The following is a 72,089-nucleotide window of genomic DNA, read 5'->3' on the forward strand; positions in this document are numbered from 1 at the left end:
CAGCGGATCGTGTTGTATGAAAAGTCGACGCAAATTCTGTGTCCCATCATTAGCATGATAGGTTCACATCAAGCGTAACTATGGAAACGTGCATCAGAGACAAATTATTTACGGGCAGCAGACATTACATGCGCCTTCCGTAGTCGAATGAGTTCAGATACAACTCGCGTTCCAACCCTGTTGTATGAATAGGCGAGTCAATTTCTGAGTACCATCCGAAACGTGGTAGACCGACTTGTAGAATAAAAATGGAAAAGAGCATTGGAGTCACGTTTCTACTCTCAGGAGACGTTTCACGCACTTACCGTATTCGCCTAAGTAATTTAAACGTCAGCGGATCGTGTTGTATGAAAAGTCGACGCAAATTCTGTGTCCCATCATTAGCATGATAGGTTCACATCAAGCGTAACTATGGAAACGTGCATCAGAGACAAATTATTTACGGGCAGCAGACATTACATTCGCCTTCCGTAGTCGAATGAGTTCAGATACAACTCGCGTTCCAAGAATGTTGTATGAAGAGGCGAGTCAATTTCTGAGTACCATCAAACGTGGTAGACCGACATGTAGAATAAAATTGGAAAAGAGCATTGGAGTCACGTTTCTACTCTCAGGAGACGTTTCACGCCCATACCGTATTCGCCTAAGTAATTTAAACGTCAGCGGATCGTGTTGTATGAGAAGTCGACGCAAATTCTGTGTCCCATCATTAGCATGATAGGTTCACATCAAGCGTATCTATGTAAACTTGCATCAGAGACAAGTTATTTATGGGCAGCAGACATTACATGCGCCTTCCGTAGTCGAATGAGTTCAGATACAACTCGCGTTCCAACCCTGTTGTATGAATAGGCGAGTCAATTTCTGAGTACCATCTGAAACGTGGTAGACCGACATGTAGAAAAAAAAGGAAAAGAGCATTGGAGTCACGTTTCTACTCTCAGGAGACGTTTCACGCCCTTACCGTATTCGCCTAAGTAATTTAAACGTCAGCGGATCGTGTTGTATGAAAAGTCGACGCAAATTCTGTGTCCCATCATTAGCATGATAGGTTCACATCGAGCGTAACTATGGAAACTTGCATCAGAGACAAGTTATGTACGGGCAGCAGACATTACATGCGCCTTCCGTAGTCGAATGAGTTCAGATACAACTCGCGTTCCAACCCTGTTGTATGAATAGGCGAGTCAATTTCTGAGTACCATCCGAAACGTGGTAGACCGACATGTAGAATAAAAATGGAAAAGAGCATTGGAGTCACGTTTCTACTCTCAGGAGACGTTTCACGCCCTTACCGTATTCGCCTAAGTAATTGAAACGTCAGCGGATCGTGTTGTATGAAAAACCGACCCAAATTCTGTGTCCTATCATTAGCATGATAGGTTCACATCAAGCGTAACTATGGAAACTTGCATCAGAGACAAGTTATGTACGGGCAGCAGACATTACATGCGCCTTCCGTAGTCGAATGAGTTCAGATACAACTCGCGTTCCAACCCTGCTGTATGAATAGGCGAGTCAATTTCTGAGTACCATCTGAAACGTGGTAGACCGACATGTAGAATAAAAATGGAAAAGAGCATTGGAGTCACGTTTCTACTCTCAGGAGACGTTTCACGCCCTTAGCGTATTCGCCTAAGTAATTGAAACGACAGCGGATCGTGTTGTATGAAAAATCGACGTAAATTCTGTTTCCCCTCATTAGCATGATAGGTTCACATCAAGCATAACTATGGAAACGTGCATCTGAGACAAGTTATTTACAGGCAGCAGACATTACATGCGCCTTCCGTAGTCGAATGAGTTCAGATACAACTCGCGTTCCAACCCTGCTGTATGAATAGGCGAGTCAATTTCTGAGTACCATCCGAAACGTGGTAGACCGACATGTAGAATAAAAATGGAAAAGAGCATTGGAGTCACGTTTCTCCTCTCAGGAGACGTTTCACGCCCTTACCGTATTCGCCTAAGTAATTTAAACGTCAGCGGATCGTGTTGTATGAAAAGTCGACGCAAATTCTGTGTCCCATGATTAGCATGATAGGTCACATCAAGCGTAACTATGGAAACTTGCATCAGAGACAAGTTATTTATGGGCAGCAGACATTACATGCGCCTTCCGTAGTCGAATGAGTTCAGATACAACTCGCGTTCCAACCCTGTTGTATGGATAGGCGAGTCAATTTCTGAGTACCATCTGAAACGTGGTAGACCGACATGTAGAATAAAAATGGAAAAGAGCATTGGAGTCACGTTTCTACTCTCAGGAGATGTTTCACGCCCTTACCATATTCGCCTAAGTATTTGAAACGTCAGCGGATCGTGTTGTATGAAAAGTCAACGCAAATTCTGTGTCCCATCATTAGCGTGATAGGTTCACATCAAGCGTAACTATGGAAACTTGCATCAGAGACAAGTTATTTACGGGCAGCAGACATTACATGCGCCTTCCGTAGTCGAATGAATTCAGATATGATTCGCGTTCCAACCCTGTTGTATGAATAGGCGAGTCAATTTCTGAGTACCATCTGAAACGTGGTAGACCGACATGTAGAATAAAAATGGAAAAGAGCATTGGAGTCACGTTTCTACTCTCAGGAGACGTTTCACGCCCTTACCGTATTCGCCTAAGTAATTGAAACGTCAGCGGATCCTGTTGTTTGAAAAGTCGACGCAAATTCTGTGTCCCATCATTAGCATGATAGGTTCACATCAAGCGTAACTATGGAAACGTGCATCAGAGACAAGTTATTTACGGGCAGCAGACATTACATGCGCCTTCCGTAGTCGAATGAGTTGAGATACAACTCGCGTACCAACCCTGTTGTTTGAATAGGTGAGTCAATTTCTGAGTACCATCTGAAACGTGGTAGACCGACATGTAGAATAAAAATGGAAGAGAGCATTGGAGTCACGTTTCCACTCTCATTAGACGTTTCACGCCCTTACCGTGTGCGCCTAAGTAATTTAGACGTCAGCTAATCGTGTTGTATGAAAATACGACGCAAATTCTGTGTCCCATCATTAGCATGATAGGTTCACATCAAGCGTAACTATGGAAACTTGCATCAGAGACAAGTTATTTACGGGCAGCAGACATTACATGCGCCTTCCGTAGTCGAATGAGTTCAGATACAACACGCATTTCAACCCTGTTGTATGAATAGGCGAGTCAATTTCTGAGTACCATCTGAAACGTGGTACAGCGACATGTAGAATAAAAATGGAAAAGAGCATTGGATTCACGTTTCTACTCTCAGGAGACGTTTCACGCCCTTACCGTATTCGCCTAAGTAACTGAAACGTCAGCGGATCGTGTTGTATGAAAAGTCGACGCAAATTCTGTGTCCCATCATTAGCATGATAGGTTCACATCAAGCGTAACTATGGAAACGTGCATCAGAGACAAGTTATTTATGGGCAGCAGACATTACATGCGCCTTCCGTAGTCGAATGAGTTCAGATACAACTCGCGTTCCAACACTGTTGTATGAATAGGGGAGTCAATTTCTGAGTACCATCTGAAACGTGGTAGACCGACATTTAGATTAAAAATGGAAAAGAGCATTGGAGTAACGTTTCTACTCTCAGGAGACGTTTCACGCACTTACCGTATTCGCCTAAGTAATTTAAACGTCAGCGGATCGTGTTGTATGAAAAGTCGACGCAAATTCTGTGTCCCATCATTAGCATGATAGGTTCACATCAAGCGTAACTATGGAAACGTGCATCAGAGACAAATTATTTACGGGCAGCAGACATTACATGCGCCTTCCGTAGTCGAATGAGTTCAGATACAACTCGCGTTCCAACCCTGTTGTATGAATAGGCGAGTCAATTTCTGAGTACCATCCGAAACGTGGTAGACCGACTTGTAGAATAAAAATGGAAAAGAGCATTGGAGTCACGTTTCTACTCTCAGGAGACGTTTCACGCACTTACCGTATTCGCCTAAGTAATTTAAACGTCAGCGGATCGTGTTGTATGAAAAGTCGACGCAAATTCTGTGTCCCATCATTAGCATGATAGGTTCACATCAAGCGTAACTATGGAAATGTGCATCAGAGACAAATTATTTACGGGCAGCAGACATTACATGCGCCTTCCGTAGTCGAATGAGTTCAGATACAACTCGCGTTCCAAGAATGTTGTATGAAGAGGCGAGTCAATTTCTGAGTACCATCAAACGTGGTAGACCGACATGTAGAATAAAATTGGAAAAGAGCATTGGAGTCACGTTTCTACTCTCAGAAGACGTTTCACGCCCATACCGTATTCGCCTAAGTAATTTAAACGTCAGCGGATCGTGTTGTATGAGAAGTCGACGCAAATTCTGTGTCCCATCATTAGCATGATAGGTTCACATCAAGCGTATCTATGTAAACTTGCATCAGAGACAAGTTATTTATGGGCAGCAGACATTACATGCGCCTTCCGTAGTCGAATGAGTTCAGATACAACTCGCGTTCCAACCCTGTTGTATGAATAGGCGAGTCAATTTCTGAGTACCATCTGAAACGTGGTAGACCGACATGTAGAAAAAAAAGGAAAAGAGCATTGGAGTCACGTTTCTACTCTCAGGAGACGTTTCACGCCCTTACCGTATTCGCCTAAGTAATTTAAACGTCAGCGGATCGTGTTGTATGAAAAGTCGACGCAAATTCTGTGTCCCATCATTAGCATGATAGGTTCACATCGAGCGTAACTATGGAAACTTGCATCAGAGACAAGTTATGTACGGGCAGCAGACATTACATGCGCCTTCCGTAGTCAAATGAGTTCAGATACAACTCGCGTTCCAACCCTGTTGTATGAATAGGCGAGTCAATTTCTGAGTACCATCCGAAACGTGGTAGACCGACATGAAGAATAAAAATGGAAAAGAGCATTGGAGTCACGTTTCTACTCTCAGGAGACGTTTCACGCCCTTACCGTATTCGCCTAAGTAATTGAAACGTCAGCGGATCGTGTTGTATGAAAAACCGACCCAAATTCTGTGTCCTATCATTAGCATGATAGGTTCACATCAAGCGTAACTATGGAAACTTGCATCAGAGACAAGTTATTTACAGGCAGCAGACATTACATGCGCCTTCCGTAGTCGAATGAGTTCAGATACAACTCGCGTTCCAACCCTGCTGTATGAATAGGCGAGTCAATTTCTGAGTACCATCCGAAACGTGGTAGACCGACATGTAGAATAAAAATGGAAAAGAGCATTGGAGTCACGTTTCTACTCTCAGGAGACGTTTCACGCCCTTACCGTATTCGCCTAAGTAATTTAAACGTCAGCGGATCGTGTTGTATGAAAAGTCGACGCAAATTCTGTGTCCCATGATTAGCATGATAGGTCACATCAAGCGTAACTATGGAAACTTGCATCAGAGACAAGTTATTTATGGGCAGCAGACATTACATGCGCCTTCCGTAGTCGAATGAGTTCAGATACAACTCGCGTTCCAACCCTGTTGTATGGATAGGCGAGTCAATTTCTGAGTACCATCTGAAACGTGGTAGACCGACATTTAGATTAAAAATGGAAAAGAGCATTGGAGTAACGTTTCTACTCTCAGGAGACGTTTCACGCACTTACCGTATTCGCCTAAGTAATTTAAACGTCAGCGGATCCTGTTGTTTGAAAAGTCGACGCAAATTCTGTGTCCCATCATTAGCATGATAGGTTCACATCAAGCGTAACTATGGAAACGTGCATCAGAGACAAGTTATTTACGGGCAGCAGACATTACATGCGCCTTCCGTAGTCGAATGAGTTGAGATACAACTCGCGTACCAACCCTGTTGTTTGAATAGGTGAGTCAATTTCTGAGTACCATCTGAAACGTGGTAGACCGACATGTAGAATAAAAATGGAAGAGAGCATTGGAGTCACGTTTCCACTCTCAGGAGACGTTTCACGCCCTTACCGTGTGCGCCTAAGTAATTTAGACGTCAGCTAATCGTGTTGTATGAAAATTCGACGCAAATTCTGTGTCCCATCATTAGCATGATAGGTTCACATCAAGCGTAACTATGGAAACTTGCATCAGAGACAAGTTATTTACGGGCAGCAGACATTACATGCGCCTTCCGTAGTCGAATGAGTTCAGATACAAAACGCATTTCAACCCTGTTGTATGAATAGGCGAGTCAATTTCTGAGTACCATCTGAAACGTGGTACAGCGACATGTAGAATAAAAATGGAAAAGAGCATTGGATTCACGTTTCTACTCTCAGGAGACGTTTCACGCCCTTACCGTATTCGCCTAAGTAACTGAAACGTCAGCGGATCGTGTTGTATGAAAAGTCGACGCAAATTCTGTGTCCCATCATTAGCATGATAGGTTCACATCAAGCGTAACTATGGAAACGTGCATCAGAGACAAGTTATTTATGGGCAGCAGACATTACATGCGCCTTCCGTAGTCGAATGAGTTCAGATACAACTCGCGTTCCAACACTGTTGTATGAATAGGGGAGTCAATTTCTGAGTACCATCTGAAACGTGGTAGACCGACATTTAGATTAAAAATGGAAAAGAGCATTGGAGTAACGTTTCTACTCTCAGGAGACGTTTCACGCACTTACCGTATTCGCCTAAGTAATTTAAACGTCAGCGGATCGTGTTGTATGAAAAGTCGACGCAAATTCTGTGTCCCATCATTAGCATGATAGGTTCACATCAAGCGTAACTATGGAAACGTGCATCAGAGACAAATTATTTACGGGCAGCAGACATTACATGCGCCTTCCGTAGTCGAATGAGTTCAGATACAACTCGCGTTCCAACCCTGTTGTATGAATAGGCGAGTCAATTTCTGAGTACCATCCGAAACGTGGTAGACCGACTTGTAGAATAAAAATGGAAAAGAGCATTGGAGTCACGTTTCTACTCTCAGGAGACGTTTCACGCACTTACCGTATTCGCCTAAGTAATTTAAACGTCAGCGGATCGTGTTGTATGAGAAGTCGACGCAAATTCTGTGTCCCATCATTAGCATGATAGGTTCACATCAAGCGTATCTATGTAAACTTGCATCAGAGACAAGTTATTTATGGGCAGCAGACATTACATGCGCCTTCCGTAGTCGAATGAGTTCAGATACAACTCGCGTTCCAACCCTGTTGTATGAATAGGCGAGTCAATTTCTGAGTACCATCTGAAACGTGGTAGACCGACATGTAGAAAAAAAAGGAAAAGAGCATTGGAGTCACGTTTCTACTCTCAGGAGACGTTTCACGCCCTTACCGTATTCGCCTAAGTAATTTAAACGTCAGCGGATCGTGTTGTATGAAAAGTCGACGCAAATTCTGTGTCCCATCATTAGCATGATAGGTTCACATCGAGCGTAACTATGGAAACTTGCATCAGAGACAAGTTATGTACGGGCAGCAGACATTACATGCGCCTTCCGTAGTCGAATGAGTTCAGATACAACTCGCGTTCCAACCCTGTTGTATGAATAGGCGAGTCAATTTCTGAGTACCATCCGAAACGTGGTAGACCGACATGTAGAATAAAAATGGAAAAGAGCATTGGAGTCACGTTTCTACTCTCAGGAGACGTTTCACGCCCTTACCGTATTCGCCTAAGTAATTGAAACGTCAGCGGATCGTGTTGTATGAAAAACCGACCCAAATTCTGTGTCCTATCATTAGCATGATAGGTTCACATCAAGCGTAACTATGGAAACGTGCATCAGAGACAAGTTATTTATGGGCAGCAGACATTACATGCGCCTTCCGTAGTCGTATGAGTTCAGATACAACTCGCGTACCAACCCTGTTGTATGAATAGGCGAGTCAATTTCTGAGTACCATCTGAAACGTGGTAGACCGACATGTAGAATAAAAATGGAAAAGAGCATTGGAGTCACGTTTCTACTCTCAGGAGACGTTTCACGCCATTACCGTATTCGCCTAAGTAATTTAGACGTCAGCGAATCGTGTTGTATGAAAATTCGACGCAAATTCTGTGTCCCATCATTAGCATGATAGGTTCACATCAAGCGTAACTATGGAAACTTGCATCAGAGACAAGTTATTTACGGGCAGCAGACATTACATGCGACTTCCGTAGTCGAATGAGTTCAGATACAACTTGCGTTCCAACCCTGTTGTATGAATAGGCGAGTCAATTTCTGAGTACCATCTGAAACGTGGTAGACCGACATGTAGAATAAAAATGGAAAAGAGCATGGGAGTCACGTTTCTACTCTCAGGAGACGTTTCACGCACTTACCGTATTTGCCTAAGTAATTAAAACGTAGCGAGTCGTGTTGTATGAAAAGTCGACGCAAATTCTGTGTCCCATCATTAGCATGATAGGTTCACATCAAGCGTATCTATGTAAACTTGCATCAGACACAAGTTATTTATGGGCAGCAGACATTACATGCGCCTACCGTAGTCGAATGAGTTCAGATACAACTCGCGTTCCAACCCTGTTGTATCAATAGGCGAGTCAATTTCTGAGTACCATCTGAAACGTGGTAGACCGACATGTAGAATAAAAATGGAAAAGAGCATTGGAGTCACGTTTCTACTCTCAGGAGACGTTTCACACCCTTAGCGTATTCCCCTAAGTAATTGAAACGTCAGCGGATCGTGTTGTATGAAAAGTCGACGCAAATTCTGTGTCCCATCATTAGCATGATAGGCTCACATCGAGCGTAACTATGGAAACTTGCATCAGAGACAAGTTATGTACGGGCAGCAGACATTACATGCGCCTTCCGTAGTCGAATGAGTTCAGATACAACTCGCGTTCCAACCCTGTTGTATGAATAGGCGAGTCAATTTCTGAGTACCATCCGAAACGTGGTAGACCGACATGTAGAATAAAAATGGAAAAGAGCATTGGAGTCACGTTTCTACTCTCAGGAGACGTTTCACGCCCTTACCGTATTCGCCTAAGTAATTGAAACGTCAGCGGATCGTGTTGTATGAAAAACCGACCCAAATTCTGTGTCCTATCATTAGCATGATAGGTTCACATGAAGCGTAACTATGGAAACGTGCATCAGAGACAAGTTATTTATGGGCAGCAGACATTACATGCGCCTTCCGTAGTCGTATGAGTTCAGATACAACTCGCGTTCCAACCCTGTTGTATCAATAGGCGAGTCAATTTCTGAGTACCATCTGAAACGTGGTAGACCGACATGTAGAATAAAAATGGAAAAGAGCATGGGAGTCACGTTTCTACTCTCAGGAGACGTTTCACGCACTTACCGTATTCGCCTAAGTAATTTAAACGTCAGCGGATCGTGTTGTATGAAAAGTCGACGCAAATTCTGTGTCCCATCATTAGCATGATAGGTTCACATCGAGCGTAACTATGGAAACTTGCATCAGAGACAAGTTATGTACGGGCAGCAGACATTACATGCGCCTTCCGTAGTCAATGAGTTCAGATACAACTCGCGTTCCAACCCTGTTGTATGAATAGGCGAGTCAATTTCTGAGTACCATCCGAAACGTGGTAGACCGACATGTAGAATAAAAATGGAAAAGAGCATTGGAGTCACGTTTCTATTCTCAGGAGACGTTTCACGCCCTTACCGTATTCGCCTAAGTAATTGAAACGTCAGCGGATCGTGTTGTATGAAAAACCGACCCAAATTCTGTGTCCTATCATTAGCATGATAGGTTCACATCAAGCGTAACTATGGAAACGTGCATCAGAGACAAGTTATTTATGGGCAGCAGACATTACATGCGCCTTCCGTAGTCGTATGAGTTCAGATACAACTCGCGTTCCAACCCTGTTGTATCAATAGGCGAGTCAATTTCTGAGTACCATCTGAAACGTGGTAGACCGACATGTAGAATAAAAATGGAAAAGAGCATGGGAGTCACGTTTCTACTCTCAGGAGACGTTTCACGCACTTACCGTATTCGCCTAAGTAATTAAAACGTAGCGAGTCGTGTTGTATGAAAAGTCGACGCAAATTCTGTGTCCCATCATTAGCATGATAGGTTCACATCAAGCGTAACTATGGAAACGTGCATCAGAGACAAGTTATTTATGGGCAGCAGACATTACATGCGCCTACCGTAGTCGAATGAGTTCAGATACAACTCGCGTTCCAACCCTGTTGTATCAATAGGCGAGTCAATTTCTGAGTACCATCTGAAACGTGGTAGACCGACATGTAGAATAAAAATGGAAAAGAGCATTGGAGTCACGTTTCTACTCTCAGGAGACGTTTCACTCCCTTAGCGTATTCCCCTAAGTAATTGAAATGTCAGCGGATCGTGTTGTATGAAAAGTAACGCAAATTCTGTGTCCCCTCATTAGCATGATAGGTTCACATCAAGCGTAACTATGGAAACGTGCATCAGAGACAAGTTATTTACGGGCAGCAGACATTACATGCGCCTTCCGTAGTCGAATGAGTTCAGTTACAACTCGCGTTCCAACCCTGTTGTATGAATAGGCGAGTCAATTTCTGAGTACCATCTGAAACGTGGTAGACCGACATGTAGAATAAAAATGGAAAAGAGCATTGGAGTCACGCTTCTACTCTCAAGAGACGTTCCACGACCTTACCGTATTCGACTAAGTAATTGAAAAGTCAGCGGATCTTGTTGTATGAAAAGTCGACGCAAATTCTGTGTCCCATCATTAGCATGATAGGTTCACATCAAGCGTATCTATGTAAACTTGCATCAGACACAAGTTATTTATGGGCAGCAGACATTACATGCGCCTACCGTAGTCGAATGAGTTCAGATACAACTCGCGTTCCAACCCTTTTGTATCAATAGGCGAGTCAATTTCTGAGTACCATCTGAAACGTGGTAGACCGACATGTAGAATAAAAATGGAAAAGAGCATTGGAGTCACGTTTCTACTCTCAGGAGACGTTTCACACCCTTAGCGTATTCCCCTAAGTAACTGAAACGTCAGCGGATCGTGTTGTATGAAAAGTCGACGCAAATTCTGTGTCCCATCATTAGCATGATAGGTTCACATCGAGCGTAACTATGGAAACTTGCATCAGAGACAAGTTATGTACGGGCAGCAGACATTACATGCGCCTTCCGTAGTCGAATGAGTTCAGATACAACTCGCGTTCCAACCCTGTTGTATGAATAGGCGAGTCAATTTCTGAGTACCATCCGAAACGTGGTAGACCGACATGTAGAATAAAAATGGAAAAGAGCATTGGAGTCACGTTTCTACTCTCAGGAGACGTTTCACGCCCTTACCGTATTCGCCTAAGTAATTGAAACGTCAGCGGATCGTGTTGTATGAAAAACCGACCCAAATTCTGTGTCCTATCATTAGCATAATAGGTTCACATCAAGCGTAACTATGGAAACGTGCATCAGAGACAAGTTATTTATGGGCAGCAGACATTACATGCGCCTTCCGTAGTCGTATGAGTTCAGATACAACTCGCGTTCCAACCCTGTTGTATCAATAGGCGAGTCAATTTCTGAGTACCATCTGAAACGTGGTAGACCGACATGTAGAATAAAAATGGAAAAGAGCATGGGAGTCACGTTTCTACTCTCAGGAGACGTTTCACGCACTTACCGTATTCGCCTAAGTAATTAAAACGTAGCGAGTCGTGTTGTATGAAAAGTCGACGCAAATTCTGTGTCCCATCATTAGCATGATAGGTTCACATCAAGCGTAACTATGGAAACGTGCATCAGAGACAAGTTATTTATGGGCAGCAGACATTACATGCGCCTACCGTAGTCGAATGAGTTCAGATACAACTCGCGTTCCAACCCTGTTGTATCAATAGGCGAGTCAATTTCTGAGTACCATCTGAAACGTGGTAGACCGACATGTAGAATAAAAATGGAAAAGAGCATTGGAGTCACGTTTCTACTCTCAGGAGACGTTTCACTCCCTTAGCGTATTCCCCTAAGTAATTGAAATGTCAGCGGATCGTGTTGTATGAAAAGTAACGCAAATTCTGTGTCCCCTCATTAGCATGATAGGTTCACATCGAGCGTAACTATGGAAACTTGCATCAGAGACAAGTTATGTACGGGCAGCAGACATTACATGCGCCTTCCGTAGTCGAATGAGTTCAGATACAACTCGCGTTCCAACCCTGTTGTATGAATAGGCGAGTCAATTTCTGAGTACCATCCGAAACGTGGTAGACCGACATGTAGAATAAAAATGGAAAAGAGCATTGGAGTCACGTTTCTACTCTCAGGAGACGTTTCACGCCCTTACCGTATTCGCCTAAGTAATTGAAACGTCAGCGGATCGTGTTGTATGAAAAACCGACCCAAATTCTGTGTCCTATCATTAGCATGATAGGTTCACATCAAGCGTAACTATGGAAACGTGCATCAGAGACAAGTTATTTATGGGCAGCAGACATTACATGCGCCTTCCGTAGTCGTATGAGTTCAGATACAACTCGCGTTCCAACCCTGTTGTATCAATAGGCGAGTCAATTTCTGAGTACCATCTGAAACGTGGTAGACCGACATGTAGAATAAAAATGGAAAAGAGCATGGGAGTCACGTTTCTACTCTCAGGAGACGTTTCACGCACTTACCGTATTCGCCTAAGTAATTAAAACGTAGCGAGTCGTGTTGTATGAAAAGTCGACGCAAATTCTGTGTCCCATCATTAGCATGATAGGTTCACATCAAGCGTAACTATGGAAACGTGCATCAGAGACAAGTTATTTATGGGCAGCAGACATTACATGCGCCTACCGTAGTCGAATGAGTTCAGATACAACTCGCGTTCCAACCCTGTTGTATCAATAGGCGAGTCAATTTCTGAGTACCATCTGAAACGTGGTAGACCGACATGTAGAATAAAAATGGAAAAGAGCATTGGAGTCACGTTTCTACTCTCAGGAGACGTTTCACTCCCTTAGCGTATTCCCCTAAGTAATTGAAATGTCAGCGGATAGTGTTGTATGAAAAGTAACGCAAATTCTGTGTCCCCTCATTAGCATGATAGGTTCACATCAAGCGTAACTATGGAAACGTGCATCAGAGACAAGTTATTTACGGGCAGCAGACATTACATGCGCCTTCCGTAGTCGAATGAGTTCAGTTACAACTCGCGTTCCAACCCTGTTGTATGAATAGGCGAGTCAATTTCTGAGTACCATCTGAAACGTGGTAGACCGACATGTAGAATAAAAATGGAAAAGAGCATTGGAGTCACGTTTCTACTCTCAAGAGACGTTCCACGACCTTACCGTATTCGACTAAGTAATTGAAAAGTCAGCGGATCTTGTTGTATGAAAAGTCGACGCAAATTCTGTGTCCCATCATTAGCATGATAGGTTCACATCAAGCGTATCTATGTAAACTTGCATCAGACACAAGTTATTTATGGGCAGCAGACATTACATGCGCCTACCGTAGTCGAATGAGTTCAGATACAACTCGCGTTCCAACCCTGTTGTATCAATAGGCGAGTCAATTTCTGAGTACCATCTGAAACGTGGTAGACCGACATGTAGAATAAAAATGGAAAAGAGCATTGGAGTCACGTTTCTACTCTCAGGAGACGTTTCACACCCTTAGCGTATTCCCCTAAGTAATTGTAATGTCAGCGGATCGTGTTGTATGAAAAGTAACGCAAATTCTGTGTCCCCTCATTAGCATGATAGGTTCACATCAAGCGTAACTATGGAAACGTGCATCAGAGAAAAGTTATTTACGGGCAGCAGACATTACATGCGCCTTCCGTAGTCGAATGAGTTCAGATACAACTCGCGTTCCAACCCTGTTGTATCAATAGGCGAGTCAATTTCTGAGTACCATCCGAAACGTGGTAGACCGACATGTAGAATAAAAATGGAAAAGAGCATTGGAGTCACGTTTCTACTCTCAGGAGACGTTTCACGCCCTTACCGTATTCGCCTAAGTAATTTAAACGTCAGCGGATCGTGTTGTATGAAAAGTCGACGCAAATTCTGTGTCCCATCATTAGCATGATAGGTTCACATCGAGCGTAACTATGGAAACTTGCATCAGAGACAAGTTATGTACGGGCAGCAGACATTACATGCGCCTTCCGTAGTCGAATGAGTTCAGATACAACTCGCGTTCCAACCCTGTTGTATGAATAGGCGAGTCAATTTCTGAGTACCATCCGAAACGTGGTAGACCGACATGTAGAATAAAAATGGAAAAGAGCATTGGAGTCACGTTTCTACTCTCAGGAGACGTTTCACGCCCTTACCGTATTCGCCTAAGTAATTGAAACGTCAGCGGATCGTGTTGTATGAAAAACCGACCCAAATTCTGTGTCCTATCATTAGCATGATAGGTTCACATCAAGCGTAACTATGGAAACGTGCATCAGAGACAAGTTATTTATGGGCAGCAGACATTACATGCGCCTTCCGTAGTCGAATGAGTTCAGATACAACTCGCGTTCCAACCCTGTTGTATGAATAGGCGAGTCAATTTCTGAGTACCATCCGAAACGTGGTAGACCGACATGTAGAATAAAAATGGAAAAGAGCATTGGAGTCACGTTTCTACTCTCAGGAGACGTTTCACGCCCTTACCGTATTCGCCTAAGTAATTGAAACGTCAGCGGATCGTGTTGTATGAAAAACCGACCCAAATTCTGTGTCCCATCATTAGCATGATAGGTTCACATCAAGCGTAACTATGGAAACGTGCATCAGAGACAAGTTATTTATGGGCAGCAGACATTACATGCGCCTTCCGTAGTCGTATGAGTTCAGATACAACTCGCGTTCCAACCCTGTTGTATGAATAGGCGAGTCAATTTCTGAGTACCATCTGAAACGTGGTAGACCGACATGTAGAATAAAAATGGAAAAGAGCATGGGAGTCACGTTTCTACTCTCAGGAGACGTTTCACGCACTTACCGTATTCGCCTAAGTAATTAAAACGTAGCGAGTCGTGTTGTATGAAAAGTCGACGCAAATTCTGTGTCCCATCATTAGCATGATAGGTTCACATCAAGCGTAACTATGGAAACGTGCATCAGAGACAAGTTATTTATGGGCAGCAGACATTACATGCGCCTTCCGTAGTCGAATGAGTTCAGATACAACTCGCGTTCCAACCCTGTTGTATGAATAGGCGAGTCAATTTCTGAGTACCATCTGAAACGTGGTAGACCGACATGTAGAATAAAAAAGGAAAAGAGCATTGGAGTCACGTTTCTACTCTCAGGAGACGTTTCACACCCTTAGCGTATTCCCCTAAGTAATTGAAATGTCAGCGGATCGTGTTGTATGAAAAGTAACGCAAATTCTGTGTCCCCTCATTAGCATGATAGGTTCACATCAAGCGTAACTATGGAAACGTGCATCAGAGACAAGTTATTTACGGGCAGCAGACATTATATGCGCCTTCCGTAGTCGAATGAGTTCAGTTACAACTCGCGTTCCAACACTGTTGTATGAATAGGCGAGTCAATTTCTGAGTACCATCTGAAACGTGGTAGACTGACATGTAGAATAAAAATGGAAAAGAGCATTGGAGTCACGTTTCTACTCTCATTAGACGTTCCACGACCTTACCGTATTCGACTAAGTAATTGAAACGTCAGCGGATCGTGTTGTATGAAAAGTCAACGCAAATTCTGTGTCCCCTCATTAGCATGATAGGTTCACATCAAGCGTAACTATGGAAACGTGCATCAGAGACAAGTTATTTACGGGCAGCAGACATTACATGCGCCTTCCGTATTCGAATGAGTTCAGTTACAACTCGCGTTCCAACCCTGTTGTATGAATAGGCGAGTCAATTTCTGAGTACCATCTGAAACGTGTTAGACCGACATGTAGAATAAAAATGGAAAAGAGCATTGGAGTCACGTTTCTACTCTCAGGAGACGTTCCACGACCTTACCGTATTCGACTAAGTAATTGAAACGTCAGCGGATCGTGTTGTATGAAAAGTCGACGCAAATTCTGTGTCCCATCATTAGCATGATAGGTTCACATCAAGCGTAACTATGGAAACGTGCATCAGAGACAAGTTATTTATGGGCAGCAGACATTACATGCGCCTTCCGTAGTCGTATGAGTTCAGATGCAACTCGCGTTCCAACCCTGTTGTATGAATAGGCGAGTCAATTTCTGAGTACCATCTGAAACGTGGTAGACCGACATGTACAATAAAAATGGAAAAGAGCATTGGAGTCACGTTTCTACTCTCATTAGACGTTCCACGACCTTACCGTATTCGACTAAGTAATTGAAACGTCAGCGGATCGTGTTGTATGAAAAGTCGACGCAAATTCTGTGTCCCATCATTAGCATGATAGGTTCACATCAAGCGTAACTATGGAAACGTGCATCAGAGACAAGTTATTTACGGGCAGCAGACATTACATGCGCCTTCCGCAATCGAATGAGTTCAGATACAACTCGCGTTCTAACCCTGTTGTATGAATAGGCGAGTCAATTTCTGAGTACCATCTGAAACGTGGTAGACCGACATGTAGAATAAAAATGGAAAAGAGCATTGGAGTCACGTTTCTACTCTCAGGAGACGTTCCACGACCTTACCGTATTCGACTAAGTAATTGAAACGTCAGCGGATCGTGTTAATGAGAAGTCGACGCAAATTCTGTGTCCCATCATTAGCATGATAGGTTCACATCAAGCGTAACTATGGAAACGTGCATCAGAGACAAGTTTTTTATGGGCAGCAGACATTATATGCGCCTTCCATAGTCGTATGAGTTCAGATACAACTCGCGTTCCAACCCTGTTGTATGAATAGGCGAGTCAATTTCTGAGTACCATCTGAAACGTGGTAGACCGACATGTAGAATAAAAATGGAAAAGAGCATTGGAGTCACGTTTCTACTCTCATTAGACGTTCCACGACCTTACCGTATTCGACTAAGTAATTGAAACGTCAGCGGATCGTGTTGTATGAAAAGTCGACGCAAATTCTGTGTCCCATCATTAGCATGATAGGTTCACATCAAGCGTAACTATGGAAACGTGCACCAGAGACAAGTTATTTACGGGCAGCAGACATTACATGCGCCTTCCGTAGTCGAATGAGTTCAGATACAACTCGCGTTCCAACCCTGTTGTATGAATAGTCGAGTCAATTTCTGAGTACCATCTGAAACGTGGTAGACCGACATGTAGAATAAAAATGGAAAAGAGCATTGGAGTCACATTTCTACTCTCAGGAGACGTTTCACGCCCTTAGCGTATTCCCCTAAGTAATTGAAATGTCAGCGGATCGTGTTGTATGAAAAGTCAACGCAAATTCTGTGTCCCCTCATTAGCATGATAGGTTCACATCAAGCGTAACTATGGAAACGTGCATCAGAGACAAGTTATTTACGGGCAGCAGACATTACATGCGCCTTCCGTAGTCGAATGAGTTCACTTACAACTCGTGTTCCAACCCTGTTGTATGAATAGGCGAGTCAATTTCTGAGTACCATCTGAAACGTGGTAGACCGACATGTAGAATAAAAATGGAAAAGAGCATTGGAGTCACGTTTCTACTCTCATTAGACGTTCCACGACCTTACCGTATTCGCCTAAGTAATTGAAACGTCAGCGGATCGTGTTGTATGAAAAGTCGACGCAAATTCTGTGTCCCATCATTAGCATGATAGGTTCACATCAAGCGTAACTATGGAAACTTGCATCAGAGACAAGTTATTTACGGGCAGCAGACATTACATGCGCCTTCTGTAGTCGAATGAGTTCAGATACAACTCGCGTTCCAACCCTGTTGTATGAATAGGCGAGTCAATGTCTGAGTACCATCTGAAACGTGGTAGACCGACATGTAGAATAAAAATGGAAAAGAGCATTGGAGTCACGTTCCTACTCCCAGGAGACGTTCCACGACCTTACCGTATTCCACTAAGTAATTGAAACGTCAGCGGATCGTGTTGTATGAAAAGTCGACGCAAATTCTGTGTCCCATCATTAGCATGATAGGTTCACATCAAGCGTAACTATGGAAACTTGCATCAGAGACAAGTTATGTACGGGCAGCAGACATTACATGCGCCTTCCGTAGTCGAATGAGTTCAGTTACAACTCGCGTTCCAACCCTGTTGTATGAATAGGCGAGTCAATTTCTGAGTACCATACGAAACGTGGTAGACCGACATGTAGAATAAAAATGGAAAAGAGCATTGGAGTCACGTTTCTACTCTCAGGAGACGTTTCACGCCCTTACCGTATTCGACTAAGTAATTGAAACGTCAGCGGATCGTGTAGTATGAAAAGTCGACGCAAATTCTGTGTCCCATCATTAGCATGATAGGTTCACATCAAGCGTAACTATGGAAACGTGCATCAGAGACAAGTTATTTACGGGCAGCAGACATTACTTGCGCCTTCCCTAGTCGAATGAGTTCAGATACAACTCGCGTTCCAACCCTGTTGTATGAATAGGCGAGTCAATTTCTGAGTACCATCTGAAACGTGGTAGACCGACATGTAGAATAAAAATGGAAAAGAGCATGGGAGTCACGTTTCTACTCTCAGGAGACGTTTCACGCACTTACCGTATTCGCCTAAGTAATTGAAACGTAGCGAGTCGTGTTGTATGAAAAGTCGACGCAAATTCTGTGTCCCATCATTAGCATGATAGGTTCACATCAAGCGTAACTATGGAAACGTGCATCAGAGACAAGTTATTTACGGGCAGCAGACATTACATGCGCCTTCCATAGTCGAATGAGTTCAGTTACAACTCGCGTTCCAACCCTGTTGTATGAATAGGCGAGTCAATTTCTGAGTACCATCTGAAACGTGGTAGACCGACATGTAGAATAAAAATGGAAAAGAGCATTGGAGTCACGTTTCTACTCTCAGGAGACGTTCCACGACCTTACCGTATTCGACTAAGTAATTGAAACGTCAGGGGATCGTGTTGTATGAGAAGTCGACGCAAATTCTGTGTCCCATCATTAGCATGATAATTTCACATCAAGCGTAACTATGGAAACGTGCATCAGAGACAAGTTATTTACGGGCAGCAGACATTACATGCGCCTTCCGTAGTCGAATGAGTTCAGTTACAACTCGTGTTCCAACCCTGTTGTATGAATAGGCGAGTCAATTTCTGAGTACCATCTGAAACGTGGTAGACCGACATGTAGAATAAAAATGGAAAAGAGCATTGGAGTCACGTTTCTACTCTCATTAGACGTTCCACGACCTTACCGTATTCGCCTAAGTAATTGAAACGTCAGCGGATCGTGTTGTATGAAAAGTCGACGCAAATTCTGTGTCCCATCATTAGCATGATAGGTTCACATCAAGCGTAACTATGGAAACTTGCATCAGAGACAAGTTATTTACGGGCAGCAGACATTACATGCGCCTTCAGTAGTCGAATGAGTTCAGATACAACTCGCGTTCCAACCCTGTTGTATGAATAGGCGAGTCAGTGTCTGAGTACCATCTGAAACGTGGTAGACCGACATGTAGAATAAAAATGGAAAAGAGCATTGGAGTCACGTTTCTACTCCCAGGAGACGTTCCACGACCTTACCGTATTCCACTAAGTAATTGAAACGTCAGCGGATCGTGTTGTGTGAAAAGTCGACGCAAATTCTGTGTCCCATCATTCGCATGATAGGTTCACATCAAGCGTAACTATGGAAACGTGCATCAGAGACAAGTTATTTACGGGCAGTAGACATTACATGTGCCTTCTGTAGTCGATTGAGTTCAGATACAACTCGCGTTCCAACCCTGTTGTATGAATAGGCGAGTCAATTTCTGAGTACCATCTGAAACGTGGTAGACCGACATGTAGAATAAAAATGGAAAAAAGCATTGGAGTCACGTTTCTACTCTCAGGAGACGTTTCACGCCCTTACCGTATTCGCCTAAGTAATTGAAACGTCAGCGGATCGTGTTGTATGAAAAGTCGACGCAAATTCTGTGTCCCATCATTAGCATGATAGGTTCACATCAAGCGTATCTATGTAAACTTGCATCAGAGACAAGTTATTTATGGGCAGCAGACATTACATGCGCCTTCCGTAGTCGAATGAGTTCAGATACAACTCGCGTTCCAACCCTGTTGTATGAATAGGCGAGTCAATTTCTGAGTACCATCTGAAACGTGGTAGACCGACATGTAGAAAAAAAAGGAAAAGAGCATTGGAGTCACGTTTCTACTCTCAGGAGACGTTTCACGCCCTTACCGTATTCGCCTAAGTAATTTAAACGTCAGCGGATCGTGTTGTATGAAAAGTCGACGCAAATTCTGTGTCCCATCATGAGCATGATAGGTTCACATCAAGCATAACTATGGAGACTTGCATCAGAGACAAGTTATGTACGGGCAGCAGACATTACATGCGCCTTCCGTAGTCGAATGAGTTCAGTTACAACTCGCGTTCCAACCCTGTTGTATGAATAGGCGAGTCAATTTCTGAGTACCATCCGAAACGTGGTAGACCGACATGTAGGATAAAAATGGAAAAGAGCATTGGAGTCACGTTTCTACTCTCAGGAGACGTTTCACGCCCTTACCGTATTCGACTAAGTAATTGAAACGTCAGCGGATCGTGTAGTATGAAAAGTCGACGCAAATTCTGTGTCCCATCATTAGCATGATAGGTTCACATCAAGTGTAACTATGGAAACGTGCATCAGAGACAAGTTATTTACGGGCAGCAGACATTACTTGCGCCTTCCCTAGTCGAATGAGTTCAGATACAACTCGCGTTCCAACCCTGTTGTATGAATAGGCGAGTCAATTTCTGAGTACCATCTGATACGTGGTAGACCGACATGTAGAATAAAAATGGAAAAGAGCATGGGAGTCACGTTTCTACTCTCAGAAGACGTTTCACGCACTTACCGTATTCGCCTAAGTAATTGAAACGTAGCGAGTCGTGTTGTATGAAAAGTCGACGCGAATTCTGTGTCCCATCATTAGCATGATAGGTTCACATCAAGCGTAACTATGGAAACGTGCATCAGAGACAAGTTATTTACGGGCAGCAGACATTACATGCGCCTTCCGTAGTCGAATGAGTTCAGTTACAACTCGCGTTCCAACCCTGTTGTATGAATAGGCGAGTCAATTTCTGAGTACCATCTGAAACGTGGTAGACCGACATGTAGAATAAAAATGGAAAAGAGCATTGGAGTCACATTTCTACTCTCAGGAGACGTTCCACGACCTTACCGTATTCGACTAAGTAATTGAAACGTCAGGGGATCGTGTCGTATGAGAAGTCGTCGCAAATTCTGTGTCCCATCATTAGCATAATAGGTTCACATCAAGCGTAACTATGGAAACGTGCATCAGAGACAAGTTACTTATGTTCAGCAGACATTACATGCGCCTTCCGTAGTCGTATGAGTTCAGATACAACTCGCGTTCCAACCCTGTTGTATCAATAGGCGAGTCAATTTCTGAGTACCATCTGAAACGTGGTAGACCGACATGTAGAATAAAAATGGAAAAGAGCATGGGAGTCACGTTTCTACTCTCAGGAGACGTTCACGCACTTACCGTATTCGCCTAAGTAATTGAAACGTAGCGAGTCGTGTTGTATGAAAAGTCGACGCAAATTCTGTGTCCCATCATTAGCATGATAGGTTCACATCAAGCGTAACTATGGAAACTTGCATCAGAGACAAGTTATTTATGGGCAGCAGACATTACATGCGCCTTCCGTAGTCGAATGAGTTCAGATACAACTCGCGTTCCAACCCTGTTGTATCAATAGGCGAGTCAATTTCTGAGTACCATCTGAAACGTGGTAGACCGACATGTAGAATAAAAATGGAAAAGAGGATTGGAGTCACGTTTCTACTCTCAGGAGACGTTTCACGCACTTACCGTATTCCCCTAAGTAATTGAAATGTCAGCGGATCGTGTTGTACGAAAAGTCAACGCAAATTCTGTGTCCCCTCATTAGCATGATAGGTTCACATCAAGCGTAACTATGGAAACGTGCATCAGAGACAAGTTATTTACGGGCAGCAGACATTACATGCGCCTTCCGTAGTCGAATGAGTACAGTTACAACTCGCGTTCCAACCCTGTTGTATGAATAGGCGAGTCAATTTCTGAGTACCATCTGAAACGTGGTAGACCGACATGTAGAATAAAAATGGAAAAGAGCATTGGAGTCAAGTTTCTACTCTCAGGAGACGTTCCACGACCTTACCGTATTCGACTAAGTAATTGAAACGTCAGGGGATCGTGTTGTATGAGAAGTCGACGCAAATTCTGTGTCCCATCATTAGCATGATAGGTTCACATCAAGCGTAACTATGGAAACGTGCATCAGAGACAAGTTATTTATGTTCAGCAGACATTACATGCGCCTTCCGTAGTCGTATGAGTTCAGATACAACTCGCGTTCCAACCCTGTTGTATGAATAGGCGAGTCAATTTCTGAGTACCATCTGAAACGTGGTAGACCGACATGTAGAATAAAAATGGAAAAGATCATGGGAGTCACGTTTCTACTCTCAGGAGACGTTTCACGCACTTACGTATTCGCCTAAGTATTTGAAACGTAGCGAGTCGTGTTGTATGAAAAGTTGACGCAAATTCTGTGTCCCATCATTAGCATGATAGGTTCACATCAAGCGTAACTATGGAAACTTGCATCAGAGACAAGTTATTTATGGGCAGCAGACATTACATGCGCCTTCCGTAGTCGAATGAGTTCAGATACAACTCGCGTTCCAACCCTGTTGTATGAATAGGCGAGTCAATTTCTGAGTACCATCTGAAACGTGGTAGACCGACATGTAGAATAAAAATGGAAAAGAGCATTGGAGTCACGTTTCTACTCTCAGGAGACGTTTCACGCCCTTAGCGTATTCCCCTAAGTAATTGAAATGTCAGCGGATCGTGTTGTATGAAAAGTCAATGCAAATTCTGTGTCCCCTCATTAGCATGATAGGTTCACATCAAGCGTAACTATGGAAACGTGCATCAGAGACAAGTTATTTACGGGCAGCAGACATTACATGCGCCTTCCGTAGTCGAATGAGTTCACTTACAACTCGTGTTCCAACCCTGTTGTATGAATAGGCGAGTCAATTTCTGAGTACCATCTGAAACGTGGTAGACCGACATATAGAATAAAAATGGAAAAGAGCATTGGAGTCACGTTTCTACTCTCATTAGACGTTCCACGACCTTACCGTATTCGCCTAAGTAATTGAAACGTCAGCGGATCGTGTTGTATGAAAAGTCGACGCAAATTCTGTGTCCCATCATTAGCATGATAGGTTCACATCAAGCGTAACTATGGAAACTTGCATCAGAGACAAGTTATTTACGGGCAGCAGACATTACATGCGCCTTCCGTAGTCGAATGAGTTCAGATACAACTCGCGTTCCAACCCTGTTGTATGAATAGGCGAGTCAATGTCAGAGTACCATCTGAAACGTGGTAGACCGACATGTAGAATAAAAATGGAAAAGAGCATTGGAGTCACGTTCCTACTCCCAGGAGACGTTCCACGACCTTACCGTGTTCCACTAAGTAATTGAAACGTCAGCGGATCGTGTTGTGTGAAAAGTCGACGCAAATTCTGTGTCCCATCATTAGCATGATAGGTTCACATCAAGCGTAACTATGGAAACGTGCATCAGAGACAAGTTATTTACGGGCAGCAGACATTACATGTGCCTTCTGTAGTCGAATGAGTTCAGATACAACTCGCGTTCCAACCCTGTTGTATGAATAGGCGAGTCAATTTCTGAGTACCATCTGAAACGTGGTAGACCGACATGTAGAATAAAAATGGAAAAAAAGCATTGGAGTCACGTTTCTACTCTCAGGAGACGTTTCACGCCCTTACCGTATTCGCCTAAGTAATTGAAACGTCAGCGGATCGTGTTGTATGAAAAGTCGACGCAAATTCTGTGTCCCATCATTAGCATGATAGGTTCACATCAAGCGTATCTATGTAAACTTGCATCAGAGACAAGTTATTTATGGGCAGCAGACATTACATGCGCCTTCCGTAGTCGAATGAGTTCAGATACAACTCGCGTTCCAACCCTGTTGTATGAATAGGCGAGTCAATTTCTGAATACCATCTGAAACGTGGTAGACCGACATGTAGAAAAAAAAGGAAAAGAGCATTGGAGTCACGTTTCTACTCTCAGGAGACGTTTCACGCCCTTACCGTATTCGCCTAAGTAATTTAAACGTCAGCGGATCGTGTTGTATGAAAAGTCGACGCAAATTCTGTTTCCCATCATTAGCATGATAGGTTCACATCAAGCGTAACTATGGAAACTTGCATCAGAGACAAGTTATGTACGGGCAGCAGACATTACATGCGCCTTCCGTAGTCGAATGAGTTCAGTTACAACTCGCGTTCCAACCCTGTTGTATGAATAGGCGAGTCAATTTCTGAGTACCATCCGAAACGTGGTAGACCGACATGTAGAATAAAAATGGAAAAGAGCATTGGAGTCACGTTTCTACTCTCAGGAGACGTTTCACGCCCTTACCGTATTCGACTAAGTAATTGAAACGTCAGCGGATCGTGTAGTATGAAAAGTCGACGCAATTTCTGTGTCCCATCATTAGCATGATAGGTTCACATCAAGCGTAACTATGGAAACGTGCATCAGAGACAAGTTATTTACGGGCAGCAGACATTACTTGCGCCTTCCCTAGTCGAATGAGTTCAGATACAATTCGCGTTCCAACCCTGTTGTATGAATAGGCGAGTCAATTTCTGAGTACCATCTGAAACGTGGTAGACCGACATGTAGAATAAAAATGGAAAAGAGCATGGGAGTCACGTTTCTACTCTCAGGAGACGTTTCACGCACTTACCGTATTCGCCTAAGTAATTGAAACGTAGCGAGTCGTGTTGTATGAAAAATCGACGCAAATTCTGTGTCCCATCATTAGCATGATAGGTTCACATCAAGCGTAACTATGGAAACGTGCATCAGAGACAAGTTATTTACGGGCAGCAGACATTACATGCGCCTTCCATAGTCGAATGAGTTCAGTTACAACTCGCGTTCCAACCCTGTTGTATGAATAGGCGAGTCAATTTCTGAGTACCATCTGAAACGTGGTAGACCGACATGTAGAATAAAAATGGAAAAGAGCATTGGAGTCACGTTTCTACTCTCAGGAGACGTTCCACGACCTTACCGTATTCGACTAAGTAATTGAAACGTCAGGGGATCGTGTTGTATGAGAAGTCGACGCAAATTCTGTGTCCCATCATTAGCATGATAATTTCACATCAAGCGTAACTATGGAAACGTGCATCAGAGACAAGTTATTTACGGGCAGCAGACATTACATGCGCCTTCCGTAGTCGAATGAGTTCAGTTACAACTCGTGTTCCAACCCTGTTGTATGAATAGGCGAGTCAATTTCTGAGTACCATCTGAAACGTGGTAGACCGACATGTAGAATAAAAATGGAAAAGAGCATTGGAGTCACGTTTCTACTCTCATTAGACGTTCCACGACCTTACCGTATTCGCCTAAGTAATTGAAACGTCAGCGGATCGTGTTGTATGAAAAGTCGACGCAAATTCTGTGTCCCATCATTAGCATGATAGGTTCACATCAAGCGTAACTATGGAAACTTGCATCAGAGACAAGTTATTTACGGGCAGCAGACATTACATGCGCCTTCCGTAGTCGAATGAGTTCAGATACAACTCGCGTTCCAACCCTGTTGTATGAATAGGCGAGTCAATGTCTGAGTACCATCTGAAACGTGGTAGACCGACATGTAGAATAAAAATGGAAAAGAGCATTGGAGTCACGTTTCTACTCCCAGGAGACGTTCCACGACCTTACCGTATTCCACTAAGTAATTGAAACGTCAGCGGATCGTGTTGTGTGAAAAGTCGACGCAAATTCTGTGTCCCATCATTCGCATGATAGGTTCACATCAAGCGTAACTATGGAAACGTGCATCAGAGACAAGTTATTTACGGGCAGTAGACATTACATGTGAGTTCTGTAGTCGATTGAGTTCAGATACAACTCGCGTTCCAACCCTGTTGTATGAATAGGCGAGTCAATTTCTGAGTACCATCTGAAACGTGGTAGACCGACATGTAGAATAAAAATGGAAAAAAGCATTGGAGTCACGTTTCTACTCTCAGGAGACGTTTCACGCCCTTACCGTATTCGCCTAAGTAATTGAAACGTCAGCGGATCGTGTTGTATGAAAAGTCGACGCAAATTCTGTGTCCCATCATTAGCATGATAGGTTCACATCAAGCGTATCTATGTAAACTTGCATCAGAGACAAGTTATTTATGGGCAGCAGACATTACATGCGCCTTCCGTAGTCGAATGAGTTCAGATACAACTCGCGTTCCAACCCTGTTGTATGAATAGGCGAGTCAATTTCTGAGTACCATCTGAAACGTGGTAGACCGACATGTAGAAAAAAAAGGAAAAGAGCATTGGAGTCACGTTTCTACTCTCAGGAGACGTTTCAGACCCTTACCGTATTCGCCTAAGTAATTTAAACGTCAGCGGATAGTGTTGTATGAAAAGTCGACGCAAATTCTGTGTCCCATCATTAGCATGATAGGTTCACATCAAGCGTAACTATGGAAACTTGCATCAGAGACAAGTTATGTACGGGCAGCAGACATTACATGCGCCTTCCGTAGTCGAATGAGTTCAGTTACAACTCGCGTTCCAACCCTGTTGTATGAATAGGCGAGTCAATTTCTGAGTACCATCCGAAACGTGGTAGACCGACATGTAGAATAAAAATGGAAAAGAGCATTGGAGTCACGTTTCTACTCTCAGGAGACGTTTCACGCCCTTACCGTATTCGACTAAGTAATTGAAACGTCAGTGGATCGTGTAGTATGAAAAGTCGACGCAAATTCTGTGTCCCATCATTAGCAAGATAGGTTCACATCAAGTGTAACTATGGAAACGTGCATCAGAGACAAGTTATTTACGGGCAGCAGACATTACTTGCGCCTTCCCTAGTCGAATGAGTTCAGATACAACTCGCGTTCCTACCCTGTTGTATGAATAGGCCAGTCAATATCTGAGTACCATCTGAAACGTGGTAGACCGACATGTAGAATAAAAATGGAAAAGAGCATGGGAGTCACGTTTCTACTCTCAGGAGACGTTTCACGCACTTACCGTATTCGCCTAAGTAATTGAAACGTAGCGAGTCGTGTTGTATGAAAAGTCGACGCAAATTCTGTGTCCCATCATTAGCATGATAGGTTCACATCAAGCCTAACTATGGAAACGTGCATCAGAGACAAGTTATTTACGGGCAGCAGACATTACATGCGCCTTCCGTAGTCGAATGAGTTCAGTTACAACTCGCGTTCCAACCCTGTTGTATGAATAGGCGAGTCAATTTCTGAGTACCATCTGAAACGTGGTAGACCGACATGTAGAATAAAAATGGAAAAGAGCATTGGAGTCACGTTTCTACTCTCAGGAGACGTTCCACGACCTTACCGTATTCGACTAAGTAATTGAAACGTCAGGGGATCGTGTTGTATGAGAAGTCGACGCAAATTCTGTGTCCCATCATTAGCATAATAGGTTCACATCAAGCGTAACTATGGAAACGTGCATCAGAGACAAGTTATTTATGTTCAGCAGACATTACATGCGCCTTCCGTAGTCGTATGAGTTCAGATACAACTCGCGTTCCAACCCTGTTGTATCAATAGGCGAGTCAATTTCTGAGTACCATCTGAAACGTGGTAGACCGACATGTAGAATAAAAATGGAAAAGAGCATGGGAGTCACGTTTCTACTCTCAGGAGACGTTCACGCACTTACCGTATTCGCCTAAGTAATTGAAACGTAGCGAGTCGTGTTGTATGAAAAGTCGACGCAAATTCTGTGTCCCATCATTAGCATGATAGGTTCACATCAAGCGTAACTATGGAAACTTGCATCAGAGACAAGTTATTTATGGGCAGCAGACATTACATGCGCCTTCCGTAGTCGAATGAGTTCAGATACAACTCGCGTTCCAACCCTGTTGTATCAATAGGCGAGTCAATTTCTGAGTACCATCTGAAACGTGGTAGACCGACATGTAGAATAAAAATGGAAAAGAGGATTGGAGTCACGTTTCTACTCTCAGGAGACGTTTCACGCACTTAGCGTATTCCCCTAAGTAATTGAAATGTCAGCGGATCGTGTTGTACGAAAAGTCAACGCAAATTCTGTGTCCCCTCATTAGCATGATAGGTTCACATCAAGCGTAACTATGGAAACGTGCATCAGAGACAAGTTATTTACGGGCAGCAGACATTATATGCGCCCTCCGTAGTCGAATGAGTTCAGTTACAACTCGCGTTCCAACCCTGTTGTATGAATAGGCGAGTCAATTTCTGAGTACCATCTGAAACGTGGTAGACCGACATGTAGAATAAAAATGGAAAAGAGCATTGGAGTCACGTTTCTACTCTCATTAGACGTTCCACGACCTTACCGTATTCGCCTAAGTAATTTAAACGTCAGCGGATCGTGTTGTATGAAAAGTCGACGCAAATTCTGTGTCCCATCATTAGCATGATAGGTTCACATCAAGCGTAACTATGTTAACTTGCATCAGAGACAAGTTATTTATGGGCAGCAGACATTACATGCGCCTTCCGTAGTCGAATGTGTTCAGATACAACTCGCGTTCTAAACCTGTTGTATGAATAGGCGAGTCAATTTCTGAGTACCATCTGAAACGTGGTAGACCGACATGTAGAATAAAAATGGAAAAGAGCATTGGAGTCACGTTTCTACTCTCATTAGACGTTTCACGCCCTTAGCGTATTCGCCTAAGTAATTGAAACGTCAGCGGATCGTGTTGTATGAAATGTCGACGCAAATTCTGTGTCCCATCATTAGCATGATAGGTTCACATCAAGGGTAACTATGGAAACGTGCATCTGAGACAAGTTATTTACGGGAAGCATACATTACATGCGCCTTCCGTAGTCGAATGAGTTCAGATACAACTCTCGTTCCAACCCTGTTGTATGAATAGGCGAGTCAATGTCTGAGTACCATCTGAAACGTGGTAGACCGACATGTAGAATAAAAATGGAAAAGAGCATGGGAGTCACGTTTCTACACTCAGGAGACGTTTCACGCCCTTACCGTATTCGCCTAAGTAATTGAAACGTCAGCGGATCGTGTTGTATGAAAATTCGACGCAAATTTTGTGTCCCATCACTAGCATGATAGGTTCACATCAAGCGTAACTATGGAAACTTGCATCAGAGACAAGTTATTTACTTGCAGCAGACATTACATGCGCCTTCCGAAGTCGAATAAGTTCAGAAACAACTCGCGTTCCAACCCTGTTGTATGAATAGGCGAGTCAATTTCTGAGTACCATCTGAAACGTGGTAGACCGACATGTAGAATAAAAATGGAAAAGAGCATTGGAGTCAAGTTTCTACTCTCAGGAGACGTTTCACGCCTTTACCGTATTCGCCTAAGTAATTGAAACGTCAGCGGATCGTGTTGTATGAAAAGTCGACGCAAATTCTGTGTCCCATCATTAGCATGATAGGTTCACATCAAGCGTAACTATGGAAACGTGCATCAGAGACAAGTTATTTATGGGCAGCAGACATTACATGCGCCTTCCGTAGTCGAATGAGTTCAGATACAACTCGCGTTCCAACCCTGTTGTATCAATAGGCGAGTCAATTTCTGAGTACCATCTGAAACGTGGTAGAACGACATGTAGAATAAAAATGGAAAAGAGCATTGGAGTCACGTTTCTACTCTCAGGAGACGTTTCACGCCCTTAGCGAATTCCCCTAAGTAATTGAAATGTCAGCGGATCGTGTTGTATGAAAAGTCGACGCAAATTCTGTGTCCCCTCATTAGCATGATAGGTTCACATCAAGCGTAACTATGGAAACGTGCATCAGAGACAAGTTATTTATGGGCAGCAGACATTACATGCGCCTTCCGTAGTCGAATGAGTTCAGTTACAACTCGCGTTCCAACCCTGTTGTATGAATAGGCGAGTCAATTTCTGAGTACCATCTGAAACGTGGTAGACCGACATGTAGAATAAAAATGGAAAAGAGCATTGGAGTCACGTTTCTACTCTCAGGAGACGTTCCACGTCCTTACCGTATTCGACTAAGTAATTGAAACGTCAGCGGATCGTGTTAATGAGAAGTCGACGCAAATTCTGTGTCCCATCATTAGCATGATAGGTTCACATCAAGCGTAACTATGGAAACGTGCATCAGAGACAAGTTATTTATGGGCAGCAGACATTACATGCGCCTTCCGTAGTCTAATGAGTTCAGTTACAACTCGCGTTCCAACCCTGTTGTATGAATAGGCGCGTCAATTTCTGAGTACCATCTGAAACGTGGTAGACCGACATGTAGAATAAAAATGGAAAAGAGCATTGGAGTCACGTTTCTACTCTCAGGAGACGTTTCACGCCCTTACCGTATTCGACTAAGTAATTGAAACGTCAGCGGATCGTGTTGTATGAGAAGTCGACGCAAATTCTGTGTCCCATCATTAGCATGATAGGTTCACATCAAGCGTAACTATGGAAACGTGCATCAGAGACAAGTTATTTATGGGCAGCAGATATTACATGCGCCTTCGGTAGTCGTATGAGTTCAGATACAACTCTCGTTCCAACCCTGTTGTATGAATAGGCGAGTCAATTTCTGAGTACCATCTGAAACGTGGTCGACCGACATGTAGAATAAAAATGGAAAAGAGCATTGGAGTCACGTTTCTACTCTCATTAGACGTTCCACGACCTTACCGTATTCGACTAAGTAATTGAAACGTCAGCGGATCGTGTTGTATGAAAAGTCGACGCAAATTCTGTGTCCCATCATTAGCATGATAGGTTCACATCAAGCGTAACTATGGAAACGTGCATCAGAGATAAGTTATTTACGGGCAGCAGACATTACATGCGCCTTCCGTAGTCGAATGAGTTCAGATACAAATCGCGTTCCAACCCTGTTGTATGAATAGGCGAGTCAATTTCTGAGTACCATCTGAAACGTGGTAGACCGACATGTAGAATAAAAATGGAAAAGAGCATTGGAGTGACGTTTCTACTCTCATTAGACGTTTCACGCCCTTAGCGTATTCGCCTAAGTAATTGAAACGTCAGCGGATCGTGTTGTATGAAAAGTCGACGCAAATTCTGTGTCCCATCATTAGCATGATAGGTTCACATCAAGCGTAACTATGGAAACGTGCATCAGAGACAAGTTATTTACGGGAAGCAGACATTACATGCGCCTTCCGTAGTCGAATGAGTTCAGATACAACCCTCGTTCCAACCCTGTTGTATGAATAGGCGAGTCAATTTCTGAGTACCATCCGAAACGTGGTAGACCGACATGTAGAATAAAAATGGAAAAGAGCATTGAAGTCACGTTTCTACACTCAGGAGACGTTTCACGCCCTTAGCGTATTCGCCTAAGTAATTTTAACGTCAGCGGATCGTGTTGTATGAAAAGTCGACGCAAATTCTGTGTCCCATCATTAGCATGATAGGTTCACATCAAGCGTAACTATGGAAACGTGCATCAGAGACAAGTTTTTTATGGGCAGCAGACATTACATGCGCCTTCCGTAGTCGAATGAGTTCAGATACAACTCGCGTTCCAACCCTGTTGTATGAATAGGCCAGTCAATTTCTGAGTACCATCTGAAACGTGGTAGACCGACATGTAGAATAAAAATGGAAAAAAAGCATTGGAGTCACGTTTCTACTCTCAGGAGACGTTTCACGCCCTTACCGTATTCGCCTAAGTAATTGAAACGTCAGCGGATCGTGTTGTATGAAAAGTCGACGCAAATTCTGTGTCCCATCATTAGCATGATAGGTTCACATCAAGCGTATCTATGTAAACTTGCATCAGAGACAAGTTATTTATGGGCAGCAGACATTACATGCGCCTTCCGTAGTCGAATGAGTTCAGATACAACTCGCGTTCCAACCCTGTCGTATGAATAGGCGAGTCAATTTCTGAATACCATCTGAAACGTGGTAGACCGACATGTAGAAAAAAAAGGAAAAGAGCGTTGGAGTCACGTTTCTACTCTCAGGAGACGTTTCACGCCCTTACCGTATTCGCCTAAGTAATTGAAACGTCAGCGGATCGTGTTGTATGAAAAGTCGACGCAAACTCTGTGTCCCATCATTAGCATGATTGGTTCACATCAAGCGTAACTATGGAAACTTGCATCAGAGACAAGTTATGTACGGGCAGCAGACATTACATGCGCCTTCCGTAGTCGAATGAGTTCAGTTACAACTCGCGTTCCAACCCTGTTGTATGAATAGGCGAGTCAATTTCTGAGTACCATCCGAAACGTGGTAGACCGACATGTAGAATAAAAATGGAAAAGAGCATTGGAGTCACGTTTCTACTCTCAGGAGACGTTTCACGCCATTACCGTATTCGACTAAGTAATTGAAACGTCAGCGGATCGTGTAGTATGAAAAGTCGACGCAAATTCTGTGTCCCATCATTAGCATGATAGGTTCACATCAAGCGTAACTATGGAAACGTGCATCAGAGACAAGTTATTTACGGGCAGCAGACATTACTTGCGCCTTCCCTAGTCGAATGAGTTCAGATACAACTCGCGTTCCAACCCTGTTGTATGAATAGGCGAGTCAATTTCTGAGTACCATCTGAAACGTGGTAGACCGACTTGTAGAATAAAAATGGAAAAGAGCATGGGAGTCACGTTTCTACTCTCAGGAGACGTTTCACGCACTTACCGTATTCGCCTAAGTAATTGAAACGTAGCGAGTCGTGTTGTATGAAAAGTCGACGCAAATTCTGTGTCCCATCATTAGCATGATAGGTTCACATCAAGCGTAACTATGGAAACGTGCATCAGAGACAAGTTATTTACGGGCAGCAGACATTACTTGCGCCTTCCCTAGTCGAATGAGTTCAGATACAACTCGCGTTCCAACCCTGTTGTATGAATAGGCGAGTCAATTTCTGAGTACCATCTGAAACGTGGTAGACCGACATGTAGAATAAAAATGGAAAAGAGCATTGGAGTCACGTTTCTACTCTCAGGAGACGTTCCACGACCTTACCGTATTCGACTAAGTAATTGAAACGTCAGGGGATCGTGTTGTATGAGAAGTCGACGCAAATTCTGTGTCCCATCATTAGCATGATAGGTTCACATCAAGCGTAACTATGGAAACGTGCATCAGAGACAAGTTATTTACGGGCAGCAGACATTACATGCGCCTTCCGTAGTCGAATGAGTTCAGTTACAACTCGTGTTCCAACCCTGTTGTATGAATAGGCGAGTCAATTTCTGAGTACCATCTGAAACGTGGTAGACCGACATGTAGAATAAAAATGGAAAAGAGCATTGGAGTCACGTATCTACTCTCATTAGACGTTCCACGCCCTTACCGTATTCGCCTAAGTAATTGAAACGTCAGCGGATCGTGTTGTATGAAAAGTCGACGCAAATTCTGTGTCCAATCATTAGCATGATAGTTTCACATCAAGCGTAACTATGGAAACTTGCATCAGAGACAAGTTATTTACGGGCAGCAGACATTACATGCGCCTTCCGTAGTCGAATGAGTTCAGATACAACTCGCGTTCCAACCCTGTTGTATGAATAGGCGAGTCAATGTCTGAGTACCATCTGAAACGTGGTAGACCGACATGTAGAATAAAAATGGAAAAGAGCATTGGAGTCACGTTTCTACTCCCAGGAGACGTTCCACGACGTTACCGTATTCCACTAAGTAATTGAAACGTCAGCGGATCGTGTTGTGTGAAAAGTCGACGCAAATTCTGTGTCCCATCATTCGCATGATAGGTTCACATCAAGCGTAACTATGGAAACGTGCATCAGAGACAAGTTATTTACGGGCAGCAGACATTACATGTGCCTTCTGTAGTCGAATGAGTTCAGATACAACTCGCGTTCCAACCCTGTTGTATGAATAGGCGAGTCAATTTCTGAGTACCATCTGAAACGTGGTAGACCGACATGTAGAATAAAAATGGAAAAAAGCTTTGGAGTCACGTTTCTACTCTCAGGAGACGTTTCACGCCCTTACCGTATTCGCCTAAGTAATTGAAACGTCAGCGGATCGTGTTGTATGAAAAGTCGACGCAAATTCTGTGTCCCATCATTAGCATGATAGGTTCACATCAAGCGTATCTATGTAAACTTGCATCAGAGACAAGTTATTTATGGGCAGCAGACATTACATGCGCCTTCCGTAGTCGAATGAGTTCAGATACAACTCGCGTTCCAACCCTGTTGTATGAATAGGCGAGTCAATTTCTGAGTACCATCTGAAACGTGGTAGACCGACATGTAGAAAAAAAAGGAAAAGAGCATTGGAGTCACGTTTCTACTCTCAGGAGACGTTTCACGCCCTTACCGTATTCGCCTAAGTAATTTAAACGTCAGCGGATCGTGTTGTATGAAAAGTCGACGCAAATTCTGTGTCCCATCATTAGCATGATAGGTTCACATCAAGCGTAACTATGGAAACTTGCATCAGAGACAAGTTATGTACGGGCAGCAGACATTACATGCGCCTTCCGTAGTCGAATGAGTTCAGTTACAACTCGCGTTCCAACCCTGTTGTATGAATAGGCGAGTCAATTTCTGAGTACCATCCGAAACGTGGTAGACCGACATGTAGAATAAAAATGGAAAACAGCATTGGAGTCACGTTTCTACTCTCAGGAGACGTTTCACGACCTTACCGTATTCGACTAAGTAATTGAAACGTCAGCGGATCGTGTAGTATGAAAAGTCGACGCAAATTCTGTGTCCCATCATTAGCATGATAGGTTCACATCAAGTGTAACTATGGAAACGTGCATCAGAGACAAGTTATTTACGGGCAGCTGACATTACTTGCGCCTTCCCTAGTCGAATGAGTTCAGATACAACTCGCGTTCCAACCCTGTTGTATGAATAGGCGAGTCAATTTCTGAGTACCATCTGAAACGTGGTAGACCGACATGTAGAATAAAAATGGAAAAGAGGATTGGAGTCACGTTTCTACTCTCAGGAGACGTTTCACGCCCTTAGCGTATTCCCCTAAGTAATTGAAATGTCAGTGGATCATGTTGTACGAAAAGTCAACGCAAATTCTGTGTCCCCTCATTAGCATGATAGGTTCACATCAAGCGTAACTATGGAAACGTGCATCAGAGACAAGTTATTTACGGGCAGCAGACATTACATGCGCCTTCCGTAGTCGAATGAGTACAGTTACAACTCGCGTTCCAACCTTGCTGTATGAATAGGCGAGTCAATTTCTGAGTACCATCTGAAACGTGGTAGACCGACATGTAGAATAAAAATGGAAAAGAGCATTGGAGTCACGTTTCTACTCTCAGGAGACGTTTGACGCCCTTAGCGTATTCCCCTAAGTAATTGAAATGTCAGCGGATCGTGTTGTATGAAAAGTCGATGCAAATTCTGTGTCCCCTCATTAGCATGATAGGTTCACATCAAGCGTAACTATGGAAACGTGCATCAGAGACAAGTTATTTATGGGCAGCAGACATTACATGCGCCTTCCGTAGTCGAATGAGTTCAGTTACAACTCGCGTTCCAACCCTGTTGTATGAATAGGCGAGTCGATTTCTGAGTACCATCTGAAACGTGGTAGACCGACATGTAGAATAAAAATGGAAAAGAGCATTGGAGTCACGTTTCTACTCTCAGGAGACGTTCCACGACCTTACCGTATTCGACTAAGTAATTGAAACGTCAGCGGATCGTGTTAATGAGAAGTCGACGCAAATTCTGTGTCCCATCATTAGCATGATAGGTTCACATCAAGCGTAACTATGGAAACGTGCATCAGAGACAAGTTATTTATGGGCAGCTGACATTACATGCGCCTTCCGTAGTCGTATGAGTTCAGATACAACTCGCGTTCCAACCCTGTTGTATGAATAGGCGAGTCAATTTCTGAGTACCATCTGAAACGTGGTCGACCGACATGTAGAATAAAAATGGAAAAGAGCATTGGAGTCACGTTTCTACTCTCATTAGACGTTCCACGACCTTACCGTATTCGACTAAGTAATTGAAACGTCAGCGGATCGTGTTGTATGAAAAGTCGACGCAAATTCTGTGTCCCATCATTAGCATGATTGGTTCACATCAAGCGTAACTATGGAAACGTGCATCAGAGACAAGTTATTTACGGGCAGCATACATTACATGCGCCTTCCGTAGTCGTATGAGTTCAGATACAACTCGCGTTCCAACCCTATTGTATGAATAGGCGAGTCAATTTCTGGGTACCATCTGAAACGTGGTAGACCGACATGTAGAATAAAAATGGAAAAGAGCATTGGAGTCAAGTTTCTACTCTCAGGAGACATTTCACGCCCTTACCGTATTCGCCTAAGTAATTGAAACGTCAGCGGATCGTGTTGTATGAAAAGCCGACGCAAATTCTGTGTCCCATCATTAGCATGATAGGTTCACATCAAGCGTAACTATGTAAACTTGCATCAGAGACAAGTTATTTATGGGCAGCAGACATTACATGCGCCTTCCGTAGGTGAATGAGTTCAGATACAACTCCCGTTCCAACCCTGTTGTATGAATAGGATAGTCAATTTCTGAGTACCATCTGAAACGTGTTAGACCGACATGTAGAAAAAAAAGGAAAAGAGCGTTGGAATCACGTTTCTACTCTCAGGAGACGTTTCACGGCCTTACCGTAATCGCCTAAGTAATTTAAACGTCAGCGGATACCATTAAATGAAAAGTCGACGCAAATTCTGTGTCCCATCATTAGCATGATAGGTTCACATCAAGCGTAACTATGGAAACGTGCATCAGAGACAAGTTATTTATGGGCAGCAGACATTACATGCGCCTTCCGTAGTCGAATGAGTTCAGATACAACTCGCGTTCCAACCCTGTTGTATCAATAGGCGAGTCAATTTCTGAGTACCATCTGAAACGTGGTAGAACGACATGTAGAATAAAAATGGAAAAGAGCATTGGAGTCACGTTTCTACTCTCAGGAGACGTTTCACTCCCTTAGCGTATTCCCCTAAGTAATTGAAATGTCAGCGGATCGTGTTGTATGAAAAGTCAACGCAAATTCTGTGTCCCCTCATTAGCATGATACGTTCACATCAAGCGTAACTATGGAAACGTGCATCAGAGACAAGTTATTTATGGGCAGCAGACATTACATGCGCCTTCCGTAGTCGAATGAGTTCAGTTACAACTCGCGTTCCAACCCTGTTGTATGAATAGGCGAGTCAATTTCTGAGTACCATCTGAAACGTGGTCGACCGACATGTAGAATAAAAATGGAAAAGAGCATTGGAGTCACGTTTCTACTCTCATTAGACGTTCCACGACCTTACCGTATTCGACTAAGTAATTGAAACGTCAGCGGATCGTGTTGTATGAAAAGTCGACGCAAATTCTGTGTCCCATCATTAGCATGGTAGGTTCACATCAAGCGTAACTATGGAAACGTGCATCAGAGATAAGTTATTTACGGGCAGCAGACATTACATGCGCCTTCCGTAGTCGAATGAGTTCAGATACAAATCGCGTTCCAACCCTGTTGTATGAATAGGCGAGTCAATTTCTGAGTACCATCTGAAACGTGGTAGACCGACATGTAGAATAAAAATGGAAAAGAGCATTGGAGTCACGTTTCTACACTCAGGAGACGTTTCACGCCCTTACCGTATTCGCCTAAGTAATTGAAACGTCAGCGGATCGTGTTGTATGAAAATTCGACGCAAATTCTGTGTCACCATCATTAGCATGATAGGTTCACATCAAGCGTAACTACTGAAACTTGCATCAGAGACAAGTTATTTTATGGGCAGCAGACATTACATGCGCCTTCCGTAGTCGAATGAGTTCAGATACAACTCGCGTTCCAACCCTGTTGTGTGAATAGGCGAGTCAATTTCTGAGTACCATCCGAAACGTGGTAGACCGACATGTAGAATAAAAATGGAAAAGAGCATTGAAGTCACGTTTCTACACTCAGGAGACGTTTCACGCCCTTAGCGTATTCGCCTAAGTAATTTAAACGTCAGCGGATCGTGTTGTATGAAAAGTCGACGCAAATTCTGTGTCCCATCATTAGCATAATAGGTTCACATCAAGCGTAACTATGGAAACGTGCATCAGAGACAAGTTTTTTATGGGCAGCAGACATTACATGCGCCTTCCGTAGTCGAATGAGTTCAGATACAACTCGCGTTCCAACCCTGTTGTATGAATAGGCCAGTAAATTTCTGAGTACCATCTGAAACGTGGTAGACCGACATGTAGAATAAAAATGGAAAAGAGCATTGGAGTCACGTTTCTACTCTCATGAGACCTCATCGTATTCGCCTAAGTAATTGATAAGTCAGCGGATCGTGTTGTATGAAAAGTCGACGCAAATTCTGTGTCCCATCATTAGCATGATAGGTTCACATCAAGCGTAACTATGGAAACTTGCATCAGAGACAAGTTATTTGCGGACAGCAGACATTACATGCGCCTTCCGTAGTCGAATGAGTTCAGACACAACTCGCGTTCCAACCCTGTTCTATGAATAGGCGTGTCAATTTCTGAGTACCATCCGAAACGTGGTAGACCGACATGTAGAATAAAAATGGAAAAGAGCATTGGAGTCACGTTTCTACTCTCAGGAGACGTTTCACGCCCTTACCGTATTCGCTTAAATAATTGAAAGGTCAGCGGATCGTATTGTATGAAAAGTCGACGCAAATTTTGTGTTCCATCGTTAGCATGATAGGTTCACATGAAGCGTAACTATGGAAACGTGCATCAGAGACAAGTTATATATAGGCAGCAGACATTACATACGCTTTCCGTAGTCGAATGAGTTCAGATACAACTCGCGTTCCAACCCTGTTGTATGAATAGGCGAGTCAATTTCTGAGTACCATCCGAAACGTGGTAGACCGACATGTAGAATAAAAATGGAAAAGAGCATTGGAGTCACGTTTCTACTCTCAGGAGACGTTTCACGCCCTTACCGTATTCGCCTAAGTAATTTAAACGTCAGCGGATCGTGTTGTATGAAAAGTCGACGCAAATTCTGTGTCCCATCATTAGCATGATATGTTCATATCAAGCGTAACTATGGAAACGTGCATCAGAGACAAGTTATTTATGGGCAGCAGACATTACATGCGCCTTCCGTAGTCGAATGAGTTCAGATACAACTCGCGTTCCAACCTGTTGTATCAATAGGCGAGTCAATTTCTGAGTACCATCTGAAACGTGGTAGACCGACATGTAGAATAAGAATGGAAAAGAGCATTGGAGTCACGTTTCTACTCTCAGGAGACGTTTCACGCCCTTACCGTATTCGCCTAAGTAATTTAAACGTCAGCGGATCGTGTTGTATGAAAAGTCGACGCAAATTCTGTGTCCCATCATTAGCATGATAGGTTCACATCAAGCGTAACTATGGAAACGTGCATCAGAGACAAGTTTTTTATGGGCAGCAGACATTACATGCGCCTTCCGTAGTCGAATGAGTTCAGATACAACTCGCGTTCCAACCCTGTTGTATGAATAGGCCAGTAAATTTCTGAGTACCATCTGAAACGTGGTAGACCGACATGTAGAATAAAAATGGAAAAGAGCATTGGAGTCACGTTTCTACTCTCATGAGACCTTATCGTATTCGCCTAAGTAATTGATAAGTCAGCGGATCGTGTTGTATGAAAAGTCGACGCAAATTCTGTGTCCCATCATTAGCATGATAGGTTCACATCAAGCGTAACTATGGAAACTTGCATCAGAGACAAGTTATTTGCGGACAGCAGACATTACATGCGCCTTCCGTAGTCGAATGAGTTCAGACACAACTCGCGTTCCAACCCTGTTCTATGAATAGGCGTGTCAATTTCTGAGTACCATCCGAAACGTGGTAGACCGACATGTAGAATAAAAATGGAAAAGAGCATTGGAGTCACGTTTCTACTCTCAGGAGACGTTTCACGCCCGTACCGTATTCGCCTAAGTAATTGAAACGTCAGCGGATCCTGTTGTATGAAAAGTCAATGCTAATTGTGAGTCCCATTTTTAGCAAGATAGGTTCACACCAAGCGTAACCATGGAAACTTGCATCAGAGACAAATTATTTATGGCTAGCAGACATTAATTAAAATCCCCTTTCGTAGTCGAATGAGTTCAGATACAACTCGCGTTCCAACCCTGTTGTATGGATAGGCGAGTCAACTTCTGAGTACCATCCGAAACGTGGTAAACCGACATGTAGAATAAAAATGGAAAAGAGCATTTCAGTCACGTTTCTACACTCAGGAGACGTTTCACGCCCTTACCGTATTCGCCTAAGTAATTGAAACGTCAGCGGATCGTGTTGTATTAAAAGTCGACGCAAATTCTGTGCCCCATCATTAGCATGATAGGTTCACATCAAGCGTAACTATGGAAACGTGCATCAGAAACAAGTTATTTATGGGCAGCAGACATTACATGCGCCTTCCGTAGTCGAATGAGTTCAGATACAACTCGCGTTCCAACCCTGTTGTATGAATAGGCGAGTCAATTTCTGAGTACCATCCGAGACGTGGTAGACCGACATGTAGAATAAAAATGGAAAAGAGCATTGGAGTCACGTTTCTACTCTCAGGAGACGTTTCACGAACTTACCGTATTCGCCTAAGTAATTTAAACGCCAGCGGATCGTGTTGTATGAAAAGTCGACGCAAAATCTGTGTCCCATCATTAGCATGATAGGTTCACATCAAGCGTATCTATGGAAACGTGCATCAGGACAAGTTATTTATGGGCAGCAGACATTACATGCGCCTTCTGTAGCCGAATGAGTTCAGATACAACTCGCGTTCCAACCCTGTTGAATGAATAGGCGAGTCAATTTCTGAGTACCATCTAAAACGTGGTAGACCGACATGTAGAATAAAAATGGAAAAGAGCACTGGAGTCACGTTTCTACTCTCAGGAGACGTTTCACGCCCTTACCGTATTCGCTTAAATAATTGAAAGGTCAGCGGATCGTATTGTATGAAAAGTCGACGCAAATTCTGTGTTCCATCGTTAGCATGATAGGTTCACATGAAGCGTAACTATGGAAACGTGCATCAGAGACAAGTTATATATAGGCAGCAGACATTACATACGCTTTCCGTAGTCGAATGAGTTCAGATACAACTCGCGTTCCAACCCTGTTGTATGAATAGGCGAGTCAATTTCTGAGTACCATCCGAAACGTGGTAGACCGACATGTAGAATAAAAATGGAAAAGAGCATTGGAGTCACGTTTCTACTCTCAGGAGACGTTTCACGCCCTTACCGTATTCGCCTAAGTAATTTAAACGTCAGCGGATCGTGTTGTATGAAAAGTCGACGCAAATTCTGTGTCCCATCATTAGCATGATATGTTCATATCAAGCGTAACTATGGAAACGTGCATCAGAGACATGTTATATATAGGCAGCAAACATTACATACGCTTTCCGTAGTCGAATGAGTTCAGATACAACTCGCGTTCCAAACTGTTGTATCAATAGGCGAGAAAATTTCTGAGTACCATCTGAAACGTGGTAGACCGACATGTAGAATAAAAATGGAAAAGAGCATTGGAGTCACGTTTCTACTCTCAGGAAACGTTTCACGCCCTTAGCGTATTGGCCTAAGTAATTTAAACGTCAGCGGATCGTGTTGTATGAAACGTCGACGCAAATTCTGTGTCCCATCATTAGCATGATATGTTCATATCAAGCGTAACTATGGAAACGTGCATCAGAGACAAGTTATTTATGGGCAGCAGACATTACATGCGCCTTCCGTAGTCGAATGAGTTCAGATACAACTCGCGTTCCAACCTGTTGTATCAATAGGCGAGTCAATTTCTGAGTACCATCTGAAACGTGGTAGACCGACATGTAGAATAAGAATGGAAAAGAGCATTGGAGTCACGTTTCTACTCTCAGGAGACGTTTCACGCCCTTACCGTATTCGCCTAAGTAATTTAAACGTCAGCGGATCGTGTTGTATGAAAAGACGACGCAAAATCTGTGTCCCATCATTAGCATGATAGGTTCACATCAAGCGTAACTATGGAAACGTGCATCAGAGACAAGTTATTTATGGGCAGCAGACATTACATGCGCCTTCCGTAGTCGAATGAGTTCAGATACAACTCGCGTTCCAACCCTGTTGTATGAATAGGCGAGTCAATTTCTGAGTACCATCCGAAACGTGGTAGACCGACATGTAGAATAAAAATGGAAAAGAGCATTGGAGTCACGTTTCTACTCTCAAGAGACGTTTCACACACTTACCGTATTCGCCTAAGTAATTGAAACGTCAGCGGATCGTGTTGTATGAAAAGTCGACGTAAATTCTGTGTCCCATCATTAGCATGATAGGTTCACATCAAGCGTAACTATGGAAACGTGCATCAGAGACAAGTTATTTATGGGCAGCAGACATTACATGCGCCTTCCGTAGTCGAATGAGTTCAGATACAACTCGCGTTCCAACCCTGTTGTATGAATAGGCGAGTCAATTTCTGAGTACCATCTGAAACGTGGTAGACCGACATGTAGAATAAAAATGGAAAAGAGCATTGGAGTCACGTTTCTACTCTCAGAAGACGTTTCACGCACTTACCGTATTCGCCTAAGTAATTGAAACGTCAGCGGATCTTGTTGTATGAAAAGTCGACGCAAATTCTGTGTCCCATCATTAGCATGATAGGTTCACATCAAGCGTAACTATGGAAACTTGCATCAGAGACAAGTTATTTATGGGCAGCAGACATTACATGCGCCTTCCGTAGTCGAATGAGTTCAGATACAACTCGCGTTCCAACCCTGTTGTATGAATAGGCGAGTCAATTTCTGAGTACCATCTGAAACGTGGTAGACCGACATGTAGAATAAAAATGGAAAAGAGCATTGGAGTCACGTTTCTACTCTCAGGAGACGTTTCACGCCCTTACCGTATTCGCCTAAGTAATTTAAACGTCAGCGGATCATGTTGTATGATAAGTCGACGCAAATTCTGTGTCCCATCATTTGCATGATAGGCTCACATCAACCGTAACTATGGAAACTTGCATCAGAGACAAGTTATTTATGGGCAGCAGACATTACATGCGCCTTCCGTAGTCGAATGAGTTCAGATACAACTCGCGTTCCAACCCTGTTGTATGAATAGGCGAGTCAATTTCTGAGTACCATCTGAAACGTGGTAGACCGACATGTAGAATAAAAATGGAAAAGAGCATTGGAGTCACGTTTCTACTCTCAGGAGACGTTTCACGCCCTTACCGTATTCGCCTAAGTAATTTAAACGTCAGCGGATCTTGTTGTATGAAAAGTCGACGCAAATTCTGTGTCCCATCATTAGCATGATAGTTTCACATCAAGCGTAACTATGGAAACTTGCATTAGAGACAAGTTATTTATGGGCAGCAGACATTACATGCGCCTTCCGTAGTCGAATGAGTTCAGAAACAACTCGCGTTCCAACCCTGTTGTATGAATAGGCGAGTCAATTTCTGAGTACCATCTGAAACGTGGTAGACCGACATGTAGAATAAAAATGCAAAAGAGCATTGGAGTCACGTTTCTACTCTCAGGAGACGTTTCACGCCCTTACCGTATTCGCCTAAGTAATTTAAACGTCAGCGGATCTTGTTGTAAGAAAAGTCGACGCAAATTCTGTGTCCCATCATTAGCGTGATAGGTTCACATCAAGCGTAACTATGGAGACTTGCATCAGAGACAAGTTATTTATGGGCAGCAGACATTACATGCGCCTTCCGTAGTCGAATGAGTTCAGATACAACTCGCGTTCCAACCCTGTTGTATGAATAGGCGAGTCAATTTCTGAGTACCATCTGAAACGTGGTAGAACGACATGTAGAATAAAAATGGAAAAGAGCATTGGAGTCACGTCTCTACTCTCAGGAGACGTTTCACGCCCTTACCGTATTCGCCTAAGTAATTTAAACGTCAGCGGATAGTGTTGTATGATAAGTCGACGCAAATTCTGTGTCCCAACATTAGCATGATAGGTTCACATCAAGCGTAACTATGGAAACATGCATCAGAGACAAGTTATTTATTACATGCGCCTTCCATAGTCGAATGAGTTCAGATACAACTCGCGTTCCAACCCTGTTGTATGAATAGGCGAGTCAATTTCTGAGTACCATCTGAAACTTGGTAGACCGACATGTAGAATAAAAATGGAAAAGAGCATTGGAGTCATGTTTCTACTCTCAGGAGACGTTTCACGCCCTTACCGTATTCGCCTAAGTAATTGAAACGTCTGCGGATCCTGTTGTATGAAAAGTCAATGCTAATTGTGAGTCCCATCTTTAGCATGATAGGTTCACATCAAGTGTAACCATGGAAACTTGCATCAGAGACAAATTATTTATGGCTAGCAGACATTAATTAAAATCCCCTTCCGTAGTCGAATGAGTTCAGATACAACTCGCATTCCAACCCTGTTGTATGAATAGGCGAGTCAATTTCTGAGTACCATCTAAAACGTGGTAGACCGACATGTAGAATAAAAATGGCAAAGAGCATTGGAGTCACGATTCTACTCTCAGGAGACGTTTCACGCCCTTACCGTATTCGCCTAAGTAATTGAAACGTCAGCGGATCCTGTTGTATGAAAAGTCAATGCTAATTGTGTGACCCATCTTTAGCATGATAGGTTCACATCAAGCGTAACCATGGAAACTTCATCAGAGACAAATTATTTATGGCTAGCAGACATTAATTAAAATCGACTTCCGTAGTCGAATGAGTTCAGATACAACTCGCGTTCCAACCCTGTTGTATGAATAGGCGAGTCAATTTCTGAGTACCATTTAAAACGTGGTAGACCGACATGTAGAATAAAAATGGAAAAGAGCATTGGAGTCACGTTTCTACTCTCAGGAGACGTTTCACGCCCTTACCGTATTCGCCTAAGTAATTTAAACGTCAGCGGATCTTGTTGTAAGAAAAGTCGACGCAAATTCTGTGTCCCATCATTAGCATGATAGGTTCACATCAAGCGTAACTATGGAAACTTGCATCAGAGACAAGTTATTTATGGGCAGCAGACATTACATGCGCCTTCCGTAGTCGAATGAGTTCAGATACAACTCGCGTTCCAACCCTGTTGTATGAATAGGCGAGTCAATTTCTGAGTACCATCCGAAACGTGGTAGACCGACATGTAGAATAAAAATGGAAAAGAGCATTGGAGTCACGTTTCTACTCTCAAGAGACGTTTCACACACTTACCGTATTCGCCTAAGTAATTGAAACGTCAGCGGATCGTGTTGTATGAAAAGTCGACGTAAATTCTGTGTCCCATCATTAGCATGATAGGTTCACATCAAGCGTAACTATGGAAACGTGCATCAGAGACAAGTTATTTATGGGCAGCAGACATTACATGCGCCTTCCGTAGTCGAATGAGTTCAGATACAACTCGCGTTCCAACCCTGTTGTATGAATAGGCGAGTCAATTTCTGAGTACCATCTGAAACGTGGTAGACCGACATGTAGAATAAAAATGGAAAAGAGCATTGGAGTCACGTTTCTACTCTCAGAAGACGTTTCACGCACTTACCGTATTGGCCTAAGTAATTGAAACGTCAGCGGATCGTGCTGTATGAAAAGTCGACGCAAATTCTGTGTCCCATCATTAGCATGATAGGTTCACATCAAGCGTAACTATGGAAACTTGCATCAGAGACAAGTTATTTATGGGCAGCAGACATTACATGCGCCTTCCGTAGTCGAATGAGTTCAGATACAACTCGCGTTCCAACCCTGTTGTATGAATAGGCGAGTCAATTTCTGAGTACCATCTGAAACGTGGTAGACCGACATGTAGAATAAAAATGGAAAAGAGCATTGGAGTCACGTTTCTACTCTCAGGAGACGTTTCACGCCCTTACCGTATTCGCCTAAGTAATTTAAACGTCAGCGGATCATGTTGTATGATAAGTCGACGCAAATTCTGTGTCCCATCATTTGCATGATAGGCTCACATCAACCGTAACTATGGAAACTTGCATCAGAGACAAGTTATTTATGGGCAGCAGACATTACATGCGCCTTCCGTAGTCGAATGAGTTCAGATACAACTCGCGTTCCAACTCTGTTGTATGAATAGGCGAGTCAATTTCTGAGTACCATCTGAAACGTGGTAGACCGACATGTAGAATAAAAATGGAAAAGAGCATTGGAGTCACGTTTCTACTCTCAGGAGACGTTTCACGCCCTTACCGTATTCGCCTAAGTAATTTAAACGTCAGCGGATCTTGTTGTATGAAAAGTCGACGCAAATTCTATGTCCCATCATTAGCATGATAGTTTCACATCAAGCGTAACTATGGAAACTTGCATTAGAGACAAGTTATTTATGGGCAGCAGACATTACATGCGCCTTCCGTAGTCGAATGAGTTCAGAAACAACTCGCGTTCCAACCCTGTTGTATGAATAGGCGAGTCAATTTCTGAGTACCATCTGAAACGTGGTAGACCGACATGTAGAATAAAAATGCAAAAGAGCATTGGAGTCACGTTTCTACTCTCAGGAGACGTTTCACGCCCTTACCGTATTCGCCTAAGTAATTTAAACGTCAGCGGATCTTGTTGTAAGAAAAGTCGACGCAAATTCTGTGTCCCATCATTAGCGTGATAGGTTCACATCAAGCGTAACTATGGAGACTTGCATCAGAGACAAGTTATTTATGGGCAGCAGACATTACATGCGCCTTCCGTAGTCGAATGAGTTCAGATACAACTCGCGTTCCAACCCTGTTGTATGAATAGGCGAGTCAATTTCTGAGTACCATCTGAAACGTGGTAGAACGACATGTAGAATAAAAATGGAAAAGAGCATTGGAGTCACGTCTCTACTCTCAGGAGACGTTTCACGCCCTTACCGTATTCGCCTAAGTAATTTAAACGTCAGCGGATAGTGTTGTATGATAAGTCGACGCAAATTCTGTGTCCCAACATTAGCATGATAGGTTCACATCAAGCGTAACTATGGAAACATGCATCAGAGACAAGTTATTTATTACATGCGCCTTCCATAGTCGAATGAGTTCAGATACAACTCGCGTTCCAACCCTGTTGTATGAATAGGCGAGTCAATTTCTGAGTACCATCTGAAACTTGGTAGACCGACATGTAGAATAAAAATGGAAAAGAGCATTGGAGTCACGTTTCTACTCTCAGGAGACGTTTCACGCCCTTACCGTATTCGCCTAAGTAATTGAAACGTCTGCGGATCCTGTTGTATGAAAACTCAATGCTAATTGTGAGTCCCATCTTTAGCATGATAGGTTCACATCAAGTGTAACCATGGAAACTTGCATCAGAGACAAATTATTTATGGCTAGCAGACATTAATTAAAATCCCCTTCCGTAGTCGAATGAGTTCAGATACAACTCGCATTCCAACCCTGTTGTATGAATAGGCGAGTCAATTTCTGAGTACCATCTAAAACGTGGTAGACCGACATGTAGAATAAAAATGGCAAAGAGCATTGGAGTCACGATTCTACTCTCAGGAGACGTTTCACGCCCTTACCGTATTCGCCTAAGTAATTGAAACGTCAGCGGATCCTGTTGTATGAAAAGTCAATGCTAATTGTGTGACCCATCTTTAGCATGATAGGTTCACATCAAGCGTAACCATGGAAACTTCATCAGAGACAAATTATTTATGGCTAGCAGACATTAATTAAAATCGACTTCCGTAGTCGAATGAGTTCAGATACAACTCGCGTTCCAACCCTGTTGTATGAATTTGCGAGTCAATTTCTGAGTACCATCTAAAACGTGGTAGACCGACATGTAGAATAAAAATGGAAAAGAGCATTGGAGTCACGTTTCTACTCTCAGGAGACGTTTCACGCCCTTACCGTATTCGCCTAAGTAATTTAAACGTCAGCGGATCTTGTTGTAAGAAAAGTCGACGCAAATTCTGTGTCCCATCATTAGCATGATAGGTTCACATCAAGCGTAACTATGGAAACTTGCATCAGAGACAAGTTATTTATGGGCAGCAGACATTACATGCGCCTTCCGTAGTCGAATGAGTTCAGATACAACTCGCGTTCCAACCCTGTTGTATGAATAGGCGAGTCAATTTCTGAGTACCATCTGAAACGTGGTAGACCGACATGTAGAATTAAAATGGAAAAGAGCATTGGAGTCACGTTTCTACTCTCAGGAGACGTTTCACGCCCTTACCGTATTCGCCTAAGTAATTTAAACGTCAGCGGATCTTGTTGTATGAAAAGTCGACGCAAATTCTGTGTCCCATCATTAGCATGATAGGTTCACATCAAGCGTAACTATGGACACTTACATCAGAGACAAGTTATTTATGGGCAGCAGACATTACATGCGCCTTCCGTAGTCGAATGAGTTCAGATACAACTCGCGTTCCAACCCTGTTGTATGAATAGGCGAGTCAATTTCTGAGTACCATCTGAAACGTGGTAGACCGACATGTAGAATAAAAATGGAAAAGAGCATTGGAGTCACGTTTCTACTCTCAGGAGACGTTTCACGCCCTTACCGTATTCCCCTAAGTAATTTAAACGTCAGCGGATCGTGTTGGTTGATAAGTCAAATTCTGTGTCCCATCATTAGCATGATAGGTTCACATCAAGCGTAACTATGGAAACTTGCATCAGAGACAAATTATTTATGGCTAGCAGACATAAATTAAAATCCCCTTCCGTAGTCGAATGAGTTCAGATACAACTCGAGCTCCAACCCTGTTGTATGAATAGGCGAGTCAATTTCTGAGTACCATCTAAAACGTGGTAGACCGACATGTAGAATAAAAATGGAAAAGAGCATTGGAGTCACGTTTCTACTCTCAGGAGACGTTTCACGCCCTTACCGTATTCGCCTAAGTAATTTAAACGTCAGCGGATCTTGTTGTAAGAAAAGTCGACGCAAATTCTGTGTCCCATCATTAGCATGATAGGTTCACATCAAGCGTAACTATGGAAACTTGCATCAGAGACAAGTTATTTATGGGCAGCAGACATTACATGCGCCTTCCGTAGTCGAATGAGTTCAGATACAACTCGCGTTCCAACCCTGTTGTATGAATAGGCGAGTCAATTTCTGAGTACCATCTGAAACGTGGTAGACCGACATGTAGAATTAAAATGGAAAAGAGCATTGGAGTCACGTTTCTACTCTCAGGAGACGTTTCACGCCCTTACCGTATTCGCCTAAGTAATTTAAACGTCAGCGGATCTTGTTGTATGATAAGTCGACGCAAATTCTGTGTCCCAACATTAGCATGATAGGTTCACATCAAGCGTAACTATGGAAACTTGCATCAGAGACAAGTTATTTATGGGCAGCAGACATTACATGCGCCTTCCGTAGTCGAATGAGTTCAGATACAACTCGCGTTCCAACCCTGTTGTATGAATAGGCGAGTCAATTTCTGAGTACCATCTGAAACGTGGTAGACCGACATGTAGAATAAAAATGGAAAAGAGCATTGGAGTCACGTTTCGACTCTCAGGAGACGTTTCACGCCCTTACCGTATTCGCCTAAGTAATTTAAACGTCAGCGGATCTTGTTGTACGAAAAGTCGATGCAAATTCTGTGTCCCATCATTAGCATGATAGGTTCACATCAAGCGTAACTATGGAAACTTGCATCAGAGACAAGTTATTTATGGGCAGCAGACATTACATGGCCTTCCGTAGTCGAATGAGTTCAGATACAACTCGCGTTCCAACCCTGTTGTATGAATAGGCGAGTCAATTTCTGAGTACCATCTGAAACGTGGTAGACCGACATGTAGAATAAAAATGGAATAGAGCATTGGAGTCACGTTTCTACTCTCAGGAGACGTTTCACGCTCTTACCGTATTCGCCTAAGTAATTGAAACGTCAGCGGATCATGTTGTATGAAAAGTCAATGCTAATTGTGAGTCCCATCTTTAGCATGATAGGTTCACATCAAGCGTAACCATGGAAACTTGCATCAGAGACAAATTATTTATGGCTAGCAGACATTAATTAAAATCCCCTTCCGTAGTCGAATGAGTTCAGATACAACTCGCGTTCCAACCCTGTTGTATGAATAGGCGAGTCAATTTCTGAGTACCATCTAAAACGTGGTAGACCGACATGTAGAATAAAAATGGAAAAGAGCATTGGAGTCACGTTTCTACTCTCAGGAGACGTTTCACGCCCTTACCGTATTCGCCTAAGTAATTTAAACGTCAGCGGATCTTGTTGTTAGAAAAGTCGACGCAAATTCTGTGTCCCATCATTAGCATGATAGGTTCACATCAAGCGTAACTATGGAAACTTGCATCAGAGACAAGTTATTTATGGGCAGCAGACATTACATGCGTCTTCCGTAGTCGAATGAGTTCAGATACAACTCGCGTTCCAACCCTGTTGTATGAATAGGCGAGTCAATTTCTGAGTACCATCTGAAACGTGGTAGACCGACATGTAGAATAAAAATGGAAAAGAGCATTGGAGAAACGTTTCTACTCTCAGGAGACGTTTCAAGCACTTACCGTATTCGCCTAAGTAATTTAAACGTCAGCGGATCTTGTTGTACGAAAAGTCGATGCAAATTCTGTGTCCCATCATTAGCATGATAGGTTCACATCAAGCGTAACTATGGAAACTTGCATCAGAGACAAGTTATTTATGGGCAGCAGACATTACATGCGCCTTCCGTAGTCGAATGAGTTCAGATACAACTCGCGTTCCAACCCTGTTGTATGAATAGTCGAGTTCATTTCTGAGTACCATCTGAAACGTGGTAGACCGACATGTAGAATAAAAATGGAAAAGAGCATTGGAGTCACGTTCTACTCTCAGGAGACGTTTCACGCCCTTACCGTATTCGCCTAAGTAATTTAAACGTCAGCGGATCTTGTTGTACGAAAAGTCGATGCAAATTCTGTGTCCCATCATTAGCATGATAGGTTCACATCAAGCGTAACTATGGAAACTTGCATTAGAGACAAGTTATTTATGGGCAGCCGACATTACATGGCCTTCCGTAGTCGAATGAGTTCAGATACAACTCGCGTTCCAACCCTGTTGTATGAATAGGCGAGTCAATTTCTGAGTACCATCTGAAACGTGGTAGACCGACATGTAGAATAAAAATGGAATAGAGCATTGGAGTCACGTTTCTACTCTCAGGAGACGTTTCACGCTCTTACCGTATTCGCCTAAGTAATTGAAACGTCAGCGGATCGTGTTGTATGAAAAGTAAATGCTAGTTGTGAGTCCTATCTTTAGCATGATAGGTTCACATCAAGCGTAACCATGGAAACTTGCTTCAGAGACAAATTATTTATGGCTAGCAGACATTAATTAAAATCCCCTTCCGTAGTCGAATGAGTTCAGATACAACTCGCGTTCCAACCCTGTTGTATGAATAGGCGAGTCAATTTCTGAGTACCATCTAAAAACGTGGTAGACCGACATGTAGAATAAAAATGGAAAAGAGCATTGGAGTCACGTTTCTACTCTCAGGAGACGTTTCACGCCCTCACCGTATTCGCCTAAGTAATTGAAACGTCAGCAGATCGTGTTGTATGAAAAGTCGACGCAAATTCTGTGTCCCATCATTAGCATGATAGGTTCACATCAAGCGTAACTATGGAAACTTACATCAGAGACAAGTTATTTATGAGCAGCAGGCATTACATGCGCCTTCCGTAGTCGAATGAGTTCAGAAACAACTCGCGTTCCAACCCTGTTGTATGAATAGACGAGTCAATTTCTGAGTACCATCTGAAACGTGGTAGACCGACATGTAGAATAAAAATGGAAAAGAGCATTGGAGTCACGTTTCTACTCTCAGGAGACGTTTCACGCCCTTACCGTATTCGCCTAAGTAATTGAAACGTCAGCGGATCCTGTTGTATGAAAAGTCAATGCTAATTGTGTGACCCATCTTTAGCATGATAGTTTAACATCAAGCGTAACCATGGAAACTTCATCAGAGACAAATTATTTATGGCTAGCAGACATTAATTAAAATCGACTTCCGTAGTCGAATGAGTTCAGATACAACTCGCGTTCCAACCCTGTTGTATGAATAGGCGAGTCAATTTCTGAGTACCATCTGAAACGTGGTAGACCGACATGTAGAATAAAAGTGGAAAAGTGCATTGGAGTCACGTTCCTACTCTCAGGAGACGTTTCACGCCCTTACCGTATTCGCCTAAGTAATTTAAACGTCAGCGGATCTTGTTGTATGAAAAGGCGACGCAAATCCTGTGTCCCATCATTAGCATGATAGGTTCACATCAAGCGTAACTATGGACACTTACATCAGAGACAAGTTATTTATGGGCAGCAGACATTTCATGCGCCTTCCGTAGTCGAATGAGTTCAGATACAACTCGCGTCCCAACCCTGTTGTATGAATAGGCGAGTCAATTTCTGAGTACCATCTGAAACGTGGTAGACCGACATGTAGAATAAAAATGGTAAAGAGCATTGGAGTCACGTTTCTACTCTCAGGAGACGTTTCATGCCCTTACCGTATTCGCCTAAGTAATTGAAACGTCAGCGGATCCTGTTGTATGAAAAGTCAATGCTAATTGTGTGACCCATCTTTAGCATGATAGGTTCACATCAAGCGTAACCATGGAAACTTCATCAGAGACAAATTATTTATGGCTAGCAGACATTAATTAAAATCGACTTCCGTAGTCGAATGAGTTCAGATACAACTCGCGTTCCAACCCTGTTGTATGAATAGGCGAGTCAATTTCTGAGTACCATCTGAAACGTGGTAGACCGACATGTAGAATAAAAATGGAAAAGAGCATTGGAGTCACGTTTCTACTCTCAGGAGACGTTTCACGCCCTTACCGTATTCGCCTAAGTAATTTAAACGTCAGCGGATCTTGTTGTAAGAAAAGTCGACGCAAATTCTGTGTCCCATCATTAGCATGATAGGTTCACATCAAGCGTAACTATGGACACTTACATCAGAGACAAGTTATTTATGGGCAGCAGACATTACATTCGCCTTCCGTAGTCGAATGAGTTCAGATACAACTCGCGTTCCAACCCTGTTGTATGAATAGGCGAGTCAATTTCTGAGTACCATCTGAAACGTGGTAGACCGACATGTAGAATAAAAATGGAAAAGAGCATTGGAGTCACGTTTCTACTCTCAGGAGACGTTTCACGCCCTTACCGTATTCGCCTAAGTAATTTAAACGTCAGCGGATCTTGTTGTATGAAAAGTCGACGCAAATTCTGTGTCCCATCATTAGCATGATAGGTTCACATCAAGCGTAACTATGGAAACTTGCATCAGAGACAAGTTATTTATGGGCAGCAGACATTACATGCGCCTTCCGTAGTCGAATGAGTTCAGATACAACTCGCGTTCCAACCCTGTTGTATGAATAGGCGAGTCAATTTCTGAGTACCATCTGAAACTTGGTAGACCGACATGTAGAATAAAAATGGAAAAGAGCATTGGAGTCACAATTCTATTCTCAGGAGACGTTTCACGCCCTTACCGTATTCGCCTAAGTTATTTAAACGTCAGCGGATATTGCTGTATGAAAAGTCGACGCAAATTCTGTGTCCCATCATTAGCATGATAGTTTCACATCAAGCGTAACTATGGAAACATGCATCAGAGACAAGTTATTTATGGGCAGCAGACATTACATGCGCCTTCCATAGTCGAATGAGTTCAGATACAACTCGCGTTCCAACCCTGTTGTATGAATAGGCGAGTCAATTTCTGAGTACCATCTGAAACGTGGTAGACCGACATGTAGAATAAAAATGGAAAAGAGCATTGGAGTCACGTTTCTACTCTCAGGAGACGTTTCACGCCCTTACAGTATTCGCCTAAGTAATTTAAACGTCAGCGGATCGTGTTGGTTGATAAGTCGACGCAAATTCTGTGTCCCATCATTAGCATGATAGGTTCACATCAAGCGTAACTATGGAAACTTGCATCAGAGACAAATTATTTATGGCTAGCAGACATTAATTAAAATCCCCTTCCGTAGTCGAATGAGTTCAGATACAACTCGCGTTCCAACCCTGTTGTATGAATAGGCGAGTCAATTTCTGAGTACCATCTAAAACGTGGTAGACCGACATGTAGAATAAAAATGGAAAAGAGCATTGGAGTCACGTTTCTACTCTCAGGAGACGTTTCACGCTTTTACCGTATTCGCCTAAGTAATTTAAACGTCAGCGGATCTTGTTGTAAGAAAAGTCGACGCAAATTCTGTGTCCCATCATTAGCATGATAGGTTCACATCAAGCGTAACTATGGAAACTTGCATCAGAGACAAGTTATTTATGGGCAGCAGACATTACATGCGCCTTCCGTAGTCGAATGAGTTCAGATACAACTCGCGTTCCAACCCTGTTGTATGAATAGGCGAGTCAATTTCTGAGTACCATCTGAAACGTGGTAGACCGACATGTAGAATAAAAATGGAAAAGAGCATTGGAGTCACGTTTCTACTCTCAGGAGACGTTTCACGCCCTTACCGTATTCGCCTAAGTAATTTAAACGTCAGCGGATAGTGTTGTATGATAAGTCGACGCAAATTCTGTGTCCCAACATTAGCATGATAGGTTCACATCAAGCGTAACTATGGAAACTTGCATCAGAGACAAGTTATTTATGGGCAGCAGACATTACATGCGCCTTCCGTAGTCGAATGAGTTCAGATACAACTCGCGTTCCAACCCTGTTGTATGAATAGGCGAGTCAATTTCTGAGTACCATCTGAAACGTGGTAGACCGACATGTAGAATAAAAATGGAAAAGAGCATTGGAGTCACGTTTCTACTCTCAGGAGACGTTTCACGCCCTTCCCGTATTCGCCTAAGTAATTTAAACGTCAGCGGATCTTGTTGTACGAAAAGTCGATGCAAATTCTGTGTCCCATCATTAGCATGATAGGTTCACATCAAGCGTAACTATGGAAACTTGCATCAGAGACAAGTTATTTATGGGCAGCAGACATTACATGGCCTTCCGTAGTCGAATGAGTTCAGATACAACTCGCGTTCCAACCCTGTTGTATGAATAGGCGAGTCAATTTCTGAGTACCATCTGAAACGTGGTAGACCGACATGTAGAATAAAAATGGAATAGAGCATTGGAGTCACGTTTCTACTCTCAGGAGACGTTTCACGCTCTTACCGTATTCGCCTAAGTAATTGAAACGTCAGCGGATCATGTTGTATGAAAAGTCAATGCTAATTGTGAGTCCCATCTTTAGCATGATAGGTTCACATCAAGCGTAACCATGGAAACTTGCATCAGAGACAAATTATTTATGGCTAGCAGACATTAATTAAAATCCCCTTCCGTAGTCGAATGAGTTCAGATACAACTCGCGTTCCAACCCTGTTGTATGAATAGGCGAGTCAATTTCTGAGTACCATCTAAAACGTGGTAGACCGACATGTAGAATAAAAATGGAAAAGAGCATTGGAGTCACGTTTCTACTCTCAGGAGACGTTTCACGCCCTTACCGTATTCGCCTAAGTAATTGCAACGTCAGCGGATCTTGTTGTTAGAAAAGTCGACGCAAATTCTGTGTCCCATCATTAGCATGATAGGTTCACATCAAGCGTAACTATGGAAACTTGCATCAGAGACAAGTTATTTATGGGCAGCAGACATTACATGCATCTTCCGTAGTCGAATGAGTTCAGATACAACTCGCGTTCCAACCCTGTTGTATGAATAGGCGAGTCAATTTCTGAGTACCATCTGAAACGTGGTAGACCGACATGTAGAATAAAAATGGAAAAGAGCATTGGAGTCACGTTTCTACTCTCAGGAGACGTTTCACGCACTTACCGTATTCGCCTAAGTAATTTAAACGCCAGCGGATCTTGTTGTACGAAAAGTCGATGCAAATTCTGTGTCCCATCATTAGCATGATAGGTTCACATCAAGCGTAACTATGGAAACTTGCATCAGAGACAAGTTATTTATGGGCAGCAGACATTACATGGCCTTCCGTAGTCGAATGAGTTCAGATACAACTCGCGTTCCAACCCTGTTGTATGAATAGTCGAGTTAATTTCTGAATACCATCTGAAACGTGGTAGACCGAATTGTAGAATAAAAATGGAAAAGAGCATTGGAGTCACGTTTCTACTCTCAGGAGACGTTTCACGCCCTTACCGTATTCGCCTAAGTAATTTAAACGTCAGCGGATCGTGTTGTACGAAAAGTCGATGCAAATTCTGTGTCCCATCATTAGCATGATAGGTTCACATCAAGCGTAACTATGGAAACTTGCATCAGAGACAAGTTATTTATGGGCAGCCGACATTACATGGCCTTCCGTAGTCGAATGAGTTCAGATACAACTCGCGTTCCAACCCTGTTGTATGAATAGGCGAGTCAATTTCTGAGTACCATCTGAAACGTGGTAGACCGACATGTAGAATAAAAATGGAATAGAGCATTGGAGTCACGTTTCTACTCTCAGGAGACGTTTCACGCTCTTACCGTATTCGCCTAAGTAATTGAAACGTCAGCGGATCGTGTTGTATGAAAAGTAAATGCTAGTTGTGAGTCCTATCTTTAGCATGATAGGTTCACATCAAGCGTAACCATGGAAACTTGCATCAGAGACAAATTATTTATGGCTAGCAGACATTAATTAAAATCCCCTTCCGTAGTCGAATGAGTTCAGATACAACTCGCGTTCCAACCCTGTTGTATGAATAGGCGAGTCAATTTCTGAGTACCATCTAAAAACGTGGTAGACCGACATGTAGAATAAAAATGGAAAAGAGCATTGGAGTCACGTTTCTACTCTCAGGAGACGTTTCACGCCCTTACCGTATTCGCCTAAGTAATTGAAACGTCAGCAGATCGTGTTGTATGAAAAGTCGACGCAAATTCTGTGTCCCATCATTAGCATGATAGGTTCACATCAAGCGTAACTAAGGAAACTTGCATCAGAGAGAAGTTATTTATGGGCAGCAGACATTACATGCGCCTTCCGTAGTCGAATGAGTTCAGATACAACTCGCGTTCCAACCCTGTTGTATGAATAGGCGAGTCAATTTCTGAGTACCATCCGAAACGTGGTAGACCGACATGTAGAATAAAAATGGAAAAGAGCATTGGAGTCACGTTTCTACTCTCAGAAGACGTTTCACGCCCTTACCGTATTCGCCTAAGTAATTTAAACGTCAGCGGATCGTGTTGTATGAAAAGTCGACGCAAATTCTGTGTCCCATCATTAGCATGATATGTTCATATCAAGCGTAACTATGGAAACGTGCATCAGAGACATGTTATATATAGGCAGCAGACATTACATACGCTTTCCGTAGTCGAATGAGTTCAGATACAACTCGCGTTCCAAACAGTTGTATCAATAGGCGAGAAAATTTCTGAGTACCATCTGAAACGTGGTAGACCGACATGTAGAATAAAAATGGAAAAGAGCATTGGAGTCACGTTTCTACTCTCAGGAGACGTTTCACGCCCTTAGCGTATTGGCCTAAGTAATTTAAACGTCAGCGGATCGTGTTGTATGAAACGTCGACGCAAATTCTGTGTCCCATCATTAGCATGATATGTTCATATCAAGCGTAACTATGGAAACGTGCATCAGAGACAAGTTATTTATGGGCAGCAGACATTACATGCGCCTTCCGTAGTCGTATGAGTTCAGATACAACTCGCGTTCCAACCTATTGTATCAATAGGCGAGTCAATTTCTGAGTACCATCTGAAACGTGGTAGACCGACATGTAGAATAAAAATGGAAAAGAGCATTGGAGTCACGTTTCTACTCTCAGGAGACGTTTCACGCCCTTACCGTATTCGCCTAAGTAATTTAAACGTCAGCGGATCGTGTTGTATGAAAAGACGACGCAAAATCTGTGTCCCATCATTAGCATGATAGGTTCACATCAAGCGTAACTATGGAAACGTGCATCAGAGACAAGTTATTTATGGGCAGCAGACATTACATGCGCCTTCCGTAGTCGAATGAGTTCAGATACAACTCGCGTTCCAACCCTGTTGTATGAAAAGGCGAGTCAATTTCTGAGTACCATCCGAAACGTGGTAGACCGACATGTAGAATAAAAATGGAAAAGAGCATTGGAGTCACGTTTCTACTCTCAAGAGACGTTTCACGCACTTACCGTATTCGCCTAAGTAATTGAAACGTCAGCGGATCGTGTTGTATGAAAAGTCGACGCAAATTCTGTGTCCCATCATTAGCATGATAGGTTCACATCAAGCGTAACTATGGAAACGTGCATCAGAGACAAGTTATTTATGGGCAGCAGACATTACATCCGCCTTCCGTAGTCGAATGAGTTCAGATACAACTCGCGTTCCAACCCTGTTGTATGAATAGGCGAGTCAATTTCTGAGTACCATCTGAAACGTGGTAGACCGACATGTAGAATAAAAATGGAAAAGAGCATTGGAGTCACGTTTCTACTCTCAGAAGACGTTTCACGCACTTACCGTATTGGCCTAAGTAATTGAAACGTCAGCGGATCGTGCTGTATGAAAAGTCGACGCAAATTCTGTGTCCCATCATTAGCATGATAGCTTCACATCAAGCGTAACTATGGAAACTTGCATCAGAGACAAGTTATTTATGGGCAGCAGACATTACATGCGCCTTCCATAGTCGAATGAGTTCAGATACAACTCGCGTTCCAACCCTGTTGTATGAATAGGCGAGTCAATTTCTGAGTACCATCTGAAACGTGGTAGACCGACATGTAGAATAAAAATGGAAAAGAGCATTGGAGTCACGTTTCTACTCTCAGGAGACGTTTCACGCCCTTACCGTATTCGCCTAAGTAATTTAAACGTCAGCGGATCATGTTGTATGATAAGGCGACGCAAATTCTGTGTCCCATCATTTGCATGATAGGCTCACATCAAGCGTAACTATGGAAACTTGCATCAGAGACAAGTTATTTATGGGCAGCAGACATTACATGCGCCTTCCGTAGTCGAATGAGTTCAGATACAACTCGCGTTCCAACCCTGTTGTATGAATAGGCGAGTCAATTTCTGAGTACCATCTGAAACGTGGTAGACCGACATGTAGAATAAAAATGGAAAAGAGCATTGGAGTCACGTTTCTACTCTCAGGAGACGTTTCACGCCCTTACCGTATTCGCCTAAGTAATTTAAACGTCAGCGGATCTTGTTGTATGAAAAGTCGACGCAAATTCTATGTCCCATCATTAGCATGATAGTTTCACATCAAGCGTAACTATGGAAACTTGCATCAGAGACAAGTTATTTATGGGCAGCAGACATTACATGCGCCTTCCGTAGTCGAATGAGTTCAGAAACAACTCGCGTTCCAACCCTGTTGTATGAATAGGCGAGTCAATTTCTGAGTACCATCTGAAACGTGGTAGACCGACATGTAGAATAAAAATGGAATAGAGCATTGGAGTCACGTTTCTACTCTCAGGAGACGTTTCACGCTCTTACCGTATTCGCCTAAGTAATTGAAACGTCAGCGGATTATGTTGTATGAAAAGTCAATGCTAATTGTGAGTCCCATCTTTAGCATGATAGGTTCACATCAAGCGTAACCATGGAAACTTGCATCAGAGACAAATTATTTATGGCTAGCAGACATTAATTAAAATCCCCTTCCGTAGTCGAATGAGTTCAGATACAACTCGCGTTCCAACCCTGTTGTATGAATAGGCGAGTCAATTTCTGAGTACCATCTAAAACGTGGTAGACCGACATGTAGAATAAAAATGGAAAAGAGCATTGGAGTCACGTTTCTACTCTCAGGAGACGTTTCACGCCCTTACCGTATTCGCCTAAGTAATTTAAACGTCAGCGGATCTTGTTGTTAGAAAAGTCGACGCAAATTCTGTGTCCCATCATTAGCATGATAGGTTCACATCAAGCGTAACTATGGAAACTTGCATCAGACACAAGTTATTTATGGGCAGCAGACATTACATGCGTCTTCCGTAGTCGAATGAGTTCAGATACAACTCGCGTTCCAACCCTGTTGTATGAATAGTCGAGTTAATTTCTGAGTACCATCTGAAACGTGGTAGACCGACATGTAGAAAAAAAATGGAAAAGAGCATTGGAGTCACGTTTCTACTCTCAGGAGACGTTTCACGCCCTTACCGTATTCGCCTAAGTAATTTAAACGTCAGCGGATCTTGTTGTACGAAAAGTCGATGCAAATTCTGTGTCCCATCATTAGCATGATAGGTTCACATCAAGCGTAACTATGGACACTTGCATCAGAGACAAGTTATTTATGGGCAGCCGACATTACATGGCCTTCCGTAGTCGAATGAGTTCAGATACAACTCGCGTTCCAACCCTGTTGTATGAATAGGCGAGTCAATTTCTGAGTACCATCTGAAACGTGGTAGACCGACATGTAGAATAAAAATGGAATAGAGCATTGGAGTCACGTTTCTACTCTCAGGAGACGTTTCACGCTCTTACCGTATTCGCCTAAGTAATTGAAACGTCAGCGGATCGTGTTGTATGAAAAGTAAATGCTAGTTGTGAGTCCTATCTTTAGCATGATAGGTTCACATCAAGCGTAACCATGGAAACTTGCATCAGAGACAAATTATTTATGGCTAGCAGACATTAATTAAAATCCCCTTCCGTAGTCGAATGAGTTCAGATACAACTCGCGTTCCAACCCTGTTGTATGAATAGGCGAGTCAATTTCTGAGTACCATCTAAAAACGTGGTAGACCGACATGTAGAATAAAAATGGAAAAGAGCATTGGAGTCACGTTTCTACTCTCAGGAGACGTTTCACGCCCTTACCGTATTCGCCTAAGTAATTGAAACGTCAGCAGATCGTGTTGTATGAAAAGTCGACGCAAATTCTGTGTCCCATCATTAGCATGATAGGTTCACATCAAGCGTAACTAAGGAAACTTGCATCAGAGAGAAGTTATTTATGGGCAGCAGACATTACATGCGCCTTCCGTAGTCGAATGAGTTCAGATACAACTCGCGTTCCAACCCTGTTGTATGAATAGGCGAGTCAATTTCTGAGTACCATCCGAAACGTGGTAGACCGACATGTAGAATAAAAATGGAAAAGAGCATTGGAGTCACGTTTCTACTCTCAGGAGACGTTTCACGCCCTTACCGTATTCGCCTAAGTAATTTAAACGTCAGCGGATCGTGTTGTATGAAAAGTCGACGCAAATTCTGTGTCCCATCATTAGCATGATAGGTTCACATCAAGCGTAACTATGGAAACGTGCATCAGAGGCAAGTTATTTATGGGCAGCAGACATTACATGCGCCTTCCGTAGTCGAATGAGTTCAGATACAACTCGCGTTCCAACCTGTTGTATCAATAGTCGAGTCAATTTCTGAGTACCATCTGAAACGTGGTAGACCGACATGTAGAATAAAAATGGAAAAGAGCATTGGAGTCACGTTTCTACTCTCAGGAGACGTTTCACGCCCTTACCGTATTCGCCTAAGTAATTTAAACGTCAGCGGATCGTGTTGTATGAAAAGACGACGCAAAATCTGTGTCCCATCATTAGCATGATAGGTTCACATCAAGCGTAACTATGGAAACGTGCATCAGAGACAAGTTATTTATGGGCAGCAGACATTACATGCGCCTTCCGTAGTCGAATGAGTTCAGATACAACTCGCGTTCCAACCCTGTTGTATGAATAGGCGAGTCAATTTCTGAGTACCATCCGAAACGTGGTAGACCGACATGTAGAATAAAAATGGAAAAGAGCATTGGAGTCACGTTTCTACTCTCAGGAGACGTTTCACTCCCTTACCGTATTCGCCTAAGTAATTTAAACGTCAGCGGATCGTGTTGTATGAAAAGACGACGCAAAATCTGTGTCCCATCATCAGCATGATAGGTTCACATCAAGCGTAACTATGGAAACGTGCATCAGAGACAAGTTATTTATGGGCAGCAGACATTACATGCGCCTTCCGTAGTCGAATGAGTTCAGATACAACTCGCGTTCCAACCCTGTTGTATGAATAGGCGAGTCAATTTCTGAGTACCATCTGAAACGTGGTAGACCGACATGTAGAATAAAAATGGAAAAGAGCATTGGAGTCACGTTTCTACTCTCAGGAGACGTTTCACGCCCTTACCGTATTCGCCTAAGTAATTTAAACGTCAGCGGATCTTGTTGTACGAAAAGTCGATGCAAATTCTGTGTCCCATCATTAGCATGATAGGTTCACATCAAGCGTAACTATGGAAACTTGCATCAGAGACAAGTTATTTATGGGCAGCAGACATTACATGCGCCTTCCGTAGTCGAATGAGTTCAGATACAACTCGCGTTCCAACCCTGTTGTATGAATAGTCGAGTTAATTTCTGAGTACCATCTGAAACGTGGTAGACCGACATGTAGAATAAAAATGGAAAAGAGCATTGGAGTCACGTTTCTACTCTCAGGAGACGTTTCACGCTCTTACCGTATTCGCCTAAGTAATTGAAACGTCAGCGGATCGTGTTGTATGAAAAGTAAATGCTAGTTGTGAGTCCTATCTTTAGCATGATAGGTTCACATCAAGCGTAACCATGGAAACTTGCATCAGAGACAAATTATTTATGGCTAGCAGACATTAATTAAAATCCCCTTCCGTAGTCGAATGAGTTCAGATACAACTCGCGTTCCAACCCTGTTGTATGAATAGGCGAGTCAATTTCTGAGTACCATCTAAAAACGTGGTAGACCGACATGTAGAATAAAAATGGAAAAGAGCATTGGAGTCACGTTTCTACTCTCAGGAGACGTTTCACGCCCTTACCGTATTCGCCTAAGTAATTGAAACGTCAGCAGATCGTGTTGTATGAAAAGTCGACGCAAATTCTGTGTCCCATCATTAGCATGATAGGTTCACATCAAGCGTAACTAAGGAAACTTGCATCAGAGAGAAGTTATTTATGGGCAGCAGACATTACATGCGCCTTCCGTAGTCGAATGAGTTCAGATACAACTCGCGTTCCAACCCTGTTGTATGAATAGGCGAGTCAATTTCTGAGTACCATCCGAAACGTGGTAGACCGACATGTAGAATAAAAATGGAAAAGAGCATTGGAGTCACGTTTCTACTCTCAGGAGACGTTTCACGCCCTTACCGTATTCGCCTAAGTAATTTAAACGTCAGCGGATCGTGTTGTATGAAAAGTCGACGCAAATTCTGTGTCCCATCATTAGCATGATAGGTTCACATCAAGCGTAACTATGGAAACGTGCATCAGAGACAAGTTATTTATGGGCAGCAGACATTACATGCGCCTTCCGTAGTCGAATGAGTTCAGATACAACTCGCGTTCCAACCTGTTGTATCAATAGTCGAGTCAATTTCTGAGTACCATCTGAAACGTGGTAGACCGACATGTAGAATAAAAATGGAAAAGAGCATTGGAGTCACGTTTCTACTCTCAGGAGACGTTTCACGCCCTTACCGTATTCGCCTAAGTAATTTAAACGTCAGCGGATCGTGTTGTATGAAAAGACGACGCAAAATCTGTGTCCCATCATTAGCATGATAGGTTCACATCAAGCGTAACTATGGAAACGTGCATCAGAGACAAGTTATTTATGGGCAGCAGACATTACATGCGCCTTCCGTAGTCGAATGAGTTCAGATACAACTCGCGTTCCAACCCTGTTGTATGAATAGGCGAGTCAATTTCTGAGTACCATCCGAAACGTGGTAGACCGACATGTAGAATAAAAATGGAAAAGAGCATCGGAGTCACGTTTCTACTCTCAAGAGACGTTTCACGCCCTTACCGTATTCGCCTAAGTAATTGAAACGTCAGCGGATCGTGTTGTATGAAAAGTCGACGCAAATTCTGTGTCCCATCATTAGCATGATAGGTTCACATCAAGCGTAACTATGGAAACTTGCATCAGAGACAAGTTATTTATGGGCAGCAGACATTACATGCGCCTTCCGTAGTCGAATGAGTTCAGATACAACTCGCGTTCCAACCCTGTTGTATGAATAGGCGAGTCAATTTCTGAGTACCATCTGAAACGTGGTAGACCGACATGTAGAATAAAAATCCAAAAGAGCATTGGAGTCACGTTTCTACTCTCAGGAGACGTTTCACGCCCTTACCGTATTCGCCTAAGTAATTTAAACGTCAGCGGATCTTGTTGTATGAAAAGTCGACGCAAATTCTATGTCCCATCATTAGCATGATAGTTTCACATCAAGCGTAACTATGGAAACTTGCATCAGAGACAAGTTATTTATGGGCAGCAGACATTACATGCGCCTTCCGTAGTCGAATGAGTTCAGAAACAACTCGCGTTCCAACCCTGTTGTATGAATAGGCGAGTCAATTTCTGAGTACCATCTGAAACGTGGTAGACCGACATGTAGAATAAAAATGCAAAAGAGCATTGGAGTCACGTTTCTACTCTCAGGAGACGTTTCACGCCCTTACCGTATTCGCCTAAGTAATTTAAACGTCAGCGGATCGTGTTGTATGAAAAGTCGACGCAAATTCTGTGTCCCATCATTAGCATGATAGGTTCACATCAAGCGTAACTATGGAAACGTGCATCAGAGACAAGTTATTTATGGGCAGCAGACATTACATGCGCCTTCCGTAGTCGAATGAGTTCAGATACAACTCGCGTTCCAACCTGTTGTATCAATAGTCGAGTCAATTTCTGAGTACCATCTGAAACGTGGTAGACCGACATGTAGAATAAAAATGGAAAAGAGCATTGGAGTCACGTTTCTACTCTCAGGAGACGTTTCACGCCCTTACCGTATTCGCCTAAGTAATTTAAACGTCAGCGGATCGTGTTGTATGAAAAGACGACGCAAAATCTGTGTCCCATCATTAGCATGATAGGTTCACATCAAGCGTAACTATGGAAACGTGCATCAGAGACAAGTTATTTATGGGCAGCAGACATTACATGCGCCTTCCGTAGTCGAATGAGTTCAGATACAACTCGCGTTCCAACCCTGTTGTATGAATAGGCGAGTCAATTTCTGAGTACCATCCGAAACGTGGTAGACCGACATGTAGAATAAAAATGGAAAAGAGCATTGGAGTCACGTTTCTACTCTCAGGAGACGTTTCACGCCCTTACCGTATTCGCCTAAGTAATTTAAACGTCAGCGGATCGTGTTGTATGAAAAGACGACGCAAAATCTGTGTCCCATCATCAGCATGATACTTTTACATCAAGCGTAACTATGGAAACGTGCATCAGAGACAAGTTATTTATGGGCAGCAGACATTACATGCGCCTTCCGTAGTCGAATGAGTTCAGATACAACTCGCGTTCCAACCCTGTTGTATGAATAGGCGAGTCAATTTCTGAGTACCATCTGAAACGTGGTAGACCGACATGTAGAATAAAAATGGAAAAGAGCATTGGAGTCACGTTTCTACTCTCAGGAGACGTTTCACGCCCTTACCGTATTCGCCTAAGTAATTTAAACGTCAGCGGATCTTGTTGTACGAAAAGTCGATGCAAATTCTGTGTCCCATCATTAGCATGATAGGTTCACATCAAGCGTAACTATGGAAACTTGCATCAGAGACAAGTTATTTATGGGCAGCAGACATTACTTGCGCCTTCCGTAGTCGAATGAGTTCAGATACAACTCGCGTTCCAACCCTGTTGTATGAATAGTCGAGTTAATTTCTGAGTACCATCTGAAACGTGGTAGACCGACATGTAGAATAAAAATGGAAAAGAGCATTGGAGTCACGTTTCTACTCTCAGGAGACGTTTCACGCCCTTACCGTATTCGCCTAAGTAATTTAAACGTCAGCGGATCTTGTTGTACGAAAAGTCGATGCAAATTCTGTGTCCCATCATTAGCATGATAGGTTCACATCAAGCGTAACTATGGAAACTTGCATCAGAGACAAGTTATTTATGGGCAGCCGACATTACATGGCCTTCCGTAGTCGAATGAGTTCAGATACAACTCGCGTTCCAACCCTGTTGTATGAATAGGCGAGTCAATTTCTGAGTACCATCCGAGACGTGGTAGACCGACATGTAGAATAAAAATGGAAAAGAGCATTGGAGTCACGTTTCTACTCTCAGGAGACGTTTCACGAACTTACCGTATTCGCCTAAGTAATTTAAACGCCAGCGGATCGTGTTGTATGAAAAGTAAATGCTAGTTGTGAGTCCTATCTTTAGCATGATAGGTTCACATCAAGCGTAACCATGGAAACTTGCATCAGAGACAAATTATTTATGGCTAGCAGACATTAATTAAAATCCCCTTCCGTAGTCGAATGAGTTCAGATACAACTCGCGTTCCAACCCTGTTATATGAATAGGCGAGTCAATTTCTGAGTACCATCTAAAAACGTGGTAGACCGACATGTAGAATAAAAATGGAAAAGAGCATTGGAGTCACGTTTCTACTCTCAGGAGACGTTTCACGCCCTTACCGTATTCGCCTAAGTAATTGAAACGTCAGCAGATCGTGTTGTATGAAAAGTCGACGCAAATTCTGTGTCCCATCATTAGCATGATAGGTTCACATCAAGCGTAACTAAGGAAACTTGCATCAGAGAGAAGTTATTTATGGGCAGCAGACATTACATGCGCCTTCCGTAGTCGAATGAGTTCAGATACAACTCGCGTTCCAACCCTGTTGTATGAATAGGCGAGTCAATTTCTGAGTACCATCCGAAACGTGGTAGACCGACATGTAGAATAAAAATGGAAAAGAGCATTGGAGTCACGTTTCTACTCTCAGGAGACGTTTCACGCCCTTACCGTATTCGCCTAAGTAATTTAAACGTCAGCGGATCGTGTTGTATGAAAAGTCGACGCAAATTCTGTGTCCCATCATTAGCATGATAGGTTCACATCAAGCGTAACTATGGAAACGTGCATCAGAGACAAGTTATTTATGGGCAGCAGACATTACATGCGCCTTCCGTAGTCGAATGAGTTCAGATAAAACTCGCGTTCCAACCTGTTGTATCAATAGTCGAGTCAATTTCTGAGTACCATCTGAAACGTGGTAGACCGACATGTAGAATAAAAATGGAAAAGAGCATTGGAGTCACGTTTCTACTCTCAGGAGACGTTTCACGCCCTTACCGTATTCGCCTAAGTAATTTAAACGTCAGCGGATCGTGTTGTATGAAAAGACGACGCAAAATCTGTGTCCCATCATTAGCATGATAGGTTCACATCAAGCGTAACTATGGAAACGTGCATCAGAGACAAGTTATTTATGGGCAGCAGACATTACATGCGCCTTCCGTAGTCGAATGAGTTCAGATACAACTCGCGTTCCAACCCTGTTGTATGAATAGGCGAGTCAATTTCTGAGTACCATCCGAAACGTGGTAGACCGACATGTAGAATAAAAATGGAAAAGTGCATCGGAGTCACGTTTCTACTCTCAAGAGACGTTTCACGCCCTTACCGTATTCGCCTAAGTAATTGAAACGTCAGCGGATCGTGTTGTATGAAAAGTCGACGCAAATTCTGTGTCCCATCATTAGCATGATAGGTTCACATCAAGCGTAACTATGGAAACGTGCATCAGAGACAAGTTATTTATGGGCAGCAGACATTACATGCGCCTTCCGTAGTCGAATGAGTTCAGATAAAACTCGCGTTCCAACCTGTTGTATCAATAGTCGAGTCAATTTCTGAGTACCATCTGAAACGTGGTAGACCGACATGTAGAATAAAAATGGAAAAGAGCATTGGAGTCACGTTTCTACTCTCAGGAGACGTTTCACGCCCTTACCGTATTCGCCTAAGTAATTTAAACGTCAGCGGATCGTGTTGTATGAAAAGACGACGCAAAATCTGTGTCCCATCATTAGCATGATAGGTTCACATCAAGCGTAACTATGGAAACGTGCATCAGAGACAAGTTATTTATGGGCAGCAGACATTACATGCGCCTTCCGTAGTCGAATGAGTTCAGATACAACTCGCGTTCCAACCCTGTTGTATGAATAGGCGAGTCAATTTCTGAGTACCATCCGAAACGTGGTAGACCGACATGTAGAATAAAAATGGAAAAGAGCATCGGAGTCACGTTTCTACTCTCAAGAGACGTTTCACGCCCTTACCGTATTCGCCTAAGTAATTGAAACGTCAGCGGATCGTGTTGTATGAAAAGTCGACGCAAATTCTGTGTCCCATCATTAGCATGATAGGTTCACATCAAGCGTAACTATGGAAACTTGCATCAGAGACAAGTTATTTATGGGCAGCAGACATTACATGCGCCTTCCGTAGTCGAATGAGTTCAGATACAACTCGCGTTCCAACCCTGTTGTATGAATAGGCGAGTCAATTTCTGAGTACCATCTGAAACGTGGTAGACCGACATGTAGAATAAAAATGGAAAAGAGCATTGGAGTCACGTTTCTACTCTCAGGAGACGTTTCACGCCCTTACCGTATTCGCCTAAGTAATTTAAACGTCAGCGGATCATGTTGTATGATAAGTCGACGCAAATTCTGTGTCCCATCATTTGCATGATAGCCTCACATCAAGCGTAACTATGGAACCTTGCATCAGAGACAAGTTATTTATGGGCAGCAGACATTACATGCGCCTTCCGTAGTCGAATGAGTTCAGATACAACTCGCGTTCCAACCCTGTTGTATGAATAGGCGAGTCAATTTCTGAGTACCATCTGAAACGTGGTAGACCGACATGTAGAATAAAAATGGAAAAGAGCATTGGCGTCACGTTTCTACTCTCAGGAGACGTTTCACGCCCTTACCGTATTCGCCTAAGTAATTGAAACGTCTGCGGATCCTGTTGTATGAAAAGTCAATGCTAACTGTGAGTCCCATCTTTAGCATGATAGGTTCACATCAAGCGTAACCATGGAAACTTGCATCAGAGACAAATTATTTATGGCTAGCAGACATTAATTAAAATCCCCTTCCGTAGTCGAATGAGTTCAGATACAACTCGCGTTCCAACCCTGTTGTATGAATAGGCGAGTCAATTTCTGAGTACCATCTAAAACGTGGTAGACCGACATGTAGAATAAAAATGGAAAAGAGCATTGGAGTCACGTTTCTACTCTCAGGAGACGTTTCACGCCCTTACCGTATTCGCCTAAGTAATTGAAACGTCAGCGGATCCTGTTGTATGAAAAGTCAATGCTAATTGTGTGACCCATCTTTAGCATGATAGGTTCACATCAAGCGTAACCATGGAAACTTCATCAGAGACAAATTATTTATGGCTAGCAGACATTAATTAAAATCGACTTCCGTAGTCGAATGAGTTCAGATACAACTCGCGTTCCAACCCTGTTGTATGAATAGGCGAGTCAATTTCTGAGTACCATCTGAAACGTGGTAGACCGACATGTAGAATAAAAATGGAAAATAGCATTGGAGTCACGTTTCTACTCTCAGGAGACGTTTCACGCCCTTACCGTATTCGCCTAAGTAATTTAAACGTCAGCGGATCTTGTTGTATGAAAAGTCGACGCAAATTCTGTGTCCCATCATTAGCATGATAGGTTCACATCAAGCGTAACTATGGACACTTACATCAGAGACAAGTTATTTATGGGCAGCAGACATTACATGCGCCTTCCGTAGTCGAATGAGTTCAGATATAACTCGCGTTCCAACCCTGTTGTATGAATAGGCGAGTCAATTTCTGAGTACCATCTGAAACGTGGTAGACCGACATGTAGAATAAAAATGGAAAAGAGCATTGGAGTCACGTTTCTACTCTCAGGAGACGTTTCACGCCCTTACCGTATTCGCCTAAGTAATTTAAACGTCAGCGGATCTTGTTGTATGAAAAGTCGACGCAAATTCTGTGTCCCATCATTAGCATGATAGGTTCACATCAAGCGTAACTATGGAAACGTGCATCAGAGACAAGTTATTTATGGGCAGCAGACATTACATGCGCCTTCCGTAGTCGAATGAGTTCAGATACAACTCGCGTTCCAACCCTGTTGTATGAATAGGCGAGTCAATTTCTGAGTACCATCTGAAACGTGGTAGACCGACATGTAGAATAAAAATGGAAAAGAGCATTGGAGTCACAATTCTATTATCAGGAGACGTTTCACGCCCTTACCGTATTCGCCTAAGTAATTTAAACGTCAGCGGATATTGTTGTATGAAAAGTCGACGCAAATTCTGTGTCCCATCATTAGCATGATAGTTTCACATCAAGCGTAACTATGGAAACATGCATCAGAGACAAGTTATTTATGGGCAGCAGACATTACATGCGCCTTCCATAGTCGAATGAGTTCAGATACAACTCGCGTTCCAACCCTGTTGTATGAATAGGCGAGTCAATTTCTGAGTACCATCTGAAACGTGGTAGACCGACATGTAGAATAAAAATGAAAAGAGCATTGGAGTCACGTTTCTACTCTCAGGAGAAGTTTCACGCCCTTACCGTATTCGCCTAAGTAATTTAAACGTCAGCGGATCTTGTTGTACGAAAAGTCGATGCAAATTCTGTGTCCCATCATTAGCATGATAGGTTCACATCAAGCGTAACTATGGAAACTTACATCAGAGACAAGTTATTTATGAGCAGCAGACATTACATGCGCCTTCCGTAGTCGAATGAGTTCAGAAACAACTCGCGTTCCAACCCTGTTGTATGAATAGGCGAGTCAATTTCTGAGTACCATCTGAAACGTGGTAGACCGACATGTAGAATAAAAATGGAAAAGAGCATTGGCGTCACGTTTCTACTCTCAGGAGACGTTTCACGCCCTTACCGTATTCGCCTAAGTAATTGAAACGTCTGCGGATCCTGTTGTATGAAAAGTCAATGCTAACTGTGAGTCCCATCTTTAGCATGATAGGTTCACATCAAGCGTAACCATGGAAACTTGCATCAGAGACAAATTATTTATGGCTAGCAGACATTAATTAAAATCCCTTTCCGTAGTCGAATGAGTTCAGATACAACTCGCGTTCCAACCCTGTTGTATGAATAGGCGAGTCAATTTCTGAGTACCATCTAAAACGTGGTAGACCGACATGTAGAATAAAAATGGAAAAGAGCATTGGAGTCACGTTTCTACTCTCAGGAGACGTTTCACGCCCTTACCGTATTCGCCTAAGTAATTGAAACGTCAGCGGATCCTGTTGTATGAAAAGTCAATGCTAATTGTGTGACCCATCTTTAGCATGATAGGTTCACATCAAGCGTAACCATGGAAACTTCATCAGAGACAAATTATTTATGGCTAGCAGACATTAATTAAAATCGACTTCCGTAGTCGAATGAGTTCAGATACAACTCGCGTTCCAACCCTGTTGTATGAATAGGCGAGTCAATTTCTGAGTACCATCTGAAACGTGGTAGACCGACATGTAGAATAAAAATGGAAAATAGCATTGGAGTCACGTTTCTACTCTCAGGAGACGTTTCACGCCCTTACCGTATTCGCCTAAGTAATTTAAACGTCAGCGGATCTTGTTGTATGAAAAGTCGACGCAAATTCTGTGTCCCATCATTAGCATGATAGGTTCACATCAAGCGTAACTATGGACACTTACATCAGAGACAAGTTATTTATGGGCAGCAGACATTACATGCGCCTTCCGTAGTCGAATGAGTTCAGATATAACTCGCGTTCCAACCCTGTTGTATGAATAGGCGAGTCAATTTCTGAGTACCATCTGAAACGTGGTAGACCGACATGTAGAATAAAAATGGAAAAGAGCATTGGAGTCACGTTTCTACTCTCAGGAGACGTTTCACGCCCTTACCGTATTCGCCTAAGTAATTTAAACGTCAGCGGATCTTGTTGTATGAAAAGTCGACGCAAATTCTGTGTCCCATCATTAGCATGATAGGTTCACATCAAGCGTAACTATGGAAACGTGCATCAGAGAAGAGTTATTTATGGGCAGCAGACATTACATGCGCCTTCCGTAGTCGAATGAGTTCAGATACAACTCGCGTTCCAACCCTGTTGTATGAATAGGCGAGTCAATTTCTGAGTACCATCTGAAACGTGGTAGACCGACATGTAGAATAAAAATGGAAAAGAGCATTGGAGTCACAATTCTATTATCAGG

The sequence above is a fragment of the Schistocerca gregaria genome, chromosome 1 (genome assembly GCF_023897955.1).
Source record: "Schistocerca gregaria isolate iqSchGreg1 chromosome 1, iqSchGreg1.2, whole genome shotgun sequence".
NCBI classification, from domain to species: domain Eukaryota; kingdom Metazoa; phylum Arthropoda; class Insecta; order Orthoptera; family Acrididae; genus Schistocerca; species Schistocerca gregaria.